The following is a 72089-nucleotide window of genomic DNA, read 5'->3' on the forward strand; positions in this document are numbered from 1 at the left end:
GATCCATCTTACAAAAAGAGGAGACATTTTTAGGATATACTATAAATTAACAGTGTTACTAACAATATAAAAACATGTTAATTGTTCATTGTGAGAGACCTACCAGACTTGGCATATCCAAGAAGCGTGGGTATTCGTTGAAGATTTCAGCCACTGTGGGAGACTCCTTTGATATCCATGATCTACGCATGGCGTACGTCTTCTCCATTGCTGATTTGATTGACGGAGTGTTCTCTGCAGAGGGCCTGAGCCGTTTCATGAGGGTGATCCACTCACTGGTCACACTGCTGTCCCCCTGGTCCTGTTCTAACCCTGATTCAGTATTGCAGCTTATCTTACGCTTCGTGTAACGGCGCTGACCTGCCTCTAGCTTCCGGCGGATGTTACGCAGTCTCATTTCCAAGAATCCACAATGTGATGATGGATCATAAAAATGCTCCTAAAAAACAAAAAAAACAAAAAAACAATGATCTCAAAAATACTCTCCTTATCGTGTAAATGTTGAAAATGCATTCTTTATAAAATACAAGTTAAACTTGAGCTGCTAATTTTATTTTTTAAATCCTACACAGTCGGCAAATGATTTACACATTACATAGTACTTACAAAACCATCTCCTTTTCCTTCGATCTGAACCCTCAAGGATGGGAAAGTGGCGATGATATTCTTTGCAAGAACAACTTTTTCAGCACTTGGTGGGTAACTGGGTGGAGGTAGAGAAGAGCAAAATCCAGACATTGAACTCCAATCAGGCCTAACATTTTCCCATTTTACATTCATCAAAACATCTTTCAGGACAAAGATTCACCAGAGCAAGGACCATTCATTAAAAGCCAAGGTGGTCTTTTTTAGTTTTCATACTTACAAGCCATGCTTCTCTACCAGATGACTGATGCATACTTTGACAAGGAGCCTTCTTGACTCCATTTTAAGTGTTCCTGTTTTCTTGTGTTCTTCAAGTATTTCTGGTGCTTTGCTTTGAAGTAGTGACTGCAAGCCTGCCAGTTCATCTGGCACTGGTACATGCTACATTGATGGAGGTATAGGGAAATAATTGTCAACATGATAGAAAACTGTGTTTATTTATATATTTATTGCTGTCTGGTACATCGGACAATATACTGTATACTAATATGGATGTTATCTAGTATTGCCCAGCCCTAATAAAGCCCTAGAATTCGCCCACATTAACAATGCATATATACATACTAGTATATAGTACAAAAACAAAATACCTGGATTTGGCAGGCCTCTCCTGCAGTTGGTTGGGGTAATACATCTGTGCTCGACAAGAAGACCTGAAATTTGTCAAAGTTCTTGACTTCTATGTTTTTCTCAACATCAATGAATTCTTGGAAATCTGTGTGGTATTTCAGAACACGGTCAAATGTAAAACCTAGTTGCTCTGTTTGATTTATGAGATGTTCAGTACTGTGAACACTATAAATCTTCCTTGAGCACTCCTTTCCATTTTTAAAGACAGTAGCAAGAACTTTGACAAGGCTTTCAGGTTCAGCATCCTAGAAAAAAGAGAAGAGATTAGAAAATGCTATTTTACACCCACTGTATAGTGCAAATAAATTTCAATCCAAAGCTAAGCAAAAACTACAGAACCTCACCCAATATTATAACACCTTGCCTTCCTGTGTGAAGATGTGCCATCAAAGAGCACAATCACATGACTCACCATCACTGTCACCATCAATACAATAATAATGCCTTTACAAGCATATTTAAATGTACCACACAACATGCATACAGGTTATACTTGAGAAGGCAAGGCAAGTTTATTTGTATAGCACATTTCAGCAACAAGGCAATTCAAAGTGCTTCACACAGTTCATTAAAATACATTGAGAAAAGATATGACACATTCACTTACAGTTTCAGCTTGGTGACAGGTGAAGATCTTTTCAAAGATTCATGGTTTCATTTCCTTTATCAGTTTGCTATTTTATTGTTTTGCCTGGTCATATTTTAAAGATGTCAAACAACGAATTACTAGCTAAAGTAAAGTTAAACCAGACATCACCCTGAGCCTCCATGTTTGTCTCACATCTCTTTTTAGCTTCATTTTTACTGCCTTCATGGTGTCGTCACATAACACTCAGATTATCAGGTTAAGAGGAGACTGAATGGAGGATCATTACGTTTAAAGTCACCGCTTACTACTATGGTTTAACTTTAGGATGACCGCTAAGCTGCTACCCTGTTGGCCAACCTCGGGTTGTCAGCAACTACATCGACACTTCCGGTCCACTGGGAGCCTAGTTTTTTTATAATAAAAGCACCAGTAGTTCTGCTTTGGATCTATGAAGTCGTTCTTTTTCAAATTAATGCTTGCTCACAGGAATATTGTAAAGTTACGCTTTACATTCAAATTAAAGTGATAATATAGTGACGTTAATATATGGCACTATTTAAAATTTACTTGACAGTGAATTCCTGAAACTTATCCATGACTTTGTCAGCATTAATAATGGCTAACGTTGATGTTACTGTTACTGGCTGGACCTAGGGGAATCTGTCGAGGCAGCAACACTACACAGGTGCAGTACACTGTGTAGTTAAATTACAGTCTGTGGAATGATAGAGAACGAGAGTTAACGCCTTTTTCATTGCAGCTTGTTTATTGACTGATCTTTAAGTGAATTTAATATCAGCATGAAACTTACTAATTCGCTGAAAATCCAAAGGGCAATAACTAAACAATGGCATGTTCATGTAAAGTGAAACAGATGCAAAATTTCAATAAATTGCATACATCTAAAATGTTCTAAGATGTTCACTGTAATAAAATACATTAAACACATACAGTGTATGCTTGGAGCTCAGCTAATCCTACTGCTGTACAAAAAGTCACAGATTTAACAAAATGGCGCCATTACCGAGCGGTAAACAACGAATGAAACATTGAATGATAAATACCTGCATTAAACATTACTTACTCTCTGCTACTGGCTACTAGTCCAAGCAATTGAGAAAATAAACATTCCTTTTTGTTTAAAGAACATCTGCTTTACGTTCACTCCAATTAAGTGGGGTACTCATAAGGATTTTTTGAATCTTAAGAGATTTTTATCTGTTAGGGACCCCACACATGAAGATAAAAAATCAAGCATTAAAAATTTTTGATCGTACTGTGTGTGATGTGCTCTGATAATGTCAACATAGCAAACCACACACACCATGATTCTGTCCCACCAATCTAGAATCTCGTCCTGCAAGCCAGAAATCTCGTGTGATCACACGTGATCTAACAAAAATGACGAAGAGGAAACATAGTAACAATCCATAGCAACAACCGGAAAACACAGCACGCAACATGGAGGAGGACAAACAAGAACACGGAATGATGGTGTTCTTGGGACTATTTTTAACGGAAAAGTCACGAACTAAGAAAAAAAAAAGAGAAGACTGTGGAAATCCTGGAGACAGCGCGAACACGGAGTTTATAGTCTACTGGGCGAGCTAGAGGTGAGTTGTTGTCAGAGACATATAGGTTTAGATGCATATAATGTCTATGGTCGTTGCCAGTCAACTCGCTCCTTGATTGGCTATATTCCGTTCCACATCACAATTCACAGAGTCAGGACTTGGGAGTCGTCGGCTTGCCCCACACACGAGGATTTTTGGTCGTAAATTATGAACAAGTTTAACATTTACGATTGTCGGCCCCGACCGTTTTCGGGGCCAATTATCGGGACAAATTCACTCTTAACACACCTCATACCACAGGGTAATCTTATAGGATAATATTATAAGACCTAAGATAATCGGGCGTTTGCCGTACTTGGTCGGGAAGGGGGAAATTCGGGAGTAAAACAGCCCCATTATATTTATGTGTTCCCTGCTTTACTTGCACTTACTGAACGTCTATTCTCACTGAAACTCAAAGGAAACTTAGCACGCTGCTACACGTCTTGACTAAAAGCTAGAAACGTATGTTTACAAAACCGTACAAAACTGTAGCTCCTGTTTAAAAATCACAAAGGACTTTTACAGTACGTTTATGCCATATATAACCAGCAAGAGCATGAAAGAAACCTTTATATTACCTGTGGAACGACAGAGGACGAGACTGAACGTCTTTCTCATGGCAGTTTGTTTAATGACTGAGCTGCGCATGTGCAGATCTTGTTACCCAGTCTCTCTAAGCTATCCACAGTGGTACAATAATGCCATCTCCTGGACGAAAAGTTTAACACTGTACAAATCCTAAAATAAGCTGGAGTCCTTCTGAATTTATAACAAAAAAACAGAGGGGTGTCTTGTTTTCAGTCAATATGTTAAATTGAAGTTTTCAGCCTGCTACATTACTATGACTGTAACTATGTACCTTTAGCAATAACGTTCCTTAACACATACCCCGTTAATCTTGTGGCGGAAAATACGTAGCTATATTTAGCCAGAGTTATTTATGGCTATGGCTCTAAATCTTGCGATGTATCGCCAAATAAAAGTAACGCTGTCAGACTAAGAGCAGCAAAGTGCCTAGATTTGATGGGCTTTATACTTAAAAACATTTAAATTAAGCATTTTGCACCTGTAGATGTTTGACACCTAAATCTAACAGGGCTTTAGCTGCCTGTGGTTGTCATTCAGCTGCTCTGACTTTCTTTGGTCTCCGTTTTCAGATTAAAAGCATCAGCGGTCCCGTTTTAGTTCTGCTTAGACCTTCTTCTACGGCTATTTTAAGTGAAGTAACCAAATAACACCCACACATTTCTCTATTTAGCAATATTTAATATTTAGCAATATTTACTTTTTGTGGCCTTTGCCCTGGCGTATATTGTAGCTAGCATGGCTAAAGTTATAGCAACTACCTTCTGTTAGCTTTACCAAACACAGACAACTTTGTTCTAACAATGGAAACTATGTAGATATGGATTAACCTTATCCAACCAAAGTCATTTATTATCCTGGCTCTGAATGTACTTATTTCCCGCTTCAAAAATCAAGCTAGCCCAGTCACCAAAGATAGCCACTAACACGGAGTAGGTTAGAACCACTATAAGCGTAGCTTAGCGACTTTACAGATTTCCATCTTATTTTCACACACATTAGAAAGCTAACGGTCATAAATGATAACGTCATTAAATGAAAAACTTTACTTACAGGTGGCTCCAGGTCAGACGGCATCCCTTCTACTCTCTGCTCTCCGGCCAGGCAAGAGTGAAAAGAGCGCGAGGATCCAGTGGTTCAAAAAGTCAAATGCCGTGACGTGATTGGTCGACGAAAAAGCAGCCGTTAATGTTTTTAGATTTAATTTATTTTCAGAAGCATATATATTCATTTTTATTAATAAATTGATTTATTGTAGAGCCTTTTGTGTGCTATCATGTAAAATATATGTTTTTTTTTTACAACAACAAAAAGCTGCCCTCCCTCAGGAAATGACACATGTACTGTGTCAATCAGGTGCCAGTCTATCCAGAGGCATAATACACAAAAATTACACATTATCTACACAACATGTGTCAAAATGCTGTTAACACAACCATGTGTGTTGTTTTTTGACACATCTGTTCTTGCAGTGTACAATGAACGCTTTCGGTTCCGCTGGTGAGATGTCCCATGTGGCATTCTCTTCACCTGACCTGCGGGCTTCGGTGATGGTGCACTCACGGATGTGCTCCAACATAACCCCATCAATTTGGCATGTAAAAGTCGAAAGTTTGTCACAGATATTGCGACGTGCGTGTGGTGTGGGGCCGGCGACCTCCATCAGTATATTCTGGACCTGTTGTCAGCCAGAGCCCTTGCCAGAGGTTATGTGCGTCCAGACCGTTCCGTCTTTCCCAGCCTCGGTTTGTGACGGCTCCGTGGCGCACACTAGGAAAGAGGAAAAGACTATTTTAGACGTTTAGCCTGTTAATTTTTAAGTGTATGTCATAAATGATTATAGCCTGTGCTTTTTTTCATAACATTCCAAATCCCCAAACAACAAAAAGACCGGAGGAAAAAAGGCTGCTGTGTGTTTGGGCACAATTCTGATGCTGGGTGTCTATTCGTGTTTATCCGGGCGATTAGCCTTGTGGAGCAGCCTACTCTCTCTCCATACATATATATATTTATTTAGTCATCTATGGCTACAGATTGTCACCATCAGTCTTTTATCACGATATTAACAAAGATAGCAAGGGCTAGATACCGCACAGTGAGTGAGGAATAGACAGCGGTGTATTTTACACCCATAAGCTATCAAAATACATATAAGAATAAGTATGGGGATATTGGGGGGAACTGAAAAATGATTCATTGTTCTTACCAGCTGTGGGTACCGTGGCTGGGCCGTCTCTATGAGACTCCTTTTCGAGGAGGCTCTGGATCACTGTCCGATGATGATCCCTCAGATCCAGAGTCTTCCCAGGAGTGATCACTCAGTCCTGCGACTTCACCATCCCAGTCTTCATCACTAAGTGCGTTCAGCATTTCCAATGTCTGATATACATTCATAAATCGCTTTCTTTGTCCTCTTTTAGCCATTTTTAGACGTCAGTGATATAAGATTACGTAGCACCGCAGATGACAGGAGGCGTTGCCATAGCAACGTCTACTGTTCTATGTTCGCGCGAAATTCACACCGGGAAACATTTAGAGTGTCAGCATCGGATAAACTTTACCCGGTGGCGGTATTAGGTATAAAGTGTAATTTATAGAATACAGAGTATGTAAATAGTTTTAACAATACCAGGGCCTACACAACACACTTTCAGGAAAAGTCAAAGAAATACAGGCTTTAATATTTTATTGATACATAATTACACACATTTTAAAACCAGGACCGGGTAAAATATACCCCGTGGCGGTTCTAGTGTTAAACTGCACATGAACGGAGCTATCCAGCCCATGTGCGAGAGTCAGAGAGACAGTGGGAGTGCGCACATGTACTACAGCGCAACATGTATACTGATCCTGCATAGACATTAAAAAGAGAGGCATGCAGAGAAAAGCCTGTGTCTATCCTTAAAGGCTTCAGAGTTTCCTTCAACTTGTGTGAGTGTTAGTAGCTCACATACAGTACACAGTCTTCTTGCACCATTCACCCAGAGCTGTTTATTCGCTGCGTGTGCACCACGAAGAAGCTCGTGTGCGTGAAGATGGTCTCAGCTTTATGAAAAGACAAAATAGGTGTGGCAAACCAGACTACGGCAAGAGAATTTAAATTATGGCGGATAAAGGTAAATGGGAAAACACTAGAAGGGATGCCAACCCGCTGACAGAAACCCCCAAATACACGCCAGCACCGGGGAAAAAATAACGAACAGAAAACAAAACCTACCCAGAAGAAAAGCAGTTAAAAAAAAAAAAAAAAAAACAACATTGAAAGTGCATTCATCCAGTTAACATAGAGGGCTCTATTTTTGTAGACCAGGGCATTTTGCAATTTTTGTGCATGGCGCAGTGCGGTGCAGCGCAGTGCATCCACGCCTCTGTCCCTCCCACGGGCGCAAGTGGCAAAGAGGGAGAAGAGAAGGCATGAGTGGGTTTAACACAGCCGAGTGTAATCTTCACCAATCAAATGAACGCCTCTCCTTACCTTTAAATGCGCAAGGCGCAGTGGCAATTTCACCTCGCCACCACCATGGACGAAGACAGCAGCAGCTCCAGGCAGCAAAACTTCTCACAGGAGGAAACTGATGTGTTGGTCTGGGAGGTCCAAGCTCGCAGTACCAGAATATATGGTAATGCTAACAGACCTCCACGGGCTGATGATGCAAAAACTGCCTGGGAGGAAGTTACTAATATTGTCAATCAAGTTTGCCCAGATATTCTGAGAACCGCTGCCTAATGTAAAAAAAACGGTTCAATGATGTAAGGAGAAGGGCCAAAAAAAAGCTGTCAGAGCAAAGAAGGCACACAGTGGCCACCAGGCTGCGCATCAGAGGCCATGATGCGCGTCACAGTGTGGACCACCTCGCGGGACAGATGTAATCTGTTCCTGTGTCATGAAAAGGAGTACAAAATGAAGTGACAATTACATTAAACACAGCAGCAGGCTAATCCAGGCATCATGCTTGTGATCCACCTGCATTCCTGCTCTGTCATTGCCAAATAGGAGAACCTTTGGTGATATATTCTCTCCCGGTATCTTCTCCTCATCCTCCTTGCAATTATGTACTCCATCTTTTTAGATCACGTTAAGAATAAAGATTAAAACAGAGAAATATGGGCAATCACAGGTAAATCCTTAAGACACCAACTGACTTACATTTATTCAGCAAGCGTCTCTCTTTTCTTTTCTTTTGAATTTCATGAGATGAGAGAAGCCGAATATATGCTCCCTATCGGATGCCGTGGCTGTTTGTGGTTGGCTGAGAGATGTGAACTCGTTAGTTTTTATCACCCCCAGCTGCCATCAGGTTGAGTTTCAATTACGTGTGACAAACATCTTTGATCTGACATCAGATGTGATGGGACAATTTATATAGATACAAATGTATATGCTGGTTCAGACGGTTACATTAACCATTGATGGTGACATTAACCACACCCATCTCGGCGCAGCCTGGTCTACCAAATTGCCAAATTGGCTGCACACGGTGGTGCGCCGGATGAAATTACCGCTGCGCGGGGTGTGCCATGCTCCGCCACCCTGCGCCACGCCACGAAATTAGAGCCCAGAGTGTTATACCTGTCTGTGTCATATTAAAACACAACAGTCAACAATCCTACTCCCAAAGGTCCTAGTTTGGTCATAATTATATAAGACAAATGTCCATTAAAATGTTAAGTAGTCCACAGTATGAGTTCAGCCTCCTGATAGGCAACTTAAATCTGTCTCTCCCTTCCCAAACCAAACCCTGCAGTGCAGCTACAGTAAAATGGTGGCGTTAACAGACTGTGGTATTGACTTTAACTTAACTAGCTAAATGTTAACCGTGACCAGGTTTTATGCCGACTAAAAGGAGTGGTTGTTAAGTCGACTATAAAGTCCCAAATTGAACGTTCCATTGTGTATTTTTGACAGTAAGGTAGAAATAAAATTAAGAATCAACAAATGAAGTTTGGCTATGTAACATTAGCTAACTGCTAGGCAGCCCTGTTGAACGCAACCTAACCTTCATCATGAATTTCTTTTAAAAAACGATTTAGTTGGTGGATTACAAGCTAAAATTACCTTAACACCCTACATTTTGATGATATATATTAGGGCTGTTGCAGTATCCCAGTATTGACGATAATCATGGTATTTAAAAATAAAATGTCATTATCGTGTTAAAATGTGCAAATGATAAAATCGTGTAAATGATCCAGTGCCACTCCAGCGCCATCACGAGCCCTGAACATTTTTAATAAGTCCATCAATGTAACAGATCATCAACTCCTGCACTCCTCTAACCTCTGCGCCCCTCGTTCGTAAAACCATCCAGCCTTACCTCGCCGCTCTCTGTCTCTCTCTCTCTATGCACGCCCCCGGCATACGCACACTGGGAGCCCAACAAGACATTTAGAGAAACAAAAGTTTTCTTTTTCCTCATTCTCACAGCGCTGAATGTACAGGATGTAGAGATAGAGTCCTGCGTCGGACAGCTAACACCCTACCTGCCCATTCCCCCTGATTTCCTGGTCATTAACACCTGCTGGTGCATGTGTTTCATCTCTCCCTCCCACCTGCACCCACGACATGCGCGTCCGATTCCTTCTAAAGTCTGACCATCCACGTGAAACACGGAATGACAGAAGCTGCGTTCAGGTTAAGAAATTATAATATTGCGTTCACTTAAGCACTGCCCTTTACAAATAGAGTTTTTCACTGTTCTAAACCAAGTTTTCTCACTGAATGAAGCACCAAAGAAAAGTCTCACATCCACGTCAGCGACAACATTCCAAAAACATTGGCAGCTGACAGTCTTGACTGATTTAACGGGACAATATTGGTAAGAGTAACATCAGGGCGATATTTACAGACTACATCCTTTGTTTTTTAAGCTGTAGGTGGAATTATTTTCCTGATCATTGTTTGCAAGTGCCAAAAAGCGCAGCGCTCCATCAGCTCTCTCTGAGAGTTCGTTTTATCTCTGTTTGCCCCTCTCTGTTCCTGTCCTTGTCCATAAACTAAATGCTTTATGAATAGAGGCCAATTTTTATGGATAAAAATAATTTCTCCCAGTAAGAGACATAAAATGAAATGAATAGAATAGAATGAAATGAAAAGTCAAAGAAATACAGGCAGCACTGGGTAAAATTTACCTCATGGTGGTTCTAGTGTTAAGCATTGTTTAGTAATGCTAGTTTGTATTTTTTTTATTTAGTGCCATGCCACGTGTTTCTTTCCATCTGCTGAATTTTCACCTGAATAAACTGAGTAAAAATGGCTGTAACAGGAGATGATTTCATTTCCTAGACCAGCAACCAGTTCAGAAAGGAATGTAAAGCCGCTGACTCACCTTCTCAAATTTAGAATAAAAACTGATCCAGAGGCTTGTGGATGGACCACCACCTGCATCATCACCAAAATGGGAGTTGGCATTTTCTCCTTAGATCAAACATCAGATTGAAATTTAAAGAAACAGAAAAAAATTCTGTTGCCTGATATCCTGACTGACTTTTGCCTGGCACGCCAAAAGCACTGCTTCACACTTAATTAAGGGCTATAGGATAAGGTCAGTAACCTTCCTCTCAGATCCAGAGACCAAGAGAAAGGAGAGCAGTCATTATTAAATGCTTTAAATGATTGCATAACAGGAGGTCCAGGAACAAACAGCTGACTAACTGTTAAAAAAAAGCCATAGGTATACAAAATTTTGACTAAAAACTATATTCATTGCAGTTTATTACAATGCAGGAGCTTCAGGTCTCTGGCACTGAATTGGCAGTGAAGATAACTTTGAAGACCAGATACTCTTCCAACTTTACAGCAGAGCAGCCCCCACGTTCAAAATGTAAATTTCAGGCCCTGTAACTGATTATTGTAGTAGTAATAGTCACTTGTAATAGTATTTGGGGTTGTAGAGGTGATGCCATGACACTGCCATGTGAATGTAGCGTACACACTCCATTTGAAATTAACAAGAGGTGCTTTTGACCCCCATAAAGAGATGAAAAAATATAATTTGAATGCCTTTTATCCTTAAGCAAAGGGATAAATGTGACAGTACTACTGTATCACTGAGAGTTTAGGGCAAAAGCATTTTGCACCCTTAAGCTATCGGCCATATTATCAGTCTGAGATGCCAAACAAGAATGATACAGTATTTCTACTTTTTATGGTAGCTATGTGCCTGCCTAACAGTCTTTATCTCTCCTCCCCTTAACCCTTGTGCCCTCCTCGGGCATTTTTTGGCCATTTTTTGCAACTTTTTTTTTTTTTTTTTTAATTTGTGATAATTTTGTCAGTTTTACAGCCTGTGGCATGAATGTTTACAGGAACTTTTCTTTCTAGTTAAACTTTTGAAATCCGACATGTTTTACTCTTACATGTCATTTATACTCTCTCAATGAATTTTTTGTGAATTTTGAATGTACATGTACAAAACACTGCCATTAAATCACTATACATCAATATTTTTTTCTATTTTTTTTTTTAAATAAATCTCTTTAACAACTTCCCACCTGCTCAAAACAACCAAACATTCAATTATGTTCAAGATTTTAACCCTTTAAATGCCAGTTTGATTATTTGAGATATTTCAAATTTTACTAGAAAAAACAGAAAAAGTGAATTATTTTCCATAAAATTAATCTTTTAAAGGATGTGTTTCATGTGTCTTTGAAGAGGTGAGTGTGTAAAAACATGGCCTCCTGCCTTTGCTGTACTCAAAACAAAAACAGTTGTTGGGGAGTATATGCACCTGGCTGCTTCCCTAACGGTAAATGGAGATGAGACATGGGATGGAGACCAGACTTGCTCCTTCTAAGCTGTCCCCTCACTGTAAGAATGAGCAGGATCCTTAGGCCTTGTCCACACAGGGACGAAAACAATTTCAGTTTCATTTTAGAAAGGTTTTCCATAAACATGGGTTTGTTTCAGGGGATGTTCATGTAAGCACAGAAAACAACTGAAAACGTTGTGAAATATATACCAAGCCTGTAAGTGGCATTCCGTTGCCACGGAAATGCACAAAAAATGAGAGAAGATTTTGAAGCATGCGTTTAAAGACTTAGTTGGAGGGGAAAGTTGCACTTCTCATCAATGTAGACCATCAGTGTAGTTTTGAGCACGTCTGAAGTTGTTAAAGAGATTTATTAAAAAAAAAAAAGGTGAAAAAAATATTGATGAATGGTGATTTAATTTAAATTCAATTTTTCTGTACATCTACATTTTTGCCTCGAAGATGTAAAGAAGGTAGTAAATTTGAGGAGGGCACAAGGGTTAAAACACTTCAGACATGACTGATAAAATCAGTGGGCCCAGTTGGGAAAGGCTTCTGGCTGTTGTATCTCCAGACTGTGTGCTGTTTGTACAAGTGCACACGTGGCACAATGTGTGTGCTCTGAGTGTGTAGGTGGTCCTTAGCATGGTCCAGTGTGTTTATCTCTCCCTCAGACACCTGGCCAACACAGAGCCTAAATCTGGCAGTGGATGCAGAGGCTATTCTTTCTTTGATGGATGGTGACACCAATTTATCGGTCTCTCAGTCTGGAACACTTCAGTGTTTAGTAATTTCAGTGTTACTATTGATGGTGTTTATCATTTTTGGTGCAATTTTTGAGCAAATCACTCTGTAAATCAACAAACATTAGATTTTCTTGATCAGTCTGCTTCTCTGACATGATTATTGTACTCAAGTAAAAGTCCAGTTACTTTGATTAAAATTTACTTAAGTAGAAGTAAAACTACTTGCAAATAAATCCACTCATGTAAAACCAACAAGTATTTCATACAAGCTTACTTACTAGCTACTGATGAGTTATACGGTAAAATCTGGTCTTTCCTTTTTGGCAAAAACAACATGTCAATATGAATCTCCAAGCAGGTTGAGGTCAGGCAAAGCAAAACCTTTATAATAAAGTGAAAGTTTTTTAATTTAGTTTTTTTTAATGTGGGCTCATCAACATTATGTGCCACTCAACACCATGGCCAAACTACTGGCCAGATTCATATCCTTGACGGAAAGCTAAAACCTCCTTGGATTGAGTCTTCTTTGATGTCTTTTACACTGAAATGAAGTACAGAGGTTCCCCAAAAATGTCCTTAAGTAAAGTCAAATTACTGATTTCAAAATGTTTAAAGAAGTAAAAGTACACATTAAAAAATCAATCACAGTAATTTAAGCATATAATAAGTTTCTTTCCACCCCTGTGCATTAGTCCACATTATTTTTTTTCTTTCTTAGGATTTAAAAGTTATGACATTAAAAATCACATACAGTAAAAAGGATTGGAGGATTTAAAGAAAAAGAAAAATCAAGTCCAGAGTCAGAAGTCCAACTGTATACATGGGCCAGTTCACACAGCAGGCTTAAATGCTCAATTACGATTTTTTTCCTCATATCTGATTATTTATTTTTTTACTTGCTTATTTATTTATTTATGTTTGATTGTTTGGCTGTCCACATTATATTTTTAATATGGCCTGTATGCGGACTACCATGTTAATAGGTTTCAGACCTGGATGGCTGAACTGACAGCTGGGTTTATTTTAGTCTATTTATGTATTTAACTTTTATTTAACCAGATAAAGACCAATTGAGATCAAGATCTCTTTCACAAGGGTGACCCCAAGCTCGTAAAATGGTTACATGATCTGACCATGATCTCTGCGTTGATAGGACACTGTTTATGATGTCAGAAAAAAAATAATCACAAGTCATAATTCACATGTGAGCAAAAAGTTAAAAAAAAAAATCTGATTTGGGCCACCTTTAGCTCAACTGTGAATGTAGCCATAGAGCATAGAGATTTATTGAAGTGGCCATGCAAAAAAAAAAAAAAAAAAAAAAAAAAAGCCGTTTGCTCGATTGCTCAGTTATCTGATTTTATTTGGCTGGGTCTGGCCTGACATGGTGAGACCTAAAGAACTGGCTTGGCCTTCCGATATAAAAAATGACTGAGTTTTTTGATTGCATGGTGTGTTGCATAAAGCAGTTGCATGTGTGGGTGATTTTGTAGAAGGACAAGGATGCCTGATGAGAGATGAATTTTCCTGTGTATAAAAAAGAAAAAACAAAATCCTGGGGGGGTCTTGTGTGCACTATTAACAACTGAGCCTACTTCCTAGAGGTTAATTTCATGTGGGTTAAAAGGACTTAAAGTACACTAGGAAAAGTTAAACTATTGAAATCCATGCCAGTTTACTTTGCTGCAGTGTGTTACAAAAAAATATTATCTTAGTCCAACACATGATGTACGCCATTAAAAGGGGGTGAATCAACATACAAGACTTCCTGTTAATGCCATAAAAGGGGCATTTTTGAAGTGCAATTACCTTAAACCAGATGTGATTTCTGGGGGGATTTGCATCACTATGCATTCTCCCTGTGGAAGCTGCTTTCTTTAAAGTCCCTGTAAAGTGAAATCCAAAGTGTTTGTCTTAACACTCTAGAAATGTTGGAATATGGTTGCTGTAAACATGTGAAAACTGAGATCTACATGAAACTGAATTCTGGATTTAGGCCATTTCATCTCTTTCCTGGCTTGGTTTCATGTGGGCGGGGCCAATATGTGGGCTCACGATGTCATGAGCCCACAGTAGAGAATGACCCTGCCCCTCTAACACTACAATATTGTGGAAGGAAGCAGTCACCTGGAGCAGGGACTACTGATTAATTTTGTGCAAAGGAATTCAGTCTTGCACTCTTGTACCGTTCTATAATGTTCATGTTTCATTGCAAAGTTATAGTTATGCATGTTTTGTCTATTGGTTCATGTTTTTAGGGGAACGTATTTTTCCAAGTATGACACCATGAGTGAGGGGGTTAATGCTGCAGACTACCCATGTCCTGAGTGGGCGTGGTTTCAGCTCATTCAACAGACACGCCCACACCATCCTGGAGCAGATTTTACTGCCTCATTTTTCATGATTTCAAGCTTAATTTTATAAACTTGGAGATGCTTTATGTGACTGAAATTATCCTGGGGGTTCATAACACAATGATCTATCATACGACAAACCTAGATACAAATTTATTTTTACTTTACAGGGTCTTTAAGTGTTGCTCCTCACTATGTGTGCTGTAGTCTTCTTGTTCCAAAAGTGGAATAAGCCAGCTGGGTTGTACATTAAATTCTTGTCACTATGTTTTTCCTTCTGGCAACCATAGTGTGAAGATCCTGATAAAAAGATGATATGCACAGCTCCAGTGTAATAATCACATATTCATGACCCATCTCTAAACCTGAGCTCCCACTTCACTTTATCAGTATCAATTCTATGGTCTGCAAGGGTTTTGACATTGAATACATATTGACATGACTGCCAGCAGCTACTTTCCCAACCACTCTGTGCTAAAATTGAAGCTGAGATGACCTTTTTTCCGTACCATGCTATTGAGCAAATTGTTGTGTGTGTTTGGGATGTATTAGACCACATGACAGGCAGTCAGATGCTTGCTGAAATCTCTGGCTATGGATTGCAGGGAGCTACGCCATCATTGCAGCAGTGAAAGGAGCAGGGAGTACTTTAAAGTCTGTGCTACAATTTCATAAAATTTGAAAGGGAATGATGCCGCGGTGAATACAGATGAAGTGAGGTCTGCTGGCGTGGGCTGAATGTGAGGTTATCTTGCTGGGCATGACCAAGCATGTTTTCTGGTGGAAATCACTTCTTGCTTTACATAACTGCTGGTGTAAAAGGCCAAACAGAAGCTCTGATAGCGAGGGCACTGAGTAAATGTCAGCATACTCTACTGCATATCAATAACCTCCAACAATTGCAGTTTGCAGTCTACTGTGTGGACAATAAAGACGAGGTTTATAAAAAGAAAAGAGTATTCAAATTTTTGCCCATCCAAATTATCTATAAAATGTGAAACAGATCATTAACCTAAGAGTTGGGTGCAATGTAAACACTGTAGGCCTTGTGCTTGCAAAATTATCAATGCAAGGGATGACATTTTTGGGGAATGGGGTGTTTTTGATAAAAGTTTTAGTATGTTAGACCTCGGCAAACATTCATAACATTGTTTGATAAGGTGATTGGAAGGTACAACTTTTCAGTCGGCTATCTCAAAGACAGACAAATATCTTTTAATATATCTGTTTTGGATCATAGATTGTAGCCACTTCCCATTTACCCTCTGCTATTGTGCTGTTCTAATGAAGCTATTCATGACTTCATAGCCTTTACAGAAGCTTTCTAGTAAGCCTGGAGCTTTGGTGACTTTCTAGGGTCTGTAAAGACTGAATCCACCCCAATAACTCTGTCAATTAATGTATTTCTATCAATGTTTTTATCATCATTCTGCTAGCAGCTAATACTAGCCACCATTTTGTATCCCACAATGCTCTGTGACAAGCTGTAACAACAGCAGGCTGTTCTGTTGTCACGTCATGCTTAAAAGTCATTATTGTTTTCTGTAAAAGAAACAATATTTGAGTTTTAATTTCCATTTAAGAGAGCAGAGAGCACAGAGATAGCAGAGAAAGGCACAAAGGATAAACGGGGGGATTTGGAGGCCAAGACTTATAAATGCATGTGCTTCAGCAGAGTCAGCAATGAAAAAAATTGCTGTTTCCATTCAGGCATTTGGCATCCAGAGTGACCTACTAGGGAGCTAAAGTGAAATTGTGAACATTCCCAAAGTATCCTCTGGGTAAATAGTGTACAGGGTGCAATTAACACCATGCGCTATATTATCCAAGAAGAGTAAATAGAAACATTTATCCTATCAGCTGTTTTAAAATATGGTAACAACAAAGACAAAAGCCTTTGCTGTGTTTGAAGAGGATTATGGGAAAAATAATAGTTGTACAGAAGTTTAAGGTCAGGGAGAATTGATGTTCATTAAGTGTTGTAAGACGGACACCAGCTACAGCATGTAGCCTTAGCAAAGTAGCAAAACAGGGCAAGGTTTTATCAGGAGCACAGGATAGGCTGACCACCGATGACTAGCCTATATTTAAGACATTACAAGATTCCTGATGCTCTATCTTAAGACAGAGTTCTGCATAACTTTAATTTTAGGAGTTAAATGTAAATGCAGCACAATTAGTGCTTTCAGCACAAGTGCATTAATTCTGATAAATTAAGGTCCATCATTTGCGCATTCTTCTTATTATGATAATAGTAATAATTTTTTTAATTGCAATTCATTTATGCTTTTTTTTTGTACCATTCAGTACAATTTAAGTCACTGCAATGTCTCCCTGAAGCCACATTGATGTAAAATATGTACACTGCTGATCCTTAATGTCTCATTTTACTCTATCTAAAAGACAACAACCAGCTCAGTGGACAAGTCACAAGTCTTCTGTGTTATCTAACATTTCACTTTTTAATGTTTCCTTATTTCCCTTTCAACCCATAATAAGTTCCTTTTAACAGGGTTAAGTAATGTCATTGTCTTCGATCTAACCCAAAATCCTTATTTTCTTTCAAAATTAAAGCAGGTCCATATTACCCTTATTTTGAAAAATTACTTAAAAAAAAAAAAAAAGAAAACCCAAATTGAAGCTGACTGAACTTGGAGCTGCTTGTAAGGCATGTCCTTAGGGGGTGGGAATGTGACCACAATGTGTGACTGTAATGATAATTATGAACATTACTAATTTGAAAGTAAAAGGGTGGATGTGGAGTGTCATGTTTCATCACTTTGAATGGCTGGAAAATTAGGAACATACTGTAAGTGTGGTAAATTACTTCAGAGTGCATTGAAGAGTAAGTAAAAATGTTTTCATAAAGGCTCAAAAAGAACATCAATGCTGTCAGCATTTGTGGTAAATACAAGGATGCAGGCGTTTGCAGTGTGGAGGCTCAAGCATGAAGTTGGGAAAGAAAAAAACTCTTGAAGTCAGAGGTCAAACTGACATGAACTGAAATGACTTTTATTTAGTGATGTGCAATAGACCTCTTCAGCAGTGATCAATGCAAGAACATTTTTCACAGCAGTGGTCCAAAAAAAGGGAATAAAGCCATGGCAGGGCAGGGTTTGCACCTCAGTTTGCATGCAGCAATTAAGCAGGTGTATCAGAGTGATGGGAGGAGGGGACAGAGTTCTTGCCCTTGCAGAGTCTTGCAGTGTCCATTCTGAATGCCTTTTAATAGGGTCAAAAATTGTACAACACCCCTGCTGCTAAATGATGAAGCCAGTTTAAAATGTTCAGATGAATCCAGACCTTTAGGTTGCCAAAGTGCACAGCAATTTTTACAGCCAGTTAGAAAAAGTCAGATTATTGTTAGTATGACTAAAAGTGGGCTTTTTCTCAAAGTCAGGCTAACACACCTCAATAAAGCAGAGTGAGACATGCTCCAGTCATTAAATTGATTACAGTAGCTGTGAAACATGTGACAGCAGTCCAGACAAAATTGCCTAACTAAGCCATAAGTGTAGCTTGATTTTCTTAAGCATGTAAATATGAGTTTGAAAAGAGGGCAAAATAGAAGAGTATATGTGATGCATGACATAAACTGAACTAAAAATATTTGGTCTCTCCTGTTAATTAATGAATTCAGGTGTTTCAATCAGACCTGTTGCCACAGGTGTAAAAAATCAATCACCTAGCCATGCAGTCTTTATTTGCATAATATTTACAATACAAAATGGGTCATTCTGAAGGTCACTGACTTCAAGCGTGGTACTGTGATGGATGCCAACTTTGTAATAAGACGCTTCATGAAGTTTCATCCCTGCTGGAAATTCCAAAGTCAACTATAAGTGATAAAATGAAAAAGTGGAAATGTTTAGGAAAAGCAGCAACCCAGCCATGAAGTAAAAGACCATGTAACATCACAGAGCACAGTCAATGACTGCAAAGGCACATGGGGCGTAAAAGTTGCAAACGCTCTGCTGATTCCATAGCTGAAGAGTTCTGTACTTCTACTGGTATTAATGTAAGCATCAAAAGTGTGCAGGGGTAGCTTCATGGAATGGGTTTCCATGGCTGAGCAGCTGCATGCAAGCCTCACATCACTGACACTGGACTGTGGAGCAGTGGAAACATGTTCTGTGAAGTGACAAATCACGCTTCTCTTTTTGGCAGTCAGATGCGCAAGTCAGGGTTTGGCGATACTGGGAAAACATTTCCTGCCTGATTGCATCTTGCCAACTGTGAAGTTTGGTGGAGGAGGGATAATGGTATAGGGCTGTTTTTCAGATTTTGAGCTAGGCCCCTTATCTCCACTGTCCTTGAGTGACCGGCACAGAGCCCTGACCTCATCTCCATCGAAACCCCATCAAATATGTGAGTTTTTCCAGATGTTTACATCTTTCATGTTGTTATCAATGTAGAAAAAAAATTAAGTTATGAAAAAAATGTCAGTTTTTTTGGCACCTCAGCACAGGTTTATTTTTCTGTCCCTGTGGTCGTTTTAAGGTATGACTCCATTCTTAAGGGTTAGGGTTGGGGGGGGGTTGTGGCGTATGCTGTTGTTGACCCAGTAAACCAGGGCGTTCCCCAAGGCTCTGTCCTTGGGCTGCTTCCAGTTGGTCAGATCATCTACAGACTTGGTCTCAGTTTCCACTCTGATGCTGTCGACACTATTTACCTACCAAGCCACCCATTCAGCCCCCCCATTCAAACCACTCGCTGGTCTACTGTCTGCATAAAATCAAAGTATGGATGTCAAGTACAGTAAGCAACCAAATCAAACTGCACACCAACAAAACAGATCTCAAGGTTGTGGCCCCCAAGGCAAGGCTCAGTGAGGTTGGAGATCTCCTGCTCCATGTGGACAGTAACTCCATCATCCCTTACCCCAAGGTCCAAAATTTGGGCACCTTGTCCTTCCAGTCCCACATCAAAACAGTGGCCTAATTGCCTTTTTTCCATCTCAAAAATATTTCCAGACTCAGACAATCTCTTAAAGACTTTGAGACCAAACCCCTGATCCACGTATTCATCACTTCCAACCTGGACTTCTGCAGTGGAGTCCTGTCTGGGGGATCCAGAAGAGCCTTGGATGGGCTCCAGTATGTCCAAAACTCTGCGGCTGGGGTTCTTGTCTGCACTTGGTCCCAAGGGGCATCACTCCTACCCACATCCACCTTCACTGGCTCCCAGGTGAGTTTGCATCAAGTATAATATCCTACTTCTCCCCTACAAATTCTTCCATGCACTTGCCCTTTGTTGCCTCTCTGACATCTTTAACAGATACACTCTGCTCTGTACCCTCAATGGCCTTTCCACACACAATTCACATCATCCAACCACAGTCAGCATCTTTAACCAACTGAAATCTTTACTAACAAACCCTGCCATTAACTTTGGAAAGTAAGAGAAGAAATGAGAATATGGGGATATGACTTTTAAGCTGACTTGTAAACTCTTATTTCAACTGCAATATTTCTGAAGAAGGTACCAAACAAGTCTCAAGTTGAGGATTAAATGACGAGATGTTTACCCTCCAGTGAAATCAATATTGTTTCTAAAACACTGTGCAAGTGAAAAATGTATTTGAGCCTGGCAAGGTGTCAAAAACCAGGAAAAAAAAAACTGTTAAAGGAGTGCAGACGTTGCAGCATCTGCTGTTACAAACATAAAAATGCTACAATAGAGGGAGGCCAGCTCTGCTATGCTGTGGGTTAAATGTGTGTGAGTCCTGGGTATAACACAGTCACCCACTGAATTATTTTACCATCTGGAAGGCTGGTTGAAAATAAGGACGAGCTTACCAACGCTAGTGATTTTATCGAGGTTTGGGAAGTTGTAAAAGTAGAAGTAATATGTCTAAATGGCTTGTTAACATGAGAAAGTTTAGGTTATTTCTTTCTGTCAATCTTATCAATAGGTTTATCAGAAACCTTGCAGTTGCTTCAAGCAAATGTCCTTGCTGTCAATAGATGTTTGTGTATTTACATTAAATCTTCAAGGGCCTAATACTGGTGTCACAGGGGGCAATTTCATATTGGATTTACAGTGATGCTAACCTTGCAAAGCTGATGGACTGGCCAGATTCCATGTCTGTTATCAGCAGAGCCATCATACAAAGCTCCAACCCGAAAATGTTTGTGCCCTGTCTGAAAACAGGTGGACTTTTTAGGAAAACAAGGTGGTAGTTACAAGTTTTTTTCTGCAGGCCAGTAAATGGTGGCAACTAAATTATTGATTAGCTATGATGTAGCCAGTGGTAGTTTTATTTAATGCAGACAACATGGGCTTGGTTTAGCTTAGTGGGTAGAGTGGTTAGTTAGGATTTTAGGACCATATTTTTGACAAAAGATACTTAATTTTTTTTTCAAGTCCTAGAGGACACAGGAAGTGTGAGATGCTCTTGGTCACTGCTGATTATTCTGATGGTGTGATGTCATTTTCCATGACATTGCCTGACCTCCATTGATGGCTGAAAAAAACATTCTGGTTCTACTGTAACACAGAGAGTTGGGGGGAGGCTGAGAAAGAAGTCGACAGAAGTGATGTTAAAAGAAGTGCCAACATTTCTTGGTGGAAAGATGTTTTTGCTCTTTCTCCCAACCTGATTTAGCAGAAGTTAGATACACCAACTAGCTCCACTGACATTAAAAAAATAATAATTACAGCTTGCCTTTTGCACTTATGTCATATAGATTATTCCCTGGGACTGTGCATGCCTGCTACATCATATGTTTTCTGTGCTCTGTAATGAATGCGACAGACAGAATGTTCATCCAATCACCCTCTGAGAATTTTTTGCATAGCCTTTCCCCAAACACTGACTATGGGCTGTTACCCAGTTGGATTTGAAACATATGTTTCAGATATGTGTGAAACAGTCCATCTGGCCTGTCAGAGTACAGGCAAGTAAACTGCAAGAACATGCACACACACTCAGACATGCAAATGCAGAGTGCTGCTCTGTTCCCCCCAGCTACAACATTTTACTGTGATGCCCATTCACTCCAGGGTTCTGGAGCCTTGAAAAAGGCAATGTAAAGGCACTTTCACAGAATTAAAACTACATGGGATGACAGGGATGTCATGTCTGTAGGTTAAATGAAGTATTTCCATATTGATTTTGTTTCTCTTCATGTTTCTTGTGTTGTGTTTCCTTGTTTATTTTGTATAGTCTCATTTATTTTGTATGGGGGGGGGGGGCAGAGCAACCTCCTTCTTGTTCAATTGGCTTCGAGATAGCCTCAAGAGTTGTTCACCACAGTCCCTGAGTTCCTGATGAAGACTCTGAATGTCATATAATACAGCATTCCAGTATGCACAGCATTGAGTCGTAGACTTTCTTGTTAGTGCACTGGTTGGTGCTCCTGGTCTTACAGTCTCAAGTGATTGCCCTGTCAACCAGGAGCTGCTAATTGGCTCCTCTAGTTGTATTGCCAGTTGTTTTCTGTGCCCTGGGCATGTATGGAGCCACATGCCTGCTCATTTTTGCTGCTGTGATGCCTGATAGGAGCTTCCATGTTGTGCTGAGGCAGGCTATAGGCTGGCAGTTGGACAGAACTGTTCTTAGGGTCCGTCATGTCAAGACTGTCTGGCCTTGGGTTAACCTCTCTGGGTTGGTCTCAGTAAACAGCAGTTGGTTTATCTGTTCTGCCAGGCTTTCATGAAGTTTGGTTAACTGTTTCAGTCAGTAGGTGTGCATCATGTCAGGGCCTGGCACTGCCCAGCTCTTCATTTCTGAGACTCTCATGATATACAAGGCTCTTTGATGTTGTTCTTATGTCAGTGTTAAGCAGGTCTGGCAATGTGTCTGTGTGGTTGTGCAGAGCATTTTATTCTTCGACCACCCTTGGGTACAGTGACTGTCCCAAATCAATGGTACTATTATTTTACTGGATTTGGCTGAAAAGTTTGAGAACCTCTGTACAAGGATTTATACCTCTATTCTGACAGACACTCATACAATGTAAATAATTCAGGGCAACTTTCTATTCTATTTTATTTAAGTGGAGCTCCATGACCAACAGATGCTAATTTATAGTCTCCACATTTAAATGTAATGTTATTTTTTATGTTTTATGTGGTTCCTTGTTTATCACTTTATATAATTCTTTCTTTGTATGATGCTGGTTACTTATGCTTAGTTCTGACAGCAGTTTAAATAAGGGTTGCTCTTCCCGACAGCACTCAGAGCCTGCACTAAGACCACAGTGATTTATTTAAACCAGCATCATTTAATGTGAGAAAAAATGTCTTGTGCATTGTGTGCAAACATGAGATGTCAATGTTTGCCGTTGGCAAAGCAAATCCTTGCACTCAGTGTCTTGACGCACATTAATTATACAGAGAACATTATATTCACTCCATGGATTGGCACATCTCTGCTGCTGTGCCATGATGACTTTTCTTTTATGGAGGATCAGAGAGAGCCACAAGTCTCCTAAGGGGGTTATTGTGTGAGGCGAATTTGAGTGAAAAACTGTGCCCTTTCTTCCCAGAGTCATGACTCAATCAGCTGGAACAGACACGAGTCAAGTCAAACTTTATTTATATAGCACATTTTAAATACAGGGTAACACATTGTGGCTCACGTCTGATCCCTTTATCAATTCTTATGAAGCTCCAACTTATAAATCATCCTGGCATCGTTCAGCACAAGTTACATTTTCTAGTGGATATCATAAACTCGGATGTTCATGGTGTGTAAATAGCCATAGATCTGACCAAAAAATGTAGAAGAGATTATGCATCTGAACCAATGATTGACCAACCAATGACCAATTTAACAGTGATCGGCAGTAATTTTACATAGGACTTCAGACCTAGTAGGAAGTAGGCATAAGATTCAAGTTTTAACTTAAGCCTACATTGAAACCATCTCTGCTGGCGCAACACCTTAAATGTTAGTAGAGCGTAATCTCTGTCGCTAGTAAGAACTTGTGTTGTACTTTGAACTTGTGCATAGCTGGTGCAACCCATAGCTGGTGGTTTAAGGTGCACCTCATGTGTGCTGATGGCCCGGGTTGAGCTTGCGCCTGTTGCTGCTTTCCCTCATGTCTCTCCCCAACTCTATCGTCCCTGTTTCTGGCTCTGTCCACTGTCCTTCTCGATCAATAAAGCCATAAAAAGCCCCCCAAAATATATCTTAGTAAAAGAAAAAAAAAAAAAGATCTGCCTAGCATAATCAAGCGTCAGTCTGAAGTGCTGGTGTAACCATGACAACAGCAGCAGCAGCACCATGAACATGTGGAAGACACAAAGACTCTTACAGAAAACCCCTCGAAGTGCTTTTTAGATAATAGAAAGTTCTTTGATCTAATGATAATGAAATGGTGCTTTTTGGCTACAAGACAATATGCTTTGTTTAGCGGAGACCAAACACTGCACATCACCACGAACACATCGTCCCCACTGTGACGCATGGTGGTAGCAGCATAATGCTGTGGGGATGCTTCTTGGCAGGCGGCCCTGAAAGGCTTGTAAAAGTGGAGTGTAAAATGAATGTGGCAAAATATAGGAAAGTCCTGGAGGACAATTTTATTCAGTCTGCAAGAGAACTACAGCTTGGGAGACAATGTATTTTCCAGCAAGACAATGACCTGAAGCATACAGCGAAAGCTACACAGAAATAGTTTAAAGACAACAAGGTGAATGATCTGGAGTGGATGAGTCAGTCATACCTCAGTAAAATTGTAGTGTCAAGGTATGCAAGCTGGACTGAGACCTTTCCACTCAGACTTAGGGCTATGATTGAAGCCAAAGGTGCATCTACTAAATACTGCTTTGACAGGGGTGAATAAATATTGATGCAGTAACTTATTTTATATTACATATTTTTATTTAATTGACATTACTTTGAGGAAACAGTGCAGTCACTCAGTCATTGTAACATTTTGCAGGCAGTAACAACCTGCCCAATTTACCATGACATATTAACTTCAATTCAGCTGACCACAGTTGGTACATTTTAAAAGTTTATCCTGACACAATGAATACTTTCCAGATGGAGTTGCTCTCCGTCACTGTCATCCTTTAAAACAAACCATAGCAATGCAGTTGAGATGAAACAGTGAGGTACTGGAAGAGACAGCAAGCCAAACAAAATCAGAGGGCATAAAGATTAGTCTGAGGAAAATTGGAGAAGGAAGATGTAAACAACAAATATAGGAGAAGCAGGAAAGAGATGAGTCAGAACAAATTGGATAAGAGTTCTGAAGTGGGGGAAAGCAACAATGGAGATGTGAGAGATTTGTGAAAAAAAAGTCACAGAGGGAAGAAAGAAAATGAAGGTCACACTAGCGAGAGGGAAGAAAAGAATATTACCTTTGGATTCAGAGCAACAAGCAGTCAGAGCAATCATCACAGGCCCTTGGAGCAACATCCTCTCCTGTACTACACACGCATAAACACACACGTTAATCAGGCCTGTGCGCCATGATATTATGTATTCACAGCAGCAGTTCTGGTCTAATGATACCCCAACTGATGGTGGGATAGCAGTTTAATATATCACTCTGTGTGTGAGCCTCAATGAGATTACCTCTCATTGCACATTGTGTCAGTTTACAACAACAGATTTGCACACAAATGCACATACACGATCGCACAAAGATTTCTCTCATGTGCCAGCATATAAAACACAGCTGGCATTTCACTGCTCTCCTCAAAGGGTGACTGTAAACAGGAGGGAAGGAGAGAGGGAACAGTGGCTGGATGGGCAGAATAACAACAAGGAAGTTTGGGTTGGATAAGAAGGCAGCAAGATGCTCATAGTTAAGTATTACTTTCCGGCCTTTTTGTCTCAGTTGAACTTAAATTAAAACTGTATGTTTTCTTTGATTTGTTGGTTAAACCATTAGGCTACAGCAGGCACCTGCCTTAGACCTCAAGATGTAGTCATTATATGTGTGTGTCAAATATGAAGTTTGTGTCTACATTTACTTTTAATGTATTCAATTTGTATTTTGAACATACATAAGGGTCTAAGACAGAAATAGTTTAAAAATGTATTTTTATTTTCTAAACAATATCCTCAAGAGCGTCAGGCCCCGAGAGCGAGATCCAAGCCCTTCAAAAAGCCTCCAAATATCTTCATTTCAAGCAAAATAAAAACAGAGAACAAAAAGTAATGGCATTTGTGTTCTGTAGATTATTTCTATATTGTAACAATGCTTCTTGGAATATGACTTATTTGTACGGACACATTTGTATGGAACATGCAGATAATCTGTTAATCTGTACCCAGATTATCTGGGTGGAGAGCTGTCTGCCATATCATCCTGCAAACCTTGACTGCAAATCTGCAGAAGACAACCTACAGTTCCTAAATCTGTTTAGATTAATCTTATTATTTTTCCTGCCAGACAACTTTGAAAGTGACTCCTGAGTTATGAGTCACAATAAAACAGCATGACCCACCTCCTGCCCCTCCTCTATGCAAATAAGGTTTGTTTATCAAGTTACAAGGTGAAACTTTAATAGAAAGCTTATTGTTTTCTGTAACAGTGCATGGCAAAGTTTTAAATAATTGCTCCGTAAACTACTGGTCAAATACAGTACTGTGTAGAACTTTTAGGCTGTTTAGGCTAAAAACTAAGGCTGAAGTAAGGCACAGTACATTGCCTGAGGGCACCACTGGGCAGGAGGGAGAATTGACACAACCCTAGTTGTGCTATGGATGTCCTTGCACACTAAGGAGGAATGGGAAAATAATCTGTTGAAAACATAACAATGCCGCAACTTTAGGGAAGAGTCAGAGGTGGATGTAGTTAGTAAGCAAGGCCTTGGGTTCAGTCTGGGTGCGTAGTAGGGTTGCCACAAAGACCCGGTGATGCTGTGGATGTCCCAAGTGCCTAAAAAAACCACCAACAGCCTCAGGTGTATTACCAAGGGTGAAAAGGCTTGGACAAAGGAGATGCCATCAAGCTGGACCAATGCTGCCAAGCTACACACCACAATGACTCTTTAGTACCCTACATGCTGGAACTTATGCACAGGACTGTATAACAAGCCACTGCTGAATTGTCATTGGGAACAATATTGGTTAAAAAATATACTAATGCATAATTTACTCTTTAATTTTTCTTCACTCTTTGTCCATGACATTGATGATGACTAAGTGCTAAAGCATGTCTGTAGTGGTCTGAAGGCTGCCACCACTATGAATTAAAAAAAAAAAAAAAAAAAAAAAAAAAAAAAAATTTTTGTTGAATTCTGCAGTTTTCTTGAAATTCTGCTGCACTGCCACAAATACAGACAGACACAAAAAGACAGAGGTATAGATGCAGACATCCATGAAGAGTTAACAAGAGTCTGGCTTTCTTTGTTCTTGTTAAAAGCTGAATAGTATAAAGAAGTGTTTTGGTTTTTTTTTTCCGATGTTATGAATAAAAGCACACCTACATCTCCTCATTGCATCAACTCAAAATAAAAGCCTTGCTTTTAAGTTTTTCTTCAAGCAGGAAACAACCTCAAAAGAAAAGACCATGATATAAATTCTCTTTTTTGAGGTGAAATCATGTTGAGACTGGCACAAAAGTTTTTTGACTTATTTATCACAAAGTTGTTTTGCATGGATAAAGATGAACACAGAAACTAGGGGCATTAAAGTACTGTCTGAATCCTGCGTGAATCCTGAATATCTGCAAAAACTAACAAACTCTGTCCCTCTAAAAACTGCAAGTCAGAGTCAGAAACAGGGATGAGACAGTGGGGAATAACCCCTGGGAAAGAAGCCACAGGTTGGACTTGAACCCAAGCTGCCCACATACATGAGGCACAGCTCATCGACTTGATCATGTGCACCCCACAGGTACATTTTAATGGAAATAAAGCTTATAATAAACTTTGCCTTGTTTATATCATAAAAGACAGAGAAAAAAAGTTTGAGCAAGTTGTTGAGTGGAAAGTCAGAAATAATAATGTGACGTAAATGTATGCAAATGTAGGCAAAGGTGCCCGGAGGGTAAACGACTACACAGGAGGTGTGTCAGGAGGTGAATTTGAGAATCAGCTCCCATCTGTTGAGGCATTTTAGAGGCCGTGGACTTGAACACCGTGGACAAGAAAGGACAGGTGCTTGAGGTCAGACACAGAGGGCACATAGCATCTGTATTTGTCTCCAAAATGAGACATTTTTTGTATGCGCGCGTCAGGGAGACAGATGCTGGCGTAGCAGGTGCACCTTTCCTTGACAGGTGACAACTCTTACCATTTTAAAACCTTATGGCCGCCAGAGCAGGGTCACATTGTTGGTTAAATACTTTCTGATTCTCCAGGGGCAATTGCTTTAACCTGCCGTGACAGCCATGGGGACACTGTTAATTAGCTCTTTTCGGACATTCTGGCAGAGCTTGCTTTACGGCCATGATACACAGCAAGCTTTTAAAGACCTATACATTCAGGTTCTCTCATTTATCTGCACATAGACATCTTAAATACCCTGTTTAAAGCATCTGCCTATGATCAGATGAGCTCTTTAAGCATGCATTTTAACACATCTTTATGTTTTTCATGGCCACAGTCGATCCATATCTGCTTTTTATAACATGTTTGTTTTTAAATGCATGCAAAGGTTTTAATGCAGCTGAATATAATGCTTTGTTTATTATCATTATTATTTATTTTTTTTGTTGTTGCTGTGTCAAACATTTGTCCAGCCTGCATGGTTTTACACCAAGAATTCAAACCATCTGGGATCTAAGTGCACAGCAGGTCTTTTCCGAGTCATGGGACAAAAGAGGAGAATGAAGACCAACTAAAGACCAATTAACAGACTATATAATTTCTTCTTTTCTAGACTTTTTTAGACAAAACCACAGTAGGAAATTTAAACATCCAGTTTAAACAGCCATTTCAGTTTTTCTCCTCTGTCTACTGCAGTATTTCGGGGTTTTGATAAGTCATTTCATAAAGCAATCAGTCTTTTTTTAAAAGATTGACCTTTTCATTATACTTCATAGCCTAATGTATGACATGAGCCATTTTGGTCATTAAGGGCTTTTTTTCTATTTATTTTATATCTGACACTGTGCCAAACATAATAATTCAACAGAGCAGAGATGAGAGACTTAAATGGACATCCATGTATGACAGGCAATAGTTTCAACCCTAATGGATGGTGTCGAAATACCCCACAGTCCTAGTAGAGTTTGTCATGAGTCAAGTAAGGGTTAATGTCCAACGAGGTGTCCAATTATCAGGGATTAATGGACAACATGGATGACGTGGAGGCCTGGAGGCCGACACACAGCGGAGGACGATTGCCTCCCTAAATTCAGTACTATTATCAGTACTATTTCAGTACTACTTATCAGTTATCCATTCCTTCCTGTTTGAGCCAAAGTTCCATCTTCTTACTATTATATAATTACCACTTGGAATACCTCTGGACACATCTTTTTTTCAGTTAGATGAGTAAACTCTCTCCACTGAGAGGCAGAGTCAGTCGGAGAAGACTGTTTGCGGACTGTTTCATGTTGAATAATCATGAAAGTAGCATGGCTGCTTTTTTCCTGGTTTTGCAGGACATGTTTTCCTTAAGATGAAATGTATTCTTTTACTTTCTTGTAAGGTCCGGCATAGGTCAACACACTTAGTCGGATGCGCCAGACCAGCAGATATTGGGCAAGTCATCATGTCGGTGATCCGAGGGCTTCTATCATCTTAGGTGCATCAAATGCATTGTCTCTTCAGCCCAGGCTTTCTTAACCTTAAAAGGTGGGACCTCAGGGAAACATTTTCTCACCTGATAGACTCTTAATTAATTGAAGAGCTGTAGAGTTAATCCTCAATAAAAGTTACTACAACAAATGTTTCTTTATTTTAAATAGTAATGAAATTACCCAAAAGGAAAATATATCCTACTTTAAAACTTTAAAGAGGGGTATGAAGGAAATAATTAGATGTTTTATAACTACATTATTTTCCTTGATAATATTTTAGTTGTGAGTATAATTTAAGAGCACAAATGTATTTTTAATATTATTTTTTATTCCACTTTTATTCTCTATATCCAGTCCTTGGCTGTGAGCCAGACTGAAGGGCATAGTTTACAGGGATGTCTAAGTGCTTTCATCATTCCCTCGGTTCACACAGAATAAATGCATAATGTCCCAAAATCTGAAAGTACAGTCTTCTTTCACCTTGGAAAATGATTAGTGCAGAGGTTTACAATCCTCTTAGAACTGGCCCAGTGGGTGTCATTTTATCAAGCACTCCTGCAAGACAAAACTCCCATAACAGGGTAGAAGTGGCTGGCACAAATCAACCATTTGCACTCCATTCTCCCACTTCCACCTACTCCTGTCTGCTGTTTTTTGTTAGTACATGTAGGTCTGGGTAGACTGTAAAAACTGAATTGCCTGTTGGGGAAAATAAAGTTGTCTGGGTCTAAGTAATGTTTGTTCCTTTAGTCAGTATGGTGCAGCTTAGCCATGCCACAGAGCCTAAAGAGTGGCCAAACCAGCCAACACTCAGTGATGATTAGAGGTGGGGAAAATACAGAACTATTGCTCTCAAGTAAAAGTACAGTTAGACTGGTTAGAATTTCCTTAAGTAAACGTCAAACTGCTTGTCTACTGATCCACTAAAGTAAAAGTAAAAAGTATCAGGAAAGCCAACTGGAATGAAGGCTTGGGATGTTAAATGGTTTTCATTTTAATAGAACAAGCAAGTAAGTTCATGAATGGTAAATGAGCTACTTTTGTTCCCAGTGGTCCTAATAACATTTTTACATCTACTCAAAAATAGGTCAAAAAAGTGAAGTAGACAGAGACGATAGAAAAGATTAGATGATGAAAAACAAACAAACAAAAAAGTAAAGATGTAGATAAAATCCAGAGAATCATCAGCTGAAATGATGCTACTTTTGATGGTCAACTGTTGTTCATCAGTAGTTGTTCATAAAAATATCTGTGTAGAAATCTTTACCTTGACATGTGCATGTGCTATCATGGCCTGATAGGCCACCCATATAGGTAAAAATAGAGATGTTGTGTCTGTGGATGTGTTTGAGTGTTTGTGGTCATGGCAGTTAATCTGTGAGCAGGTGTGGTTCTGATCCCACCTACGCACACAGTAAATCACTTAAATCTTGCTGTCCGTGGATGATGCATGACGCCACCACAGGCACATCACTCACGCTGTCATGACACAGATTTGAGCCAAACACTTACAGAGATTTCTCCTTTTAAACTTTCTCCCTACACTTGACTTTAGGACTGTTGGGCTTTCTGACATTGCTTCTTGTCCAATTTTATGACCTTTTCCAAAGTTTTTTTTGTTGTTGTTGTTTTTTGTTTTATGACTTCTTAGAAAGAATCTTGGACAGGGTAGGAAACACAGTTTAAAGAACGGAGTGCACCATACAGCAAAAACTAGCATCTTTATTCTTGAGCCACACAACGTAAGTGCTAAGCTCTTTAGAATGAAAAAAAAAAAATAGAAATACAGATACCTACTAACAAGCCAAATAGCATCATTTTGTTATGCTGCAGTCACACAAACATTGCACTGTTGTTCACTCTGCTTTGCCTTACTACTTTATGTTATAACCCACAATGCATCATGACTGCTTCTGTTTGCACACAGTAAACAGCTTCCCTTCTGTATCTGATTGTGTTTGTAGCAGGTGAAACCCGCTTCTACTTCAGTTTCTTATTGGAGGCAAATTCAGCTACAGATGGTGCAGCTACTGCACATCTGTGTACACTCTTGTCAGAGTCAGTAAAATCTATTTGCATCAAATTTGCTCTCAAAATTTTCTCAGCAACTAAGTTGTTGTTGGGTTGATATGAAAAACAATTGTCTTGGGGCAAAAAGAAAATTGGTAGCTATATGCACATAAAACTTTCTTTTTCATGCTGACAAACTTACTTTGTCTTATTAAAGTTAGTAGTGATTGCTGGTGCACCCTGTGCTCCTTTAAGATTCTCAACACATCTATAAGATTACTGATACAGGGAAATTTAAAGATAACATTGGGAACATGCATTGGGCAATAAGTCTTTAACCATCAAATAACACATACATTGGCAACTAAGCCTATAGATCTGAGAGCATCTACTTTAAATCAGTCAAAAGTTTGTATTGACCAAGTGTTAAAGATAATCCTTAATCTAGGGCAGAGATTTAGATGGTTTCTGTTTCTCTGTTTGATGTGTTCTTTGGTAGGTTGAAATACTTTTATTTCCCTTTGCTTAGTGGTATGTGCTTTGTACTCTTGAGTCCTTTATTTGACGCTGAAATTCAAGCTGTTTTATGGCTTCCTTTGACATAAGAAAGCCAACAGCCTGCCAGGGTGTAATTAGAGCAGAGTCAGATGTGCATGTAGCAAGTAAGCATGGCCTCAAGGTTCCAGCGGGTGGGTATGGGGATGCTGTAATCCCCTGGTCATGTTGGATGTCCCAATGGGCCCGAAGACCTCCAGCAGTCTCCTGGTGTATTACCAGGAAGGAAACAACCCAAACAAAGAAGATGCCGTCTAGCTTGACCCTGGCTACATATGTGTGAAGTTTGACCCTGGCTACCCCTCTCCAGGGATCTTGAATTTATTCACAAATTTTTAACCCAAGTACCCAAATTTGTAATGCAGTGTGACATGCAGGGCTTGACATTTACGCCTGCCAACTGGCCAAATGCAGGTGGATTTCGGCTGTGGCAGGTGGCAGCATGACTCTAACTGGCCATGATGGTGGGTTGAATTTATCAGTGTCACAACTTATGCTTCACTCTGAAAGTGCTTGTCTGTTAGCCCTTATGATTTAGGCTTGTTACAGAGCGGCCATTTGGCATTTAAAGCTCAAATTTCCCTCCAGAATAACAGAAAAGTGGCTGATGTCTTCATCCATTCGTGTGTTTTTATGCAGCACCAAGGGCTTTGATGCTGTATGATACACATAAACGCGACACTTACAGACATATATGGACACACACTCGCACTGATGTGTTGGTTAGACTGAAGGCTTCTATCTGTTTAGGGGAAATGTTTCAGAATTTGCCAGGATAAACTCAGACCTGAACATTCTCCTTCTGCTTTAAAGCGCCTCTCTATCCATGGAGGATCAGCGTGTCAGCGACATTTATGTGTGTGTGGGGGTGTGTGTGGGTGTGTGTGTGTGTGTGCTTCAGCTGTGTGTCTGCTGCTCCTGCAGGCGGTGTGTCTAAATATTGTTTAATTAATACTCCATCTGTATTCTGTGTTTGTTGAGGGCAATCTAAATGATATAAACCTCCACAAAGGTGCACATACTTTAAATGTTATTGAAACTTTTAAACATTTGTATATTCAGGGTTAATCATAAATTTGCCACAAATCGATAATTAGAGGTTATTAAACATGAGAGAAACTCTGAAACTTTATATCAGTTCACTGAGGCAGTGAGAAACAGAGACAGAAGGATAAAAGTCTGCAACTGATCACTTAGGAGTCCAAGAGAATTCATCTAAACAGTGATTTTTTCTTCTTCTTATATTATACATCCATTGTTTAATGTTCTCCAAATGTGAGCTTAACGCACCAAATGTAAGCCATCTTTTATTTAAAGAGATATTTTACTTTGTATCAGACACACATATGAAAACATTCCCTCCATTCAGTATAGAGCGGAGGACAGGAGAAGTTAGAGAAAGAGAAGGAGAAGACACTTAATATTCCCTGGTGGAGATTTGTCAGAGTGAAAATTAGAGATGTTCTTGTAATCTGTTGTAGTTTTTTTTTCTAATAAACAGCCGGTTAACAGTATTTTTATTTTAGCATAAACTTGATATCCATTAAGAAAATAAAAATCTAAGAGTTTTGACTCTTAGATCACTGTCTCTAATAGTCTGACCTATATCTCAGTACTGTGCTATTTCATGTGCACAGGGAGAGGTGCTTTATTAAAAGGAGAGCTGCTATTGATCATATTGATGAGGGAAAGTAGAGCATGTGTGTCATATCATACCCTTTGTATCAAATTTGGCGCATAGCTCATAGTTTCCAAACACCAAGGTTGTGGCTTGTGGAAATACTGAGTGGCTAATAAGTTTGCAGAACCACTAGCAACTGTAGCTGGTGAGCAAAAAATTTAATGTCAAGCCCTGGTGATATGAATATTTTTGTGTACAGAATGTAAGTACTGCAAACGGATGTGGCTGCAGACCTCTAGGGTGGAGTGTTTTGGGCTCATCTGTTGCAGACCTCTACAATGGGGTGACCTCAAATTTGGGGCTGGGACGTGACATACATTACCCAAGCTGGAGCCAGAATGATGTACTGAATGACCTGTACTTTCTGCTCGCTGTCAGAGGTCACGGTAAGTGGCTATTTTTTACAACAGCAGAATGTTGTGAATAAAAATCTAAAATTTACAGAGGGGGTACATTTTAGTTTAACACACCACAAACTCAGGAAAACCCAACCAGGGCACCTGAACCCTAAAAGTTAGAGTTAGGGTAAGGGGGGTACGATCAAAGTAACACATCACAAGCTGAGCAAAACCCCAACAAGGGTGAGTATACCACTTCCTGCCCCAGGGTTGAGACATTTTCAGGAGTGTAGTGCATGTGGGAAAGGGGCTTTTAAAAGGGGTTTGTGTCTGTTTTCATGCCATGATTAACAAAAATAGTTTAAAAACAGACAAATTACATATTAAACCTAGATGTGAATTGTAGGATACTAAAATAATTTGCTTGGACTAATTCAATATTCTCTACAAAATAAAGTTGATTCTATACAATATGACAAAAGCGATCATCACCACTTGACAAGGAAAACAAGTCACACCATTCATGATGTATCATCTCAACCCCTTATAGGAGCTTGTATTTAAATAATAGCCTGCTAACAGCAAATATGTCAGCACCACTGATATATTATCAGTAATGTTTTAATGCTCTCTTTGCCTTGTATGTGATTGATACATTATTATCAGTTTATGTTTATATTACAAAACCCTTTAAACAATTTTAGCTAAAGAAATATTTAGAGATATTTAGAGAAAGATACACATGTGGACTTTCAGACTAAGAGTTATTAATCTAAGATGAAAGATGCCTTATTTTTCTGTTTGCCCAGCGGAGTGCCCCTTGTTGTACCTGAGGAAATGTCTGAACAGTTTCCACACACATCTGTTTTTCTGCATCTCAAACAATGTTTTTCATCTAAGCATAGCAGGACATTTCATCACATGAGGCATCTCTTAGCTTTGTGACTTTTTTTTCTGTTTCTTCTGTGGTCTGTGTCTCCCCCTGATGTCTCAGCATCAGGCAGTGGAGCTGTCAGTGTTAGACATGGTCTGTGGGTTATCAGAGCTGGAAGCTGCTTTCCAGTGCAGGACAGGATAGTTAAGCAGACGGGCTGACAGGCTGACAGGTGTCAACTCTACAGGATTCAGGCAGATCCAGACCTCTCACTCGCCGCAGTGCTTCAAGAACAGGTGGCTCACGCTGATATATCACACACAAAGCCATATTTGGGTTCACACACGCACGCACACACATATACAGACAGCATGAGAAAAAGAAAGCGTGCTCCCTGAGAGTCATGGCACGGATAGAAGGGGGCACGAGTACACAGGTGCAGTTACCATACATATTAGGCACATACATGGTGGATCACCTGTTAGCATGTTCACATTAAAGGTGCAGAATATCACAGATGGAAATATGAAATCACACAGGCAGAGATACTGCACATTTTGCAAAGCTGCCATTATTTTTGAGATTTAAAGTTATATGTAATGCTGCAATTTGACCCAAGATTCTTGTGAAAGCAATTCCTACCAAAACCTACCAAAATACATAACAGGACGTCAAGGAAGACTGCTTTCAACTGTGTAATCGATTTATTGGAACATTAAAGCTTACCTGTATATCACAAGTTAAAAACAGGCATAGCATAATAATACTGTATTATTATTATTATACAGTCATGGACAAAAGTATTGGCACCCCTGAAATTTTTCCAGAAAATATAAAATTTCTCCCAGAAATTGTTGCAATTACAAATGTTTTTGGTATACACATGTTTATATCCTTTATGTGCATTGGAACAAAACAAAAAAATCTGAAGAAAAAAGCCAAAATTGACATAATTTTACACAAAACTCAAATAGTGGGCCAGACATGGCTGTACATACCTGTTACCTTGTAAGAAAACAAACATACAGAAAAAAAAAAAACAAAAAACCCTTAAAGGAATAAACAAACAAATAGACATACTGCTGAATTAAATAAACAAAAAGTCTCACTTGACAGGACTGTTTGAGACATTCTTCATGGAACTAGGTAAACAAGACAAACAAGACAAAAAAATCAGACAGTACCAGACTGGACAGACAAGACTGGACCAAACAAAGAGGAGAGTGCAGATATACTGGGCTTTTTTATACAGGAGGAACACTGTGATTTCTTTGTTACCAAAAATTACAATCTGTAAAGACCCTGCAAAGTGAAATCCAAACACACTAGATATGTTGGAATGTGGTTGCTGTAAACATGTTTAAAAAAAAAAACCTGAGATCGTCTTGAATTTTAGATTTAGACTATTAAAAAAAATTTAATCTTGTTCCAGGCTGGGCAAATATCTGGGCTAGTGATGTCATGAGCTCACAGTGGGGAATGACCCCGCCCCTCTAACGCTACAATATAAAATCACAGAGCAGTTCATCTCAGTGCAGTCTGTTGTTAGCTGATGTCACTGCCTTTGGTTAACAGTCAGTTAAATGCTGTTTTTTTGTTCATTGTGAGGTAAATTTGCCAAATCTATCAGCCACAGTGGCTGGTGGACCATTAAAGTATCATAACAGAGATTTGAGCCAGAAAACGAAGGTTGTCTCTTCTCTGGCACAGAGCCAGGCAGTTGCGCTCTGATCATAAGGTCAAGGGGCAGGATAATGGCAGGAGGGCTTTCCTGCATTCAGATTGTAGCATTTTTTCAATTTAAGAGGATTGTTTTTCTTCTGAGAGGGTGTGGCTTTAATTAATTCAACAGACACTCCCACACCATCCTGGAGCAGATTTTACTGCCTCATTTTTCATGATTTTGAAGCTTAATTTCGTAAACTTGGAGATGTTTTATTTGACTGACATTTGAACTGGTGGTTCATAACACAGTGACGTGTCATACAACAACCCTAAATACAGATTTATTTTTCACTTTACAAGGTCTTTAATCAATTTTCTGTCAGGCCACCCTCACAAACTGAGTGACCATGCAAGAAGGAAACTAAGTCACCTATGACTACTCTGAAGGAGTTTCAAGCTTCAGCAGGTGAGATGGAGACTCTGCATACAACTGTTGCTTGGGTTCTTCACCAGTCAAAGCTTGATGGGAGAGTGGCAAAGAGAAACCACTGTTGAAGAAAACTCATGAAATCTCCAGTAGAGTTTGCTAAAAGGCATATGGGAGTCTGTTGTCACAAAGACAAAAATGGTTCTTCAAGGCAAGACAAGACACTGTTTTGGGGACACCAAATTCTGCATATCACCACACACACACACCATTCTCACTATGAAGCAATGTCATGCTGTGGGGATGCCTCTCAGCAGCTGGCCCTGAAAGGCTTGTAAAGGTAGAGAGTAAAATGAATAAGGCAAAATATAGGAAAATTCTGCAGGACAATCTCATTCAGTCTGCTAGAGAACTACAGCTTGGGGAAATATTTATTTTCCAGCAAGACAATGACCCAAAAGAAAAAGCTACACAGATGTGGTTTGAAGACAACAAAGGTGAATGTTCTGGAGTGGCCGAGTAAAAACCTAGACCTCAAGCCAATGGGGAATTTGTGGGTAGACTTAAAGGGCTGTCAATGCCCAATCCATATGCAACTTGACAGAGTTTGAGCAGTTTTGCAAAAAAAACAATGGCGTAAAATTGCAGTTTCCACATGTGCAAGCCTGGTTGAAACCTATCCACACAGGCTCAATGCTGTGATTGCAGCCCAAAGTGCATCTACTAAATAGTGACTTGAAGGGGGTGAATATTTACGCTGTCATTTATTTTACATAACATATTGTCATTTAATTGACATTATGTTTTTGATATCTGTTTCACTTTGACATTAAATTGTTTTTTTGTCAAAATATTTGTATATTTTGTAAAAAAAAAAAAAAAAAAAAAAAAGGGGTAAAACATCAAGGGGTAAATACTTTTATTATCACTATAGGTAAGAAAAAGGAGGTCTTCATGTTGGTATGGTGGGAAGGGAGAGCTCATGGGGTGTTGTCATGTGGACTAATCAGATGAACCACCAATGAAGGGAGGTTCCCGCTTTACATCCCCAGTGATGTCCTGGCTGTTGCTGCTCATCAGTCTAAACAGTAGGGCAGCATCTGTGAAGTCAATACCTGGAGCATGCATTTATGGTGCCTGGGTCTGTTGATGTCAGTGCTGTGGCAACTAAGGGCCGCGTGGTTGAGTAACATATTAGTAGCACATAGGAGCATAATTGAGATGAGTGGTCTCTTCATTGAATGGTTTTCTTTTTGTTGTGACAGAAGTGTCACATCTATTTCAAATGAGGTGCCCTGTATGTTTGTTGATGTCATATGCATTATGATGCTCTCAGTGCATGACAATTAAATTAAGGCCACATTCATTCATTGCTTTTTCGTCTTTCTAAAAACAAGATAAACTATAAATAGTAGCAGAGATGAGGACTTGGATCATAGAAGAACTGCCATGATGCTATCATTAGATGAAAAATCAACAATCCCTACTTTAGAAGATGCACCTTGTTAGTGTTAGATCCCAAAAATGATTCTTATAACACCCCCACCCACCCACCCACACACACACACACACACACAATTTCACAACATTTAGTTACTACCTGGCTTTATGCATTTCCTTTACATGTTTCTTCAAAAGTCTGGCCTGCATCTTGGCCAGACTTCAGGGTTCTTAATCAACAAAGATGTTTTGATCTATGATGCACAGGAGGAAATCATCATTGCACATAGTGTGATGTATTTCTGTCTGCTTTGGGGATTACCAGTACAACCCCCTGTTACAGCTGCCAGGAAAAGATACAGATTCCACCTTGTAAATGAGAGAAACAGACCAGGGAGACCACCAAGGAGCACCTGGACAACCTAAAAAAGAGGAGAGAAGAAGACTGGGATGTTCATGGAGGTCTGGCCAGATGAGTAGACAATATTGACTGAGCTCATTTCTAAGTCTGATAGTGTCACAAAACCCTAGACAAACAGAAAGTGGCTAGAAGACTGGCTCTTCTGACTGCAGAAAGTCAGATAAACAGCTCTGATTCACAGAACTAGGATTTTAATTCTGTGTATGTCCTGCCTGTCATTTTTTGTGCCAATTCAAGAACAGGAGAGGCAAAAAACATGCAAGATCCTTGCATTTATATGGTATTTGGTAAAATATTAATTCATCAACCTTTATCTATACCATTCATAGGGGGTCTGGAACCAGGTTGAGGTGTCACAGGGCTTTCACCCTGGACTGGTTACCAGTTAATCACATGGCTGAGAAATATATGTATATATGATGTTAGAGAATATACAATGTAATTCTGAGAATATACAATGGTGTTGGAGAATATACAATGCAAGTCTGAGAATATTGAATGCAACATGGCGTCACAGAGTCACTCACGCCACCTTCTGTTTTGCAGTGTAACATTAATCACAGATGTGAGCGAAGCAGCGCAACAACTTGTATTCTTGCCATTCTAAGAAATGAAGAGGTCCTTAATACCCTGCCAATCTCATCAGCTGGCCAAATTAATGCAAGAACTTGCCAAAATAATGCAACCAACCGTGTTCAACACCACTTTACGGAGGCAGAGATTCATTCACTGTTTCATGGGCCTTATGCGTTAAACCCTACGAGACAGGTAGTCGCAGCAAACCAATCTAATGTACCTGTCACGTCACTGGAGACACCACAAACAGCTCCCATCTACAATCTCCGCCCGTTCACACGAAACCAACCAAGGCATAAAAGGCAAGAATGAGGTTGAACGAATTTGAAATGCCAAGGTGAGAGATGTGCTTTGTGACTACAACATAACAAAAACACAGAGCTCAGAGTAAAGTTTAGCGTGTTAGACTGACAGAAAGTTATGGGCACAGTGCGCAATAAATACATAGTAATCACATTTTATCCCAGAAACATGTCAGAGATGAGCACAACCATTCCCATTTTGAAGATTTTTTAGTCATTTTTGTTTAGTCAATTTAGTCAATTTTTTATTTCCTGCATTAGGCTACACATCAGTTCTAGTGGGCACCGATCTGAGCCCTGAACACATAAAATTAAAAATTTTTCAATTTCTTCTCTTCTCTTCCCTTCTCAGAACAGAGGTGATTAAGTTATTATATAGCCTAGTAGAATAATAACCACTTGTCTTTTGATTGTTCCACAGCAGCAGGGACTAGGCTAACATTTGACTATTGACATTTTGTAGCTATTTTTCCCATCATGATTGTAGTAGACAGACAGTAGATAGTAGATGTTCATCAGTTGTGCATAAATGTGATGCGTTTGGATGTAAATACCTGCACTAAGTGTGACAAATTTCTGTGCCAGAAGCACAATATGTACGTTGTAGTTGGACAGTCACTGATAGAGGAACGTTTACCCCAATTAAAGTGAAAAATGATGTTAAACACATTTTATTTAAAAATACTTAAATATGAAAAATCCTAAAAAATAATACAAAATGTATCATTTTAACAGGGGGAAGATAACATCACTGTATTGTGATCAAAGGATGCATAAACAAACTTTTTGAAATCTGGCATGCAGAAGGGTAATTATTGACCCATACTGGAATAAAAAAATAGAATAATCTCATTATCTATTAGAGTTTTAAGAATGTTTGAGTCTGAGCAAATGTTCTGCAAAACATCATTTGCTCCATTTTCTGTGAAAGGAGTGAAATTCTGGAGCACTACCTGAACAACTGAAACGTATCACAGACTCCACCACCTTTAGGAAAGCTACCAAATCCTGGTTATTTCAGCACCAGAGCTGCTCTCATGTTTGATTTTCTGTAACATTGTCACTGTTTAATGTGTTTTTATTGTCTCTATTGTACCCATTTCACTGTTTCCCTTTTTAATAAACTGTTTTAGCTTTTCACTCTTACAAAAGCCCTTCTAGGGACGGGTGTTGCAAATTAGCATTCACTACAAACACTATGATACTATGATACTTGCATGGGATGCCTGTTCTCAGTTGCCTATGTTTATTGTATCTGTCCCAAACAAATAAACCTTAAATAAATTAATAACATTCAAGGACACCCAGACCATGACCAAGGTTGTGTCAATCCTTTTTCCCGCCCAATGGTATCCTCAGACAGCTTACTCGCCACATCTGCGCCTTACATCATCCTCAATTTTTGGCCTAAACATGTCAAATTGTTCTGCACATTACCGTATAGCAAAAATCAAGATATTTTTTAACTTTACAAATTTAAGATTGAAGTTGTATTTATTTGAAGTATTAACAGATTTATAGGTTCACAAACAGTATTGCCATCAGTGTCGGCTTGAGATCCACAGGTAGGCATATCTCATGGTTGTTTATTTCCTTTATTATAGTCAGAGAAAGCACATTTAAAAGGCATGCCTGCAGTTTTCGTTGTTATTTCAGATGCTCTCCAACAATTTAATAAGAATAAAATGTCTCAAAGTTTGGTATTTTTCTCATGGCTCTTCTCTCACTGTGTGAGTGTGGGCATATCAAACAGGCTGGAAATCTAAGAAAGCTGGTCAGGCTGTGGTCGGGCACACGATCAGACAGAAAACTGTTGCTACTTCCAAGTGAGTCATCTGAAAGCATCCTTAAGATTTCATTTTCACAAGCTTAATGACCATGACCTTTCACCTCCAATATCAGAGAAAGCATGTTTTACAAAGTTTGGGGAAGACCTTTGAAGGATTCTTAAAATATCTTGATCTCAAGATTGACCTGGATGGACATATTGGTGGATGTAAGATGGGCTGACTACATGAAAACATAGCATTAACATACACCTCAGTTAAAATAAAGATTACTTGAACCTGTAAAACCATCATGACAAAGGATGGATTGGGTTTTAAGAGGTTAGGAAAATAATTAGCACAACAACCAAGCACCCTAATGTGATGTCAGAAAGGTAAAAGCAATGAAAAGTTATTCATCAATCATCTCTGAGGGTATGTGAACTCACTGCATAGCCTTCAGACATGAGGCCTCTGGATCTGTAGCAATGGGCTTGCCTTAAAAATTTAGCTTGGAGTAAATAAGTAAAATTTGTTGCAGTTGCTAGTATTAGAAAAAATAAAACAGCCCTGTCTTAATTGCAGAAAATGGCCAACAAATAATTCCGTTCATTATTCGTCTATCTAAATTTGAGAAAGTTGTTAGATTATTAATTATTTCCCTGCTTTTGTTCAGTTTGAGATGTTCTACTTTTCATAAAGTGTGCGAAAGAGAATGCCACAAGGACAGAAATCAGATTTGAGATGTGACAGTATAGAGGGAGGAGGTTGGTCTGAGGTTGAGGGGAAATAAGGAAACAAGGAGTTTTGTCACTTCATGAGAATAAATGGATACTGTTTCTTGGATCATTTTAACGCATCATAAACTCTCCCCCTCTTTTGCTTACCCTTCTACCTTTCCCTTTTTTCTCTCAGCAACTCTTACTGGTTTCATTTGAAAGGTGCATGCCTCAGAGGTTTGAGTAATATTCCCAACTGGCTGTCAGATTTTATACGCTGGCAGCTTTTTCCCCTCTCTAACGCAACATCCGACCATTGGCCTTTGTGAGAGGGAAGAGTGGCACCTCAAAGGGATGCAGTATTAAAGGGAATCATTTTTGGACAGCACAGACAGGAGAGACAAAAGAGCAAAGAATAAATACAAAGCGTGAAAACGAGCTATCAAGAAACACGATGACTGTAGACTGTTACGTCTCCGCTTTTGAGTCTCTCTGATCAGCGGGCTTACCTCACAGACAGCAAGTTAAAGTTAAGTTCTGAAAAGTGTTTCTCCTAGTCATTTCATGTCACGGAAGTCACAGTAAACCCTCAAAATATCACCAAAGTCTTCTGAGGGAAACTTTGTGGATGTGCTTTCCTCTGTAGACACCCACATTTGTCAGGTTGGAGACATTATCCAGTCAGTATCTTGACTTTGGTTGGATGAAAGGATCATCAAACACTAAATAATGCCAAACGTCAAAGTCAACTGTCACATACCGGAGCTCCAAAAACACATTACAACTTTTAAGAAGTGAGAAAAATGTCATGTTTTTCTTTAGCTTGGAATTCAAAAACTTTGTAATTATCCAGCTCTGTTGGAGAAGGTTATTAGGGCCCTGTGTTCACACAGCTCCTCAAACACAATCATTAAAGTAGACAATCATAAAAACATGTCCAAAAGAACAAAAAACACAAAGTGGTTTGATCACACATTTTAAAGCCAAGTCTGATGAAGCCTACTGATGAAAAGTAACAAACTGTAATCAGTTCACTGTTGCATAAAAGACAGTCCTTTGATAAGAATGCCATTAAATTAGTCTGATGAACTTTGGTGTTTTTATAAGCTATTTTACAACAGCCTCTACCTTACCAAATAATAAATAGATGAAGATTTGTTTAGGGGACCTTTTTTTTTTTTTTTTTTTTTTTAACTTAATTGTATACTGAGCTCCTGTTGTACCTTCTGCATTAATTTAGCAGTCACTATCTTTAACGCATAGCATTTTTATGTTTTGTTTTTTTCTGACCTTTTTCCTTTTTTGTAAAAGAAAAAAAAAAGTGTGTGTGAATGTAAAGGTATATCTGCTCTACAACAGCTTTTCTCAACCGTTTTTCTGTCAAGGAAAAAGTTTGAAAAATCTCAAGTCACCCAGTCAACATGTATTGAAAAAGAGGCTCTACAACCTGATAAGTGTGATTCATGTAGTGATAGAATTAAAAAAAAGAAAAAAAATGGTGGTGTTGGACCCAAAAGTGGTTCTTGAAGCTGCTTTCCGTGGGTTGCAACTTTGTGTCTGGAAAAAATGCATAAAAAATTATCTGACGTACTGTGACCATTAGTGGACTTGCATTCATACATTTAATTATACTAGAGAAAATCAGAAAATTGAATATCTTATTAATAATTTACATTATCTTACTTTTGTAATAGGCGGTGTGTCTAATTGTCTGGGTTGATTTGTATACCACGCAATTGCTCCAGTTGGCATTGATACCTTTCAGAAGACTTCTTGGGTATACTGGTTCAAAACTGGTGCCATGTTAAAAAAACAAAAACAACAACAACAACAACAACAAAAATCATAAATATGTACAGACTTTTGCCCAAAATGTTGCACCAAGTTATTATTCGGGGACTTCTGCTTTGTTACACTTACCTCAGGGGTCAGAGCTGGGAATGACGTCAAACCCGAGTTTAATGCATCTGCAACAAGCGGCAACCTCCGGTCCTAAAAAATGAAGCCAATGAGGAAGTGCAAAAAATTGCTATACCGCGAGTTTCCACTTGAGGCTGGCTGCAGGAACATCGGAAGTCCCATCTGGTCACATGTCAAACAGCCAGTTTTGACAGTAGAATAAACTGGTTTACAGCCTGGTTCAAAACACCAAACGTGTCTCATTAGCTAATGTCTTATTGTGCTCCCACTGTACGGGGGGGGGGGGGGGGGGGTTTTGGTACCACAATCGTTTGGATTATATTTAGCATGAAAGCTGATTGCCGCATCTCATTTGATTGACAGATAGCTCAGCAGGCAGAGGCTCCGTTTCTGTCAACCAGAATGGTAGCTAGCAGGCTGACAGGAAGTCGCGCTTAGTGGGTGGGCCGTTAGGTTGAACCAAAGTTCAGTTGAGACCACAAGATCAATATGGAAGTCTCCACGGATTGGCTTCAAGAGCCGTTTGAGTCCGCCTATTGTAAGCAGACGACTGACGTCCCATGGGATTTGTCCAATTCTTTCTACAGTCTATGATCTGCACATAAGAGTAAGTGACAGAGCCGGGTGTTGTGTCTATTTGTGCTACCTATCAAGATGTGCCTTTGTGTGCATTGGGTAAATGGATATTGTTAGTGTTATATTTGGAGTTTATGCTACTGAATTAGGCAGCATCCCGGAACCTTTAGAGGGGAACTGAAGTTTCATCTGGTCTGTTATGTTGATGCACTCCCTGAATGTTGTTGTTGTTGCTGCTGTGAACTGCCCTAAGTTTTCTAACTAAACTACCGTGAACTGTGACCAAGTGTGCGTGCATCATCAAGCAAAGGTTATAACATTTAGGGTTAGGGAGAATGTTAGGGATGGACTGCTGTGGTTTAGCAATTTCCACAAAGCAGCAGAAATCAGAGCAACAAAAAACAACAACAGCAACAAAAAAATGTTAGATCGAAGCCACTACCGAGGTGCGCGTGCACCCCTACCAAGGAATAAACTCCATAGAGAACAGCATAACATGAACCATGGTGACTGTAGACATGTCAGTAAATTACTTTTGTCATTTTTGAAAAGAAAACAACTCAATGCTCATAGGTGTCAGTGTGCCAAGGGTCATTTTGTCCCCACCACACACACCAATCCTTCATGTGTAAGCCATTGACATTTTCAGTACTATAGAAAATTATGACGTTCCTGAACGCACCATTTGCACGCTACTGAGGGTTGTAACAGAAGAAAAATGGCACCGAAAAAACAGATTTCAGACAGTACCACTGGGCCAAGGACAGGTGCAGCAGGACAGCGCGAAGCATTGATTTAACCCTGCCAGCCTCAGGACCATGCCTTTCCTGGTAGGCGTTTTGGAGATGAGAACTTTAACCAGACTTTCCAGCTAAGATGGTTTGATAAATGGAGATGGCTACTTCACACTACAGAGACGGACTGTGTTTTTTTGTTTTGCATGCATCAAGGCTGTAGAGAAAAGCTGGTATCTTTTGAGCAGTACGGGTGGATGGACGTGCTTTTTGTAAAGAAGGGAGCAGAGACTAACACACCTTGCACTCATGAATATGCATGGAGAAATTGTTGAACAATCAGATATACAAGACATGATGAAGAGTTTCATCAGTCTGAATCCTGAGCGCAAAACACCTCTGGAGTGACAGCATGAGATAAGATCACCTTTTCACAGTAGGCTGAATACATGTAAAGCTGTTCTTTGTTATTAGTTAAATTACCTGATGCCATATCTTGGTGTGTATATATGCCAGTTGTCTATTCCTCAGTGTTGTAGTTTGTTGTAAATCTGGCTTTGACAGCCAGTGCAGAGCTGCTCTCGTATGAGATGTAAGAGTAATACTGTCTATGCTTGCTGTATGATCCTGCTCTGTGAGCATGTTTTGTTGCTGTTTCAGTACTGATAGTAAAAAAAAAGTGATATTTCACTTAAAACATGAAATAAGCTGACGCCGCAGATGCATTTTATAGTAGCCTTACCTAAAGTAAAATCAATTATAGTCATCATCCCCAGCACTTCTCAAAAGTCACTTTTGCTAATAGTTATTTACACACTTTTCAAAACAAACTGACACCCTTGTCAATGCTGTTCTTTGTTCTTCTTTAAATGAAGAAGTTTCTGATTAAACTGGCACTTTAGCAGCATCCACGCTAAGCTCTTCCGCCATAGCAGCACCGGCTCCTTGTTGCTGCTTGCATGCATCATGATTCTGTCGTGGTCTAAAGTACTGCCCCTCGTCGCTGATTGGTCCAGGCACAAAGGGTTCAGATGGGATCTTTGCAAGATGGATTCACCAGTGAGAAACACAGAAATGGCTGGATTCATCTGCTTTGCAAGGTTATCTCCACAGATAGTGGACAATAAAGTCTGCCTTTAGAACTGGCTTTAATGTAGTTTACTCATGAAACAGCACCCTGTCATATATTTTCTTGCTCTGATTGGCCCATAGTAAATGTGACAGAAAGGTTGTTCATCCAATCATGAACTGAGTTCTTTTTTGAAACAGTTCTGTCCTTCCCAAGCACAGATTTGGTGTTGCAGAGAAGAACGTGAAATATAGCATTTTGTAATTGACCTGTCTGCTGTTTTTTAGTTGTGGGACTCGGGTTCCTCATACACTATCCAGTCACCACAAAGAGATGTCAATCAATTCTGATCAGCCATACAGTCTTTAAAAAGCAGTCTGAAAACTAAAATATATATTTGAAATATGTATTGTAACTCTGATATTTATTTCAAACCATGTTCTCGTGAACCTCACTTTTATCTTATGCAGTTTATGTTTTCCAGCAAATGTAGCTTACTTGGTTATGTCCTGACAGTACAACCACAAGGCCACAATGATGTCATTACGATACTAAGCAAAATGTGCTGGCATGGTATGTTAAATTGTTAAATCATCAGTGTTTAAGAGTGATGATTAGTTTAGTAAGGTTAATAAGTGATGGTGTCTCCCACCAATTCTGATGTGCATGGGTGACAACATGGATGTATTTAGACCATGCACCTATGTGTTGCAGTTCAAATTTGTCATATGGTAAAACAGTTAAAATTAAAAATCAAATGAAAGTTCTGAGGCTATTTCATGTTTGCTCCAGTTTTATCAGGTCTTGGCTGGGTTTAATTTGAAAAGCAAGATGCACTGCACCATGTAATGATCTCTCTTTTCATCTGGCTCTGCTGTCACGGAGACTAATGGGCAGACTCTGATGTATAAAGCAAATTGTCTCTCTAAAGTTTTTCTCTAATCCCCTTCCCCAATTACAAAATATCAGATTTCATGCAGACACTACATTTAAGAAATCCACATGCATCATTGCAACATTAATTCATAGAAGCAAAGGCAAATAAGGATTAACACCCACCTTGTTTTTTTTTTTTTGTTGTTGTTGTTTTTTTCCCCTCATGTTCAAGTTGGTTACCTAGAAGAAGTCTCAGAAGTTTCCATCCACTGATCTTATCCTGATGTGCTGACAGAACTGCGCTCCAAGAGTTTGTGCAGTTCTTGATGTTTTTTCTGACCTTTATATGCCCTACAATAAAAAATATGAACAATGTTGTGACTTCATTTTTTTTTCTTGATTTCACAGAGGTGACAGCATAGCAACAAGCTCTGCTAAAATGTAGTGCAGTCGTAAAGTTACTGTAGGTCATGGGAGAGTTTTCGAATGACAAGAGTTGATATAGCTACTTCCACCTGACATAAAGTTGTTGCTTCCTGGACCAGAATTAATACACCTGTATGCCCCGCTACCTTGTCTCTTGTGTGTCTAATGCACAACCTAGTGCAGTGTATTGTTATAACACACCATTATAGTGTTGCATTAAACTATAATAGCATACACAGAGAACAGGTATATTAATTCTACATTAGGGAAGAGACTGGTATCCATAGATCTAAAAATAAAACATAAAACGGTGATGGTGAAATAGACTGCACAGGAAGAGATGTAGGGAAACTTTGCAATGGCCTGACTAAGTGTGCTGAAAGGGATAATATAGCATTGGATTAATATGATCAAAAATTAATGTTATTTATAGATGAATGCAATCACCCTGGCATGCTGACTCATGCATATGACAATATTTCATAAGGGATAAATTTAGCAGGCGCATCAGATATGAAAAGAATGATTGGACTTCTGGTTACAGTGCATATAAAAAGTTGCCACACCCTTGGATGGTTTACCCTTTTATTGATTTTAGAAATCCTCCACGGATTTACTATATTTTTCTGCATTCATTTTACTCTCTACCTTTACAGGCCTTCTTGGACCGACTGCCAAGAAGCATCCCCACAATATGATGCTGCCACCACCGTGCTTCACAGTGGAGATTTTGTGTTTGGTGTACACTAAACAAAGCATTCTGTCTGATGGACAAAAAGCCCCATTTTGGTCTCATCAGATCAAAGAACTTTCTTCCTCTTGACCATGGAGTCTCCCACGTGCCTTTTGCTGAACTCTTGTCTGGATTCAATGACTTTTCTTCAATGACTTTTTCTTTGCCACACTCCCATAAAGCTTTGACTGGTGAAGAACATGGGCAACAGTTGTTGTATGCACAGTCTCTCCTATATCAGCTTCTGAAGTTTGTAAGTCCTTCAGAGTAATCCTAAGTGTCTTGGTGGCCTTTCTCACTAGTCTTCTTCTTGCATGTTCACTCAGTCTGTAAGGACAACCTTATCTGGGCAGAATTAGACATGTGATATATTTCTTCCATTTCCTGATGATGGATTTAACTGAACTCCGGGGGATGTCCATTGCCTTGAATTATTATTATTATTATTATTATTATTATTATTATTGTTATTTGTATCATCCCCTGACTTATCCTTTCAATATCCTGTCCTCTAAGTTGCTTAGAGTGTTATTTTGTCTTAATGGTGTAATGGTAGCCAGTCTCTGTCAAAAGTCTCTGTCAATTGACAATTATAAAGTGAATACTACCATTGACAATGAATATAAGCTAATTTCTGTCTCCTCTGTTTTGTACAGTTGTGTGAAATGTGTTATCAGTGAAAGTTATAGAAGTTGTTTTGCTATAGCTTTGACTGTGCATTAATTTAATTGACTTTAAAACATGATCCCGTAAAGTTATAAAAGCACAATCACATCTCATCTTTTCCATCTTTCCTATTAATTGAAATCTAACCATCTTCACTCCTTTAGATGTTGTATTCTGCATCCCTGCCTAGAACCCTTTCCGTCTGTCTCTCTCTCTGTCCCTCTGTCTGTTGGTCCTTCAGGGGGTTATGGATATGCTGCACAAAAGTAAGAGGCTGCAGAGATTTATCATATCTGCTTTGCCGATCAATCAAAGTTATAGAACAGCCTTCTGTCAAAATGTTTATACTCAGCTGGTTAGGTTTGAGGTTATATTTACTTTCCATACAAGGATATAGTTAAAAGTGTAAGATTTAATTGAGCCATGTTAAAGAAAGTGTTAATATCCATATGAGTGAACATCTATGTCATTCCCTTCTATCAGGTGAAAAGTATTGGAACTATTGTTAGCTATAATGCATGCTGAGGTTTAACTGTTTGCAATGTGGCACTGATTAAAAAGGCTTTTGGAAATGAGACATCAACACCCATACAGACAGCGTGGGAGAATACAAGGTTTTAGTGTCTTACATAGAAAAGAAGTTAGTAAAGAAAACAAAGACAGACTGAGAGCCTGCAGTCTACCAGCAGGCCAGCCAGCGGTCAGTTATTTGGACTAAAAAGGTCAGAGCAGCTGATGGCTCCATCCATCTGAAATGGCAGCTGAACTGTGAGAGTGGGTTTGGGGTCATGGCAGATCAGAAAGAGGGAGAGACACACACCAACTTCACAACAATGGACGTAGCTCAAAACGCAGACACGCTAGAAAAAGTGTCGGTGGGATTTCTGCCGTGATTGCAGCCAAACTAAATGATGGGGATTTTGTACAGTGGGGCTTGTCTTTCGCCATTTCCTGTTTACATTTCATTAAGTCAATGAGGCATCCAAATATCCCTGCTTCATCTCTAGTGAGGAGGCCCATCAGGCTGTCTGATGGTCTAATCTATCTAACATGGCAGGTGACCCCTTCGAATGCACACTGAAGTGAAGCTAGGACATAAAGAAACGCATATGTAGTTAGAAATTTAAAAGAAAAGGGGTGTAAAGATGTAAAGCTCCACAGAAGTCAAAGGACAGCATCATCACATAAAAGCATTAGCTAGACAGAGAAGAGAACTACTATTTTGGACTGAGATATGATTCTAAGTTTTGTTTGAGTATCTTCTACATCCTGTTCCTCCATCATGCCTTACACTCCTCTCCTCTCACAGGCTGTCTGCTGATGGCTTCATCAATCTAACATGACAACCAACCTCGGAGAATTGCTACGGGGTCATGATGGGTCGAAGCTGGAGAGAGAAAAATTCAAGAACAAAGAGAAAGAAAAGGTGAGTGGCTGAGTTCACTGCTGTATAATGCAGCTATTATGATAAATGATGTAATCAGGGAAAGTATCGATATGATAAGGTCTTGTGAAACCTGGCTGAAGTTAAATACATTCCCAACTCATCCAGGCAACTTGCAAGAAGATGGATGCATGGCTTTCATTTGTGACAAGTGACAACAACCTTAATGTTTCACCAAACCAGTATGCTAAATATGGTTTATGCTGCTCGTTCACTCTGATACATCACACAGTAAATCCTTTTCCATGTCACTTCAATATGCTCTGTCAAAATAAGCGTCTGTGTGATGCATATTTTACAAAACTGAAGTCAGTGCCACCCCCCCTTTGAATTTGACATAAGCATGGGCAGGCAAGATCTGTCATGTGGTAAAGTTAGATCATGTTTAAATATATATATATATATATATATATATATATATATATATATATATATATATATATATATATATATATATATGTTTATTTATTTTATCCTAGCATTATTTTCAATATACTAAAGACAATTAAATGGAATTTATTTCATCTAACAGGAGATGACTTTCATTTCTACATCTTTGACTTAGAGAATCAACTATCTATAACTATCTTGCATTTATGACTGAAGGTTTAAAGTACAAATTTATACCAGGGGTTCTCAAACTTTTGGGGGCTAGGGACCCCTTACAGGGCAGAACATTTTCCAAGGACACCCACATAACCCTCACGCTGATTAAACATGTTAGCTGCCACTTGTACTCCTAGATGCTTTATTTTAAACTCTTCGACCTGAATACAAGCTCTTGTCCAATTAAGTGTGGCTTCTTACTTTTTGCGATCCTTTGAGCAGCCAAATAAGAAGCCCTCCGTGCTTTTTCTGAAGTTGTGGTCAGGTTCACCATTCCTGTTTTCAGGTAGATGTATTCCTCACCCTTTCGTTGGAAAAAATCTTTTGTTTTGTCCCCAAACTCTGCCTGCTTTGTTATCAGATGATGCTTTAGCTTGGCGGGCTTCATGGCTTCACATGAAGACACACAACACATTTGATCCATCCTGCATCCTAAGAAAAGTGACTGACAGGTGACGGGTGATAGGTTTACGTGATACGTCACAATCATATCTGAGTTTTTATTGGCCCAAAAGTGACTTATGTGGGAGTCAATGGTTTAGTATGGTTGTTTTATGGCACTGTGGTCCCTATATGTCATTAGTTGCTTTTTAGTGACATGGCATTACTTTAATCATTTATTTCTAATTATTTCTCAGACCCCCAAGCTGTGGCTCACGGACCCCCAGGGGTCCCTGGACTCCAGTTTGAGACTCATTGATTTTTACAATAAAACAAAGTCTTTGTGTTGTTCTGCAGCACAGTTGCATATCTGGTTTGTGCTTTTCAAAATAAATGCTCAGTTTAGCATTTCTGTAGTAAAACTCTTTGTGGTTGTACTGACACTCTTTTTCTGAATTTTTCGCAATGAATGTTTATAGTGAAAAATATGTTGCTTCATATTATCTGATATATTCTAATTTAATGCTGAAGAGATGACTTATCATCCTAATCGGTTTAATATTTGATATTGATGAGTGCTAAAAAAAGAAAATAAAAACCATATTGCTTTGGTTTTGGCCTTTTGCTTTTTGGCCTTTCTTTTAAATTGGTTAAAACCAACTGGCAGAGTCAAAGGATGTGCAATAGGACTGATTTATTAAAAAAAAGAATAATAATATTGAAATAATGAAAATTGGAGATATGAGGGTTTGGCACAACACCAGTATCTATCTATCTATCTATCTATCTATCTGTCTGTCTGTCTGTCTGTCTGTCTGTAAATATCCTTTGTGTTCGTAAATATACTCTTAATGTATCCTACACATCTATAAATCCCAGAGGCTTCAAAAGCAGGAAGGCACAGCCAAATCTTCTTACGGTTCAGCTCTTATGCAGATGATACTGCTTTGTTTATTTCAAATGGAGGTAAAACTGTTTTACCAAACACTTTTCAACAAAATGTAAAATAGATTAATTATTCAATATAACATAAATGATTAAGAGTTCAAGTAAAGTTAACACGATTCAAGAACTATTGACCTTTGGGAGCAGGGTGGGTGTTAAAAATGCTTGCCTGATGCCTGTGCGGTAATATAATCAGTAGATTACTGAATTTCAGCCCTATGGGTAAGGATTTTCATTTTCTTTTAATTTCAAATGACTTGGTTTGCTTACACAAGATACCATACTCCAAGGCACAGCTAATTATCATTGCCTGAGAATTATGAAATGGAGCCTAGTAGGATTGCACAACGCAAGCAAGAAAGAGGTCAAATTACTGAAAAAGTAGGATCAAAGCATAATTCCTGTAACCATAGCTGTGTAGTATTACGCTGGAGTACAGCCTGAAGAAAGCACTCCGGATGCACATGACCCCATCATTTAAAAGCTGGCCCAAAGGGCTGTGGTAATTCCATAAAAGTATCATGTAGTGCTTATGTTTGGTGCAGTATAAGAATGGGAATAAACCTGTAAGCAGAGTACACGTCTAACAGAGGTGTTTACAACATGACTTTATTTCACACCTGTATGTAAGGAGCCATGTGTTAACTACATTAGTCTTTTCTCTATAGGACAAATGAGGCAGTTGATCATATTAAGTGCTAATTTAATTTGGACCATATGCATGAACTGCAACAATATGCCAAAGGCCCAAAGACAATCTGTACTTTCTATTTATTCTAATTCTGCAGTGTGAAGCAGGCACCCTTGGGCAATGTGACAAAACGTGTGGTTTAAGTTACTGTTGACATCGCCATATGCCCGGGAGCCACACAGAGGGAGGGATCTGGGATGAAGCAAAGAGAGTAGGGTAGAAAACAAGGTGAAAACAGCAATAAAGCTCAAAGAGGAGATGAAGGATGAGAGGAATAAAGGAGGAGTTGTGCAGTGAGGAAAGAAAAAATGAAAAAGTACAGGTAAAGGTCCTCGTCCACCTGGTTGTGTGCAGTATAAGAGGGAGGATTGATGAAGACAGGAAAAGAAGAGATAGGAACTGTATGATTAAAGTCCATCTGCAGGCAGTGTTTGTAACTGCTTTTCAGTTAGCATGAAAATAGATTTGAGATGTGGTTGAAAGTCAGGCATAAGCCATTTCCCTGGCAATCTTACATGCAGTCATTCTAACATAAACTGAGTTTTTTATGCTAGTTATTTTTACACAATACTGTGATGGATTCCAGACAAAAGCCCAGCTTAGGCCCCTGGACTTGGGGGCAGATTGATGCCCCACCTCTCCCTTGCTCCCTTCATTCTTCATGCCGCTCTTGTCCCTGCCTGAACCTGTTATATCTTCATCTTCCTCAGGATCAGAAGCCCCTTTACAGCACTGTAATGCCTCAGTTATACTCTGCCATCAGTGCAAAAAGAATGAAAGAGGAATGGTGGGACTGAATTATTCTGCCCTTGTGCTAGCAGCAAGGGTAGTAAAAGAGGCAAATGACAACCTCACTGTTGGTTTACAACATGATATTTTCCTGTTGTGCTTTTTCTGCTTTAGCTTTAGGAATGCTGTTTAAAATCATACACTGGGAGAGGAGTCAAAGTTCCTATGATCACCGTTAAAAGTATAAATGCTTTTAATGGTTGAGGCTTGTTACAGTGCTGCTGCAGAATTGCTCTGTTAAAAGCCCTGGAGTCATTGCTGTTTCACCTTAGAACCAAACAGCAATCTCATGTTAAAAAAAAACAAAAAAAAAAACACAAAAGGTATACCAACTGGAAATGAAGTGCAATACTTAAGTTCTCCAAGTGTCCACTTAAACCTTGATGCAAAAGCCCTAGAAGTTACATATCCTGTGTTAGAATACCCAGCTTTCATAGTAGAAATGAACAGTTTCCAACCTGGTTAAAAAACTGATTTGGTTTGTAATTCCTCTTGTCTTTATGAACACTCTATTTGTAGTAAATTATTCAACAACTCACCTATTTCTGTTCTGAGCTGGATAAGAGGTATGCATGGTTAGGGACATGGCTGATATGACTGCAAGCCAGTGCATTGCTGTTTGTCTGTGGTGTCAGGCCCGCTGCAGCTTCACTACCGTCTTTTTCTAAGTTAAATTAACACAGCTTCTCTAATGGCAATCACCATGGTTTGGCTTCAAAACAGTTTTAGATCAACAGTGAAATATCTAAATCTCTAAAATGTGATTTTTATTGATATTACCCTTTTCTGAGGCACCCCCCGTTATTGAGGAGACTCTTAATCAGTGGTTCTCAACTGGTCTAATGTAAAGACCCTAAAATCTCCTTATCAACAAATCACGACCCAAATTTCAAACATTTTACAATCATAACCAAACTTATTTATGTATAAATGTGTGTTTGACTTGAAATGGACCAAAAGATAAAATGGAAAAAGGGGATGGAGACATATCCTTCAAAATAGGAACACATCATAGATTTTTGTCCCACATATATTTTTTTCAGGCACATATCTGCGACCCACTAAAAATGGCTCTGTGACCCATTTTGAATGACAATTTTAGCAAAATTAAAATGGATACTGTTTATGAAGCTCTGTGACTATAACAAAACTCTGACCCTTTCTAAAAGCAAAGACTATCTGACAAGGTTACACCAGCTCAGTCAGAGAAAAAAATAGCATTTTTCTTCTCGACTGAAAAAAAAAAAAAAAAAAAAAAAAAATATATATATATATATATATATATATATATATATATATATATATATAATGCAAATAATTTCAGGACGGCTGTGATGTTCTTGTTTTGAAACGTTACAGAGCTATTGCCATGCCTGATCAAAATCAAGATTTGTTATAAAATGTGTAATTTACCATTAATGATTGTTTGGCAGTGGTTTCTGTATGGAAATGTCCAAGCGAATGACCACTTTGAGACTCAACATCAGTGGGTCTCAAACTGGGGTTTGGGACCCCTGGGGGGTCCGCAAGCCACAGGGTCATCTGATAACAAAGCAGGCAGAGTTTGAGGACAAAACAAAAGATTTTTTCCAACGAAAGGGTGAGGAATGCATCCACCTGAAAACAGGAATAGTGAACCTGACCACAACTTTAGAAAAAGCATGGAGGGCTTCTTATTTGGCTGCTAAAAGGATTGCAAAAAGTAAGAAGCTACACTCAGTGGTACAAGAGCTTGTATTTAGGTTGAAGAGTTAAAAATACAGCATCTAAGAGTACATATGGCAGTTGACATATATTCAATCAGCGTGAGAGTTATGTGGGGGTCCTTGGAAAATTTTCTGCCCTGTCAAGGGGTCCTAGCACCCAAAAGTTTGAGAACCCCTGCTCTCCATGGACTCTCGATAACCTTATGACGTCTGAGCTATGTAAAATTACATTTGTGCATTTATGTTATTTAATAAAAAAGACAATTTAGTGAAAGACAAGTTTTCTGTTTGGATATGTTTTTTTTGTTTGTTTGTTTGTTTTTTTGTTTTGTTTTGTTTTGTTTTGTTTTTTTCTCTTATTGGTTAGGTTGTACCGACCAAAAGCCCTTAAATCGGGCCAATTAGCAGTTTTTAATTGAAAATTGTATTACTTTTATTCATTATCATTTAATAAGATAACAGTTAAAGCAAAATACAAGTTTCAGTTTTTTTAAATGAAGAAGGAAAGAGACAAACTATAATTCAGAAAAATATTTACATCAAATCAAATAATTTATTTTGTCCTTTACAGCTGTCTTTGATGCCGCTAAGGATTGTAGGCTGTTGGACATCAGTGCAGCCCTGAATCTGCAGCAAACACAATGATGCTGACAGACACACATCTTAGCAAAGTTTCACACTTGGACCTGTCAGACATGTTAATCCAAAAAGAAGAGCTCCCTCTAAAGAGAGGATGTGTAAAATAAAGCGCTTGTAAAAGGTAAAATGGTATGAAAAAACTTTCTTCCTTGTTTCTACAAATGCCCAGAGCAGTGTCTTTTCACTGAACCCTGGCATGCTACAGCTCGCCAGAGTCATAATTGCATTGGCTGTAAGACACGTCAGTCAAAAATGTAACTGCTAGCCTCTGAACCAATTAGTGCTGAGATTGAGCAGAGTAAACCCTCCCTTGCTGTGTATGCAATGCCCCTTTTGGACGTGATGAACAGAAACCGAAATGCACAGTATGTCATGACTAAAATAAGGTGTTATATGGTGTTATTTTTGGTGATTTTGTGTTGTTTTGTTTTCTACATTAGCAAGATTTTGGGAATAAATTAAGTAGCGAGGTCTGATGTTGGACCTTACCTTCATCTGGTTACTGGGATTATTTCACTGAGTTTTGGATTATATATGACTGAGAAGGCAGTGAGCACACACCGTGAATTTGTTTTTTTCCTTTGTTTTTCTCTCACGAAAGGAGTCGTTTCTGTTGCAGTGTGTATGTGAGCATTTAGTGCTGGACATAGGTAGAATCCTGAGATTGTCCTCTTTCCAACAGCGTATAACATGATCAAGTTTATATAATATTTGCATTGTTGATGAAAGTGAAATGTAAGATGTTCACCTCTTAAAGATCCAAACAGCCCAAAAATGGGCCAGTGCACTAGAAAGATTTAAACTTCTTAAAATTATCAGCAACTCATCAGTTATTGACTGAATTGACAATATGACTTCATTGTTACGGAGACTGTAAAATCTTAAAGTAATGGAAAAGATACCAATAAACAATATAAGTATGTGGGATCCTCCTATTGCAGTACTCAGAGGAATAAACTTAGAACTGGACTATTAAATTGTAATGATAAACTCATTGATAGCTGTTGATGTTTCTTACTTTTTATTTATGTCCTACTTTGATATAACATATCCCTATGTTGTTCTTTAGCTGTGATTAAATGTACTTCCCTTCTCTATGTGAATTACAGAAAGAGGAAATAGTCAAGAAAACATCAGCGAGTACAGTAAAGAGGGGAAAAAAGAAGTGGAAAACAGAGTGGTTGTCTGTGTCCCTGGAGAGTGCGGTAGCGGCGACAAAATGACAGACATCTTGGAGGAACGATTTCAGTCCGTATGTTGCCTGTCAGCCGACAAAGCTTCGCCCTGTTGCACACACACCCAGGAGAACAGAGATTTATAACAGAGCCGCTCTGAACATGGAGATCATGCACACAAACACACACGCCCACCCACAGAGTAGACGCACACACTCTCACTCACGCATGGAACAACACACACAGGAAAGAAGGGATTTACAACCAACATGTTGTTAACATGGGGCATCTTGTGGAACACATACATAAACCTTGTTCACAGGCACAACATAATCTGTGTTACAAATTTACTCTGTGTTTAACACTTGAATATAAGTGTAGTAATACTGTGAAGGAAATAACTTCAGCAAACACATTCTTGTCCTAACAGTTAATTTACTGCATCTTACTCAGAGGCTTTATCTAAAGATCACCGATTGTGAAAATATGGTCTGATTACCAACATCAGGAGAGTCAGGGGGTGGCTTAAAGACTAAAGTCTTATATTTCAGCCAACAGCCTTGAATCTTTCAATAAAACTATTGAGTGCCATTTATGCTCATTTTCTGCTTCATTTTGGTCTGTTTATCTGCATGTTTTCTTAACCCTGTATGGGCCAAGGAAACGTATGATCACTCAAGTCGACTTCCTTCATGGCCTCCCCCAACTCCCTGTGATACAGTAGTATCAGAATGATTTTTCTCAGCCAATCAGTGGAGATCAGTCAGCATCAAAGAAAGTGACATCACACCATCAGCAATGGCCCAGGGCCTCTTAAACTTCATCTGGAAAACCTTGGATACACAGCGTTTGGGACAGTGCAGAGCCTTTGAAAAAAAACTTGGAGGGTGATTGGATGAACGTTCTGTCACATCTTTACAGGCCAATCAGAGCAACAAAACACGTGACGTCATCGCCGCCACCGAGGTGCTGCATAACGCAAACCAAGGTGGCTGTAGACACATCAGTACATGACTTTTTTTCGTTTTCTGAAAAGAAAACAACTCACTGCTTTTCTTTGTTCTTCTTTTGGTGTTTTAGCAGCATCCACGCTAATGTCTTCCACCATAGATGCACTGGCCTCTTGTTACTGCTTGCTTATGTACGACTCCGCCACGCCCGAAGCACTGCCCCTCGTCGCTGATTGGTCACTTTCTAACCGGGCCCAAATGGTTCAGATGGGAGTGCTGCAAGATGGATTTACCAGTGAGAAACAAGGAAATGGGCATATCCATCTGCTTTGCAAGGTTAGGTGGTATCACTATGACTTATACAGTATTCTGAAGCCTCCCTGTCCCCTCTGCTGTTCTGCATAGGCTTGAACCCCTCAGCCAGATCATCACCACGAGTGGCTACAGATGGCTAACCTTACCCTAACCTTTACAGCAGCTACCAATGCATATTTTTATTCATAATGTATGTCGACACTGTCATTTATTGCTCCAATCCAATACAGCATCAGACTCTCTCTTGTTCACAAGGAGCCTTTGATTCCATATTCCATATTCCTTAAGTCTGAGCTTAAGCAAACTCATGGTGTTTTAAAAAATTAAAAGAAAAAGCAACTTTCCCTGCCTTATATGACTACGTATGAGTACGTGATGCTTTCAGATACAGATGACATTGGATAGAGTCAGAAACAGAGATGAGAATGTGGAATGACATGTGGGAAAGGAGCCATGGGACAGATATGAACCCAGGCTGCCCCGTACAATGGGCATGACCTACAGTAGCTGCTATGCCATCTGCACTGCTATTGCCTCTTATTATTACAATGATGTTTGCTGTGGGAAAGCCATGTGTTTTTGACTCATCCATAGCCAAAGACCACGTACTTTCATTATCCATAAGCTATGGCTAGTGTGGTGTCTAGAAGAGTTTTATTGAAACTAATGATAGAGAAAAGTCATAGACCATCACAGTTACAAAGCATGAAACTTGAATAGATACAGTGACTGAATGGCAGCTTGCAGTAACACTTTCCACTTCCACGGTCTGGCTCTGTCATTTTGGCTGCAGGGAAGAGGCAAAACATTATGACTGGAATATCGAAGGTAATGTGGGACGTTAACTAAAAATATAAATACAGTATATAGTAGTAGATATTATACATGACTGTAGATATTTCAGTGCAAACATTCTACAAATAGTAATGTACCTCTAACTTCACTGAATGCTCTTTCCTGAATTAAATGGAATTAAAATTTTGAGTGAAAGTCTTACCCCACAAACCTCAGGGTCTCTGAATCCATTTAAGTACTTCTAAACCCCAAAAATGGTGAACTTGAGCTTCAGTGAGCTGTCAAAGCTTGTTTTTTATCCTTCAGCTGTTAAACATGTTACACAGCTCTGCTTTGGGTTAGCTGCAATAAAATTAAATTGCAGCAGTAATTGGACTACTTACACTAATAATAATGTGTAATATTACATGAACAGGGTCATAAATTTAATTACACTAGCCTTCACTGAAGAACTGAGCCTTCAGTAATAAATCCTATTAAACATGAAATACATCTTCAGTCACCTGGGAACTTTTACCTTCTTTCATTTAGCATTGAAGAACTCTTACAATACAAAGTAATTGCCTGGACTAAACCAGAGGCCAATAAGTTCCAAATCAGAGGAAAAATACAACAGTCTGAATTTGTATTATGGATAAAAGTCAGGAGGCTTATAAGAAAGGAATACTAATAACCTGATGAAAAGCCTGAATAGTACACAAACAGGCTGAGGGGAGTAAACTCACACTAGGAATCTAATATGGGGATTATTAATTGACGAAATGAGTTTGACGCTAGTGTGATAGATGTGCAGAACAGAGCAGAAGGCAGACCTAATCACTCCAGTCCTAAATGGATTCATTATGACGGCCGAGCTGACATGCTGCTACTGCAATGCAGAGAGAAAGGCAGGGGGCTAGGAGAGGGCTGGAGAAGGATTGGAAGCCTATAGCAGAATGACAGCAATAAAATCAGCTTTTTCTTTATGACAGGACATTACACTGAGCCGAGTGAGGTGTACAGTGAGGACAGAAGCTAAGTTCAGCTTTTATGCAGCCCCACTGGCATGTCCTGATGATGTTATAACATATAGAGCCGGTGAATTACTCTTCAATTAATAAGATTTCAGCTGTCAAGGGCTTTTTGTCCTCAACTTAATGTAGCCAAGAACAAAAAGCACAGGCATTATTGCCAATAAATATGCCTATTTGAGCACAAAATTACACAATTTGTACCATTTGTGGTTAATTAATCTGCTTCATGTGCAGCTGACCCCAGACTCCAATGCATGTGAAAATTCTTGGATGCTTTATCAGTGATGGATATGTTGCTGGAGATTAAACTAATTACAGTTTCTAGTTACTACTATCAAAAGTAACTGAGTTTCTAATAGGGATGTTGCATTTTTACTTTAATACTCATATAAATGTACACATTAGTGTTGCAGTGGCAGTGTGAGGGGATATGTCCCAAATTCACTTAACAAATTTGTAACCTTTTTATGTATCGCTGGCATTGGGCAAAAACCTTGTATCTCCAAAATCACCACTTTCCAGGGAAGCAAGAAACAGAATCTTTTGATACTTTGTATTGATTTAAAATTGGTAAGAACCAACTGACAGATGTAAACGGTGACCAATACAACTGAAAAAAAATGAAATAATGAAATATGGAGATACAAGATTTTGGCCCAACACCTGTGATATGTAGGTATTTTGATGCTAAGTTCTCTGAAGGTAGCAGACTCACTTATTGATTTGGGAAGCATGTTGTCTAATACATACTGTGCATTCAGGAATAATTCAGACACCCTTCACCTTTTCATTCTTCTTATGTCACAGCCTGATGCTATAGTAAAAAAAAACATTTTTATTCTCATTAATTATCCAGTACCCCTTTATGACAAAGTTAAAACATAATTATATTCATATTTGCAAATGACCCCAACATATACATGTTGTTTCTTTTTTTTTTCCTGATAATGAAAGCATTTCATTCTCAATGATTTATATTATTGGTGTGATTCTGAGTAGCCTACAATGAAATTACACATGACAGATTGTTGTAGTGTGTGGATGCAGCGTGGTCATGGTGGTAAAATTAAATACAGCACATCAACTACACTTGTGATTTTCCGGGTGCACATTTACACAGCGGGTGACCCAGCTCTCCACACAGTTTGAGGCACAGTGTGCAGCAGCTCCTTGCTCCCACACAGTTACCCTCCAGCTCATGTCAACAACCATGCATGTCTGTCTCCAACATTACTGTATTAAAATTTGTTTACTCCACATCCATGAGGACGTGGTTTGGCGTGGCACCACCCTTCACTGAAAAAAGTAAAACAATGCTGTTGTAGGATTGATGTAATTTTTCATTTTATAACAGCCTAAAATTATTGATTTGTTCATTAAATCTAAATCTTCTAAATTTTCTTAATGGTTGAACCCATATTTTTCATTTAAACTGGCAGCTGGACACCAAATTAAATTCTGTCATTGGATCAATGTATTGTGGTGATCCAGGAAGCAGTCGCCTGGAGCAGGGACTGCTGGGATTGTTTGGTACAAGGGAATTCACTCTTCTCATGTTCTATAATGTTCGTGTTTCATTGTGGGGTTGTAATGGTGCATGATTTGTTTGTTGGTTCATGTTTTTGGGGGAGGGTGTTCTTTTCAAGTGTCACACCATGAGTGAGGGGGTAAATGGTGCAGACTACACTGCCTGTATATAGGTGTGCATCTGTGTCAAAAATAAACTATAATTGTTCATGTTCACTGCATGATAGCTTGTCTATGAGCCATTTCTCACCACAGCTTGCCACAGTGTTTATTATGGCATCAAGCCTGCAGTGTGCATTTGAAACAACACCCCGAGTGGATTTGAGAAACATTTGATGCAACAGCAGCCGCCACTTTTTGAGTGGCTCTCTCTCTACACTCCAGCACAGGCATCCAGCGTTAACCTACGTGTTGAAATGCGTCTGTTGTGATTAAGGGAAATTTTTTGTTTTAGTTTAGGACAATCTAAAAGAATTAGGTTTGCTGAACATTTAATCATAGTTTCTATGAACTTAAAAAATTTACATTTACCTAATTCAAAAAAAAAAATTAATTGATTCAACTCAGAATGTTTCATCTGATTGATTACTTCAGTTTTTTAAAGTTCAACCAATGTTTTACTTTTTTCAGAGTTATCTGAACTCAACTCTGTGTGGGCTTTGCCTGAGCTTGCACCAGATTTGCAAAAAAAAAAAAAAAAAAAAAAAAAATCTGGAAAACAACCTCATCTCCACCCAGTGAAATTATTGGGGTACATAAGAGATGAGTTTACCTTATTGTTTAAAGTGAGGGCAGTGCAATGCTGTTTTGTTAGGTGTGATTAATTTTCTATTAGTGTATTTAAGAAAATACACAGAAAAAGACAGTGGGATAAAGACAACAGCAGTATTGTAAATCACTGTACTACCAGTTCTAGAAAATATTGCAAAGTGAGAGCTTATTTTTGGGGCATCAGCTGTAGGAACAGCTTATAACATTGAGACATCTGCTCAACAATATGTGTTCATTTAAATAAAATGCGTTAGCGTATGTGCATGTATACAAAGTGAATTCCTTTCACTGAAAGCTGTATATGTCAACTCTGAAGGGGCAGGTGTTCAGCTGTTGAACTGAGTTAGACCCTTATTTGTTAATGCCTTAGACAACATATTCATCCTGTAATGTTTTGTCTGTTTCAGTGTGCCATTGAGCCAGAAAGTCTGTTTTTAGTGAAGAAAGTAAACACTTCTAGTACAAACACAAATAGAGTATGACAGTCTGACCTTAAAGTCTGAGTTAGACAATAGTGTTTTATTATTAAGCTGATTGTTCTTGTTAAAACTAGTCTTGACTTTCACGGTAAACAAGCTCATTAAGGGAAAAGAAAGCAACACAAAACATGTGTTTTTCAGTAAAAGGAAAGATAACTTAGTTATGTGTTTATTTTGAAAACAAAAAAAGATAAGCCTGAGGAAATATATCTGTGCGGCTTTCACCTCTACACTACACTGCTACACTTCTGCTCAAATAATGTTATAAAAATGTTAAAAGCTTTTTGAGGAGGCATGGGAGGAAATTATCAGTCTTCACTATGTTTCAAGGTTGCATAATGGTGAAGATTAGGTTTATCAAAAAGGAAAAGAAAAAAAGTTGGCTCCTAGCTGTTATTTTTCTTCAGTGAAACTATTACTTTTGATGCGAATATTTGTTTGGCATTTCAAATCTTTGCTCAAAACAGTTTAAGTGCCCAATAGGGGTGAAAGTTATCCAGGGGAACAACCCCAGACCCTTTATGTTTCGGCTAAACCTTGAGTATTTGCCACTTTTTGGAGCCTGTCCAGCTGTCGTTGGGTGAGAGACGGGGTACATCCTGGAATGGTTACCAGTCATTCCCAGGGCTGACATAAAGAGACAGACAAGCAGGTATGCTCACATTCATACCTATGGCTAATTTAGAGTTAGCAATTAACCTATGGTGGGAGGAAGCCGGAGTACCTGGAGAGAACCCACGCATGCATGGGGAGAACATGCAAACTCCGCACAGAAAGGCCCTGACCGGAAGGAACTCCTTTTTGATGCTATTCATGGTCGCCTCTTTTTAGCTATCAAATGTAAATCATTTAGACAAAGCAGTATTTCCAGTATAATGCTTCTGCCATCTCACAGACTCATCCAAGCATGTGTTGTGGATTCATTAAGTTTTCCCAAAATAAATCCAAACTTTCTTTTCTCCTTCTGCTGTGGTCAGGCACCCTCTTATTTTCACAGCATCAGATGTTGTTTTTTTAAATAAGCACAATTCAGTCACAGATACTTCACACTTTAAACCATTTATTACAAAACAGATTGAGTTTTAATTGGCTGTGTGCTCAAAAGACAGTCAGGCAGCATGATTTGACTGCCCAAGGAGCTCATTGCTAGAGACTACCATATCGATAGATACTTTTGTGACAATGCATGTCGAGCAATGAAATTTTGTTTAGCAGGAATCTTTTCTGTAGTTACATTAATGGGAATATAAGGGTGAAATAAAAGCTTCAGGCTAGAGAGGAGAAGGCTGGGGTGGTGAAGGTGAAGCTTTGGCAGCAGTAGCAGCAGGATCAGAAGTGACAAAGCAGTGATCAGTGAGAAGAAAGTCAGTGATAAATGGACCGCCTTGTTGAGACAGTGCTGGGATACGCATAACTACATTAAACCTCGTGTTTTTCAACAGGAAATGTTTCTATTCTTCTGAGTCTGCTCACAAGTAACACAACTTGTGTTACTGCAAAATTAAGTTTAGAGTTTAATCTAGATGTTTTGCCTCATAGCTGAGATCTCCAGACTGAAAGTCTCCCATGGATCCACACTGCCCCCTTGTGGTCCAGCATCAGTCACACACATACTTAACTGTCTATAACAACTAGCTATGTTTCTCATGTTTGTTGTGTGGTAGTTTAATTGATGTTATTCCAGAACTTTATAAGCAGTTATGTTATTCCTACGTTATCTTCTGACAACCACTAATTTGGTGAAGAGTAGTTTGTGTAGGAATATCTGGGGGGTGGTTTGTATGGGGACTCCTCCCACCTCCCTCTTAAAGAGTGGGCTTCAAGCGAGTACTTTTTCAACTTCTCCTGTGTTCACTTCTTCAAGCCTGTGCCAGGTTCAAAGGATTAATTGAACCTTGAAAGTTTATTTTCGGTCCAGCACAAATTCTTTAATCTTTTATTAGCTTTGCGCAAATTTTTCAGCAAATTGAGTTTTTGTTTTTCCTCTTTTTCTCGCACACCTAGACTTCACTGTGATCCTATAATCAAAGTGATGTTGATCGTTTGAGACACTAATTTGATATTAATTGGACAAATTAACTCTTCCCCACCAGAGTGTTCATACTAAGTTGCCAGCCAGCGCCAGCCTTTTTGATCATAGCCCCTAATATTTGAAGGTCTATTGAAAATGTTATGTTAGAGGTATGTGAACACTGAATACATCAAACGAAAGAATAGAACTTCAGCTTTTAAACACAAAAAACTATTTTGTTCTATCTTCATTCGTTCTTGAGTCATCAGCATTTGAATATTGGTAATGTTCATGAAAAAAACAACATTTTGAACAAAAAACTGAGAAAAAACCTTTTTTATCAAAGACATTCTTTATGAAGATAAAACTGATTTGATATTTACATTTTTTACTCTTTTTCATTTACAAATAGTAACACTGTATTCAAAATAACAAAATAGAATTATAATAAACATAATAATAATTATTATCAGTTTGAAGATATCCCAACATTCCCAAAAATGTTAGGGGTCACCAAAACTTTACATCAAACATCTGCACAAGTTCATCAGAAATAAACAACTCTGCAAAATCACCTGGCTGTTCTGAATCAAGAGCTGCAGCCGCATTGATAGGCCCAGGGCTCAGAGTGAAAGGAATATTTATTGGTTGCCAGCCCTTTTGAAGTCACTCATTACCAGGTCCAGGAACTGCAGCTGGATGGTGGTCAGGGGCCCTTGCTTGTTGACTGGCTGCACCATGCCCTCGTGTTGACCGTGTTGTCTTCCTCACTGCTGTGTTTGATCTGTAAATAAACATATGAACATATATTTATCTATCTATCAATCTACCTGTCTATCTGTCTGTGTATGAATATATTTATCTCTCTATGCATGCATCTATCTATCTATCTAGCTATGCACTTATTTATTTATCTTTCTGTGTATGTGTCTGTGGATGGATGAATATATTTATTTATTTATTTATCTATCTATCTATGCATGTATCTATCCATGTATGCACGTATTTATTTATTCATACAAAAGCCAAATAAAACAATGTCTTACCACTTGCACCTCTGGTATTTGGGAGCTGAGAAGGAGATCTATGTCTTGAATCCCTCCACTCCATGTCCAAAGTGTCACAATCCGAACTCTCACTGTCTTCCAGATAACAACTAGGTGCCCTTTGTCTTGTCCCACATCTGGTCGTCTGTCTTCCCCTGGCACGGCTGCGAAAAATGTCTCTGACATCTGTTTCCCTGGAGTCTCTGCTGTCTCCCCCATCTCCGTGTCCGCCACTGTGTGTGACTTTTTTTTCTTCGCCTCCGCTGTGTCCCTCACCTCCGCGTCCATCGCCTATGGCGTATGGAGTCTGAGTCCATGAGAACCTTTAAGGCTTCTGAAACTGTGAATGTTTTCTGTGGAGCCGGCATTTTCCAAAGTGCGCTGATACTGTATACGTTGTTGCCATGAGATACATACAGTATACAGTTTGTGCACCCAGTAGTGTGTCAAAAAAAATTCACAAGATATGCAACAGCGCCCCCCACAGTATGACGGTGAAAACACGAATTGCTGGAAAATCTCTCAATGGTGGGGAAGCGTTGTGACGCGATTGACGGAATATCTTGTCAATGGCGGGGAAGAACTGTTTTCTTGGAACGAGACGAGTTTCATCAAGATCCTGGGAGAGAACCCATCCTGCCGTGTCTGGCAGACTTTCTTTGCTGAATGACCCATGTGGTGCCGTTGCTGACCCAGTACCTCATAACCGATCAGAATATCCGTTCCAAGATCTGAAAAACGGCAGCCTGCTTCAACAGCAATAAAGTAGGGTCTAATTTATCTCTTCTGGTGAAGGTGTCTCCAAGTTCCAAAAACCCTAGTGATTAATTCAGATCTATTTTTCCTTCCAAATTTACATTCCAAATGTTATGCCATTAATTATCTTTTTCATTATTCTCGAATAATCCACTCCTCATCAAAACTAGGTTAGCATCATTTCTTTATTATCATATTTAGTCATTGTCTGTTTATTTACTCACGTCATTCATATAACCACGTGATTTGTGCTTGTCCTTTTGTGAATTAATAAAAAATCTTCAAAACGTCAGTCGTTGCCAAGAAAATTATTAAGCTGGGAAGTGGAGTCACTGTCACAACATCTCATTACTTTAGATATGAGACTGATTTACAATTAATGTTTTTGTTAATTAATTAAAGGTTTTAATTAATTAATTAATAATTACAATATTTTATTGGCTATTAAATAACCAATCCACATAAGCGGTGGTGCTCTATTCTTCTTCAAGTTTTTTTAATAATATTTATATATTAGCACTTTTTAATGCTACATTTATTAGAACTAGAAATTATCTTAATTGTATTTATTAACTTACGTATTTAGTTTTTGCCATACCAAATTAAAAAAAAAAAAACGTTCAAAAACTTCAGTGTTATTGTAACTTCTTCCTTTTAAACAGGTTTGTTTGTTACTTTTCAAGCAAGACAGATTTTACAAATAAAGCCACACAGCAAAATCCCAGTAAGGTTGGGTAATACTTTTCCCCTCAGAGCTTGTTTTGGGCTGGGCTGTAATGAACCCTTACTTCAAACAAACACTAGCAGAGGGGATATGGTGAGGATATATTCTTTGGAATAAGCCTCAGACACGGCCTGCTTGTAATCGGCAGAATCCTAATTTGGCAGACAACAAGCCAAGCCTCCACTCTCCTTTGTACATTTGTTGGCTCTCCTGTCTATTTTATAAATGTTGTATATTGACTAATAAAATTTCAATTTATAAAGTGTTTGCCCTCCAGAAACAAAACTCCCCAAACCAATGTGTCTGTTTATTTCACACTGACCATTTTGGTGAATACTGAAATATGTGCTTTGATTTAACAACATGCTATAAACATGTAAATTATCTTCATTCTCTCCCTATAATCACAAAGTATTATACTCATCAGTTTATCACTGTAAGGCTCTGCTCGGCTCACTGCAGCTTTTGTGCTGCGTTCAGAGGCTTTCATTGCTATCCCTGGATCAAAGCCCTCTATTTCCAAAGGCTAATAACCACTTGGCCACATAGCCTTATGTCTCTGCTTTTTATGGGTGTTTATACATTTATCGAACAGGGTGTTTTCATCTTTCTGTGTAACTGTTGCAGCTCCAAAGCTTGTGTCTGCCCATTTCCCAGTCGGTGGTTGTTTACTGAGTGTGATAGTACTGATTTAGCTTGCTCCAGAGCAAAAGAAGATAGAGTCAGCTATTGATAAGGGAAATTAAACGTTTCTGTTACATCGCACTTCTCAAAAGTAAGAGTTGCAAGCATTTTTAACACAAATAAAAAAAGGTATAAACGCAGATGAATGCACAAGGAGAAACACAAACAACCAAACCAATTTTGGGCTCATTAACGTCTCCAAAACGTAACAAAAGTATAGACCATGGGTCTCAAACTCGCAGCCCCAGGGCCAATTAAGGCCCATGGGAAGATAATCTGTGGACCCCTACTTGACATCAAAGTTTAGTGTCAGTGTGAACTGCGTGTTTTTCTCAGGTCAAAGAAAATTATCAGTAGTTTCAAATTTAGAGCAGGGAGGAACATCATAAAAAAGACGCACAGCAGCACAACTGCAGCATCACCTGAGCTCCTCAAACACACGGTCCAAAAACAGAGGCTGATACAGACACGCATGATTTTGAAGACTGAAGGAGAAGTATTTATTTTGTCTAATTTTAGCCTTTTTTAAGATGAAGAACTTAACCACCATGGGCAGCTGGACTCCACTCTCTCATGGGTACCCATGTCCTGAACACACCCCTGTCTAGTTTCTTGCATATGGGCCTCAACGAATGTCAAAGCCAGAGGTTTTTGCCTTGTACAACCAAACATCTTCCACTGAGTGGGATTAAAACAGCTGCTCTCAGGGTAACATATACTTTCTCTGTCCATCAACCAAAAACGCAGACATCGTATTTTGCTTTGGTGAGCAACTCAGTTCAATCTCCCAACTGATTTAATCCCCCATTATATTAAATCTGTAATGCCAAACTACTTTCAACTAATTCTATTTACATACGATTTCTTTTTATGTCAGCACAAAGTTGTGGTCTTGATCACTTACGTTTAAACGGGACATCGTTAAATCCTGTGGCGTATTTAACTAACTACAGGTCTTTTCAAAATGGTAAAAATTCGTCTAATAATGGTGAAAATTACTTAATTACTTAATTACTTGAACATTCAATCCCAATCTGGACACAGACTGTCCTATTTCATGAGAGGTTGGCATGTTTGGTCTTGATGCAGCGCTAAAATTCATCCTTAATTATGCAGGGAGATGGCCCCATTCATGACGCATGCAGGGATGTCAGGGGGATTCAGATAGTGTGGACATGCAGAAGAATGACTTTAGGGGTTCAGACATGTGCTTAAATGTCAAGTTTTCACTCAGCAGGTGAGGGTTTGCAGCTATATAAGCAGTAATAGCACAGCAGTGCCATAAATCTCTGCAGGATTCTCGTCTCTCTCTCTATCCCCCCCCCCCTTCTCCTGTCTGGGCTCTGTGCACTGATTCCAGGCCAGGTGAAATGGGGCTCATATCAGATTTTTCGGACAACAGGTTGCTGTTTTAAAGCCACAAACAGTCATGCCAAATGTATATCTATAATGAATAATCCAGTTTTGTAAATTCATCATCAGTGGATTCTAAAAACGTTAAAATCTGTAAAAATTGTCATATGTTACAAGGCCAGCATATTTTTGCCTGACCTGTTTAGACTGCTTGCAAGTAAATTATCTTTCCAAAGTAGCTAATCAACCATTTTGTGTGCATGCAGCGCTCATTAAATGGTACCTGCATCTAATATAAGATCATTTCTGTTTAAAAACATTACAGCAGCCTATATATGTCGTTGGTTGTACTGATATTGCTAAAAAAAATTGTTCAGCCCACAAGACATCTTGTTGTAGCAAATCCAGCCCACCACCCTAAATGAGTTTGAGACCCCTGGTATAGACAAACAATAAAAGTTGTAATAATTACACTTTTTCTCTTTCAAGATGGTTGTAGTGAGTCAGTGTTTATAAAGGTTTAGTTTCCTTCTGTCTTTCTGCTTGTATCTTCCAGGTAGCCATGCAGATAATTACAGAGGAGCAGCATCTGTCTGTTCCAGCTCAAGAGCAATCCCAACAAGAAACTGCAGACACATTGTTAGACTTTTGTTCTTCCAACAGTTCATATTAGATTTTTAGTCACAACTGACTATGCAGCATGTTTTTTTTCCAGACAATAATATAACATTGATTATGACAAAGACAACTTTTTTTCACTATTGTATTGATTAATTTATTATGTTTTGTTAACCTATTGTGTTAGTCTGAATAAACCTTCCCTGCAAAAAAATGCCTGAATGAATGAATCAATTTTTCAATCTCAATGGTGCTTATTTATAACCAGTGTTAAGTGCAGACACTTTACAAAAGTGGCAGATCTACACAGTACTCCTTGCTATATAATTTGGACCTAACACTGAGGCCACTTGTTAGACCCAACATTAATCTACCATAAGCTAAGCACTATGCCAGCTATGTTGTTAGCCAGGTCAATTCTGAAAAGGGGCATTTTGCTACCTTGTGTAGTGGAGTCAGATACTGTATACTTCTGTCAAAATGGATCCTTCCCAAGTGCTTTTACACAAAGACAGTAGTCCAGTATGATAACCCAGTTGTCTGTAGCTCAGTTTATTTGTGCGTGTAAGCATTCTATCATATGCATCTACTGCAGATTTTACTATCAACAGTTTGTCCTATAACATGAGAAATCATCAGATAAGGCCAACAAACTAAACAGAAACTAATATCAACAATTAAATTATAATAAAGATTTCATTGGCTGTATTTCCTTAGAATGAAACCAACACTAATTATTATTTGTTATACTCCTACAGCCAGATATAGCTGCGTTGCAAGTTGATTTAAAATCTTATTGGACTTTACAAATCCATAACACAATGGTACTCACAAATGACATAAACTTAAGGTACATACCCAAGAGGGTGAAGAAAGAATTTGGTATTTGTTCCTGAAAAGTTTCACTTGTGTTTTCAGTTACCTCAAGACACTCGGTGAAATAGACTCTACCAGATGACTCACCTCCACTCTTTGACAAAGTACATATTTTCAAAGGACTTTGGGGACAAGTGCAGTATATCTTCAGTTTCAATCTCGTTGGTCTTATTTTCAGGGATTGATACACTTCACCTGCTAAGGATGATAAAATGGCATCAGGAGGTTGACTATTATGTCCTTGATCATACTACAAAAGAATGAGGACAGCATGATGGTGCTGAGTTTTTGTATGCTACCAGCTTTCTCTAAATCAAACTACATGAAAACTTCATATCAGAGTTTCCGCTAGACATTTTTGTCCTCGGTCAAAACGACCGGCAGTCCTCAAAAATTCCAGCCAAATGTCCAGTAGAACAACTACTGGACATTTGCTTTAACATTA

At 39.0% G+C, this 72089-nt stretch overlaps 1 protein-coding gene across 1 annotated transcript in view; it reads right to left on the reverse strand.

Moving 5' to 3' along the window:
- Positions 1 to 1321, reverse strand: part of LOC121516793 — a 1576-nt gene extending 255 nt beyond the window's left edge. Inside the window, exons 1-5 of the mRNA XM_041798204.1 lie at positions 1236 to 1321; positions 866 to 1026; positions 607 to 703; positions 104 to 439; positions 1 to 7 (exon numbers count right to left, since the gene is read on the reverse strand). The exon at positions 1 to 7 is cut by the window's left edge and continues 147 nt beyond it. Coding sequence (XP_041654138.1) covers positions 1 to 7; positions 104 to 439; positions 607 to 703; positions 866 to 927 — 502 coding nt within the window. The 5' untranslated portion in view covers positions 928 to 1026; positions 1236 to 1321. The remainder of the gene's footprint in view (positions 8 to 103; positions 440 to 606; positions 704 to 865; positions 1027 to 1235) is intronic.
- Positions 1322 to 72089: the final 70768 nt, after the last annotated feature.

The sequence above is a fragment of the Cheilinus undulatus genome, linkage group 10 (genome assembly GCF_018320785.1).
Source record: "Cheilinus undulatus linkage group 10, ASM1832078v1, whole genome shotgun sequence".
NCBI lineage: Eukaryota > Metazoa > Chordata > Actinopteri > Labriformes > Labridae > Cheilinus > Cheilinus undulatus.